This window comes from Xenopus laevis, chromosome 9_10L (genome assembly GCF_017654675.1).
Source record: "Xenopus laevis strain J_2021 chromosome 9_10L, Xenopus_laevis_v10.1, whole genome shotgun sequence".
In the NCBI taxonomy this organism is placed as follows: domain Eukaryota; kingdom Metazoa; phylum Chordata; class Amphibia; order Anura; family Pipidae; genus Xenopus; species Xenopus laevis.
The window spans coordinates 1,126,767-1,198,463 of record NC_054387.1 but is presented as its reverse complement, the minus strand read 5'-3'; the positions used below and the strand labels follow the sequence as shown (position 1 = coordinate 1,198,463).

The following is a 71,697-nucleotide window of genomic DNA, read 5'->3' as shown; positions in this document are numbered from 1 at the left end:
CCATGTTTAATCACTATATGAGAAGCTTCTAGAATAGCTTGGAGTTTTAGAAATGTATGTGGGATGGAACTATTTATAGACAACCCTGTTATGGGGATTTTTGGAAATCCTCAATTTCTTTGCCTTCTGGGCATTTGTTACAGTGCTGTTACCTTAAAAGCAACCTGTGTCTATTAGGAGACAATGAAATCCATAATAAAACAGCTGTTACTTGAACAGAGAGATTTTTTCAATTTATTCAATTTCACTGGGCTGCTCAACTGAAGGAAAATAAAGTGGATTCAATTTTCAGGGTATTTTAGAATACCACTGCCCCTTAAGAAAAACCCCTTGTTCCACTTCAAGTGAATATTGTCTTTATAGTGGCAATGGGCAAAATATTATTCATGGCCCATAATGATCCCCACGATGGGGAATACAGTGACTTTTAGTAACATTTGCCAATGTGTATTTTTATTGTCTTAAAAAAGGAAATCCTAAAAGAGTAAGGGGCAAATTCATCAAGGGTCGAATTTCGAAGGGGTTAAATCCCTCGAAATTCGACTGGGGAATAGAATCGAATAGGCAATTCGGGCGAATTTACGCGCTGGAATTGGCGAATATTCGCCAGGCGAATAGGCGCTCGATCAAATATTCGCTTGAAGAATTTTTCATTCGATCGAATGCCTTTTTATTCGATCAAAAACTTGGAAAAATAGCCTATGGGACTTTCCCATAGGCTTTTAAATCAATTCGGTAGGTTTTAGGTGGCGAAGTAGGCAGTCGAAGTATTTTTAAAAGAGACAGTACTTTGACTATCGAATGGGCGAATAGTCGCAGCGTTTTTGCGCTCGATCAAGTACTTTGACTATCGAATGGGCGAATAGTCGCAGCGTTTTTGCGCTCAATCTATTCGAATCATTCTACTCAGGCGAATTTAAGCCAATTCGATAGTCGAGGAGCACAAAGATTCAAGGTTTTTTTACTTCGAATCCTTCACTCGTTAGTGTTAGTGAATCGGCCCCTTATTGTCTGTCTGAAGTTGACAGAGGCAAAACCACATACTTGGAATAGATTATACAGCTGTGACTAATCTTTCTACTCTAAATGTAAGATCCATAAATAATATAATTACTGAGCAATGTCATACCTTATCTAAGTATTAATGTGGAAGGAAGAACGTCCAACCACAGTCTATTTAAGAAAAGAATGCATTAACCTTGTACATACTTTTTATCTCCCATATGAGTAGATGTTGCAAGTGGCTGTTATTTATTACCTTATTAGGTGAGACCAAAGGGTTTATTCTCTCATCAGAGTTCCATTCAGCAGGAGGAATGTCTCCCTGAAGCATCAGAGTTTTTGTTACTACCGAATAGATCTGATTTCAGGAACACAGCAAGGAAATGTGTCCATCGTGAATACTAAAGGTATTGAGAAAAGGTGGTAACAGAACACCTTTGATATTTGACTCTTTTTATATATGCAGTTCTGGTCTGCCACTTTTTTCCTGGTGATCAGACATTCATTGAATGCAAGTTAAATTTACTGATATTGACAGTATAAGCCTCCATTTGGCTCAGACAATGCTTAGTAGAGTAAAATGCTACTTTAGGTCATGCTGGACACCTTCCATTGGCGGGATTATCAATGTAAAAAGTATTCCAGTTTATGGAAGGATCATATTGCCGACTGCACAAGTGGCTGAACCCTTCTCTACCCTCAGGCAACTTAAGTGAGTTAGAAGGGGCAAGTTCCTCTGGGATGAGGACACATTATGGGCATTTTTGTAAAGGAAAAAGAACTCTACAGGTTTCAAGGGTCTGGGGGTCAAGTCAACAAGGAAACACCATTATACATATCTTCCTAACAACATAATATACTGGAATTCAGATCTGACTTCCATGCAATTCCTCAGGTGAGTGATCAAGAAAGTTCTGGAGAGATGCTATGATCATGCCCCAGTTGAAGCCTGCTGAAACTCCATCAAAACAGGGTAAATCATATAACATAATCCACCAATTGTTATTTTGTTCTCCACCACACTGAATCTCAAGTATTAACTCATCTAAATCTTCCTTCTGGGTCACAACCTGGTGTAGTAGAGACAAATGATACATTTTTGGCATTGCCTTGGACTATAGAAAACTGCTCCAAACAGCAAACACAATTAAAATGCCCTTGTGTGCAGAGCCCTTAGGAGCACTCTTTCTTCTCCAGTAAAGAAATGCAGGAAAATCAGTATATACATGGAACCTACTGGACAGTACTATTCTACATGGGTATGCAGCCATTATCCACAGTCATTCAACAGCAGGGCAGTTTGCTGATTTTCTACAAAAAATAAGTCTACAATGCTCAGTTACTCCCCATAGTGCCAATTCCTGTTATTTTTATTCCTATACTATACTTTGATTGCCAAGATTACATCTATCCAAGGAGAGGCTTAAGGGTTGTTTTACATGTGTTTTATAGCGGGTGGATCTGCCTTTGTCTTCACATAAAGACTTTTCCACTTGTTAATCCGATGCCCTTTAAAACTTACAATTGCTTGTATGTTATGTAACAAAGTTTGGTGGCAGACGGTAATATAGATTTAATTTGCACATCCAGTCCTGTGTAAAAAGATTTGAGCTCAATTCACTTTCTTTTGTGCATTTTTTTATTCATTGAAGTCTTATTGGTTTAGTGGGAAAATAAAACGAATGATTTGTGAATGAGTAATTATGTTCATTTTGCCCCAACCTATTAAAGGGGTATAGTTGGACAGAACAAGGAGTGACCTGTTTTAGGGTGCTGTGAAAAGCTTAATGAGGCCTTAGGTCAAACATCCCATAGCTGGGAGACAGCAGAAAGATACCTCCACCTGTATATTTCCATTCTTAACATCATTACTTGATCATCTCATTATTTGAATGTTGAGACCCCAGTGCAAACCATGATCAGTATATAAAGAAACGGAAGTCCTTCATGTTTCTCTGTAATATAGAATTTGCTTAACCAAATTGTACCAGCTCTCTTTGTGTGTTCTTCCTCGGTACCTGTCTATTTACATAGCTTGGCATGATCATTTTATATTGGGAGACGCTGGAACTCATATTAACAGAAATGTAAAACATCATGATTTTTAACCCACAATGCAGTGGGGGGGGTTCCCTAGAATATGAGCATAAACATGCCTGCTGCAAAATGTTAAGGTGTTCGTAAGGTGCAAACTGTCCCAATATAGGTCCCAATATGGTCAGCATCATTATGGCACACTGGCTTTGGCTGTACAAAAGTTTCTTGTACCATATATACTCGAGTATAAGCGAGTTTTTCAGCCCCCAAAGTATGCTGAAAAACGCTACCTCGGCTTATACTCAGGTCAAGTGCAAAAACGGTCCAAGAATAGTTGCCGGCGTCCAAGAATAGTCTCCCAAGAATATTCGCCGGCGTCCAAGAATTGTCGCCGGCATCCAAAAACAAGATGCCGGCACCTCCAATGGGAGCAGAAACACTCAATTTTTTGATTGAAACTTACCAGAAGCTGCTGCATTTCTCACCCTCGGCTTATACTCGAGTCAATAAGCTTTCCCAGTTTTTGGAGGTAAAATTAGGTACCTCGGCATATACTCGGGACGGCTTATACTCGAGTATATACGGTAGCTGTTTTGGCCACTGTTCAACTGATGCAAAAGAAATAGGGTTATATATTAAATTATATTTGTATAATCCTCCTCTCTGGCCCATATTATGCACAAAGCTCTCTAGTCTCCTGCCCAGGCTTCTATCAGTTTTGTATGACTCCCACAAGGGTCCTGAGAGCCAGTTACACCAATACAAGAACCTGGATATGTTTAATGTGGTCACATCACAGCGGGAACCAGATTCAAACCTAAAGATTTCCGTTTCACTACAACACTAGTTGGGCAGCATTGCCTTATATTGAAAAAGAAGAAAAACGCCATTCACTTGTTTTTCCAGCCATTTTTATTGTGATTAAGCTTAATGTTTTGGGATGGATAACTCTCTCTTCATCAGGAATGCTGATCCACCTCCCCGAAACACTAAGCTGTACCACAATCCAGTTTTTGCTTAATAAAATTGCCTAAACAGCTTGAATGCAAGTAAGTGTTACATTACAAGATACTGTTATCATTGTCATTAGACATTTTCAATTAGTCAGACTGGTGCCAATCTCTTTCCAGTAATATCATGAATGTAAAATTGCTTAAAATGTTTTTTGGGGGGATATTGCAATTAGGTATGCACTGAATCCAGGATTCAGATCCTTCTGCCCTGCCAAACCATATTAAAATCTGAATTTGCATATGCAAATTAGGGGTGGGGAGGGAATCACGTGACTTTTTGTCACAAAATAAGGAAGTAAAAATGTTATCCCCTTCCCATCCATTATATGCACCGAATCCACTATTTTTGATTCAACTGAACCCCCAAATCCTTCGCGAATGATTTGACCGAATACCAAACCAAATCCGAATTATGATTAGGGGGGTCCTCTGGTACGGTGATCCACTTTATGGGTTAAAAGGTCCCCTGCTATTTGTCTATAATGTAAAGTCTAATCATGTCCCCTCGCAAGTGTCTTTTCTCCAGTTTTATGTTCCGCTTCCAAACTGATTGTCCTATTAAATATGTTGCATGTTGTCGTATAAATAATGTGAAAAGATCTGACACAAGAGATATAACGAATTGTTCTTTACAGAACCCTCAAGGATCACAAGTAAACTATATTCTTGGTTTGTGTTGCATATAAAATGTTTGGACACTGTCCAGTGGGTCTGTTTTATTAGTAGACTTTATAACTCGCAATATCATTTGTTTGCCTTTTGTGTATAATGGTGATTAATGTTGCTGTTTGCTATGCATTCTTTTTCCCTCTGGCCAGTTCCATTCATTTTTGTGCAAATATACTGCCTTTTCACTTGTTATCTAGACATTCCTTGGTTTGTTATTGGCCCTTTGTGCTGTTGAACTGGTCCTGATGCAACACTTGTTTTACTTACAGCACATTGTGAGCTGCACCCATGCTGACGTTGCTTTAAGGTGGATATACACTGTACCCTAGTTTACTCTTTGCAGAGGAGCCATAACTAAACGGTGTAGCACTACTACTATAGGCACCAACTCTACTATGTCTCTTATTCCTCTTTGAGACTACTGTAACCATAGTGCCCTGCTCTGCTACCTGCACAGTCAAAAAGTATACTTGTAGTACATTATTGAGCTTTCTCATAATGTATGTACCCTGTGCATAGAGTATAAACGGGCTCCACTCTATGACATGCTCTATCAAAGCATGGGCCTTCCTAGAGCTCTTGCTGAACCCTAAAAGTTGTTTCTTGTGGTAACAAAGGAGATTCAAAGTCAAACATTTCTTAAATCCATTAACCCTAACCATGGGGCTTTGGAAATTCTCCAATATCCAGTGAGATATGCTGCATCCAATGGATGTTTATTATCATGGGAAATGCTGATGCTGACACGTGACCAATAAAGCCGGATTTACCGGAGCATTGGCCTAACCCAGTTGCAGTAACTATTAGTGGTTAGAACTGTTGAACTATGGGACATCCCTAAAAAGACAATTAAAATATATAATAAAGTATTTAACATATGCTCCTAAGGATCATAGTGTGATATTAAAGATTTTTGGGGTTATGTAATAAAAGGCATTACGTTTGACCAGGATCAGTAACCCATAGCAACCAATCAGCAGGAAGCATTTGCTGGTCACCTGTTTAAAAGCAAACATCGTATTGGTTGCTGTGGGTTACTGCTCTTGGGCAAACTTAGCTCCTTTTATTGCATATGGGGTTAGTATATTAATATGAAATGAAATTGTATTTGTTGTTGTTTCTGTGCCCTTTCTGTGTTCCTGCCCTATCATGTGTAGCATAGTAAATACTCAAAGCGGGAAATAAACTGCGCAAACCAACAGAGGGCCGTAAGTTTGCTGAATGTGGACGTTATGAAATTCCACATATCTTTCATTCTTTAGGGCATTGTGGCATGTAGAAAGATCTATGCGACTGTGATAACATGCCCTTTCATACGAAGCAGAAGTGTATTTTGCCTTAAGGGTACAAAGGTACCAAAGAAAAGCCAGCTGTTGTGTTTCCACCCACTGATTCTAAACACGGAGAACACCTGTGGGACCGTGTGAGAAGCAGAGAAGCACATACCTGAGATTGCAGCTCGGAGATGGTCTTCTCATACACGCTATAATCTCGTTTGTGCTTCTGAGTCCTGTTCTTGTGCCATTCCTGGATTTTACTTTCCAGACCAGTATTGGCCTCTTCCAGGGATCGGACTTTCTCTAAGTAGGAGGCCAGGCGGTCATTTAAGTTCTGCATTGTCTCTTTGCCATTCTGGGTTGTTAGATTTTCCCTAAAATCCTTTGTATAATCAAAGACGCCTGAACTGGAGGAAAACTGGATTGGCTTGGAGATCCGGCTCTGGGTGCCATTGCTGGCACCGTGCGTGCTGGAGGAGCTGGAACAGATTCTTACTTGGGAGAAACTTTCATTGAAGGAGGACGATGAGAAGTGGAAATTAGAGTTAAAACTCATGATGGCATCGGCTCGGGCATCAGCTGCTGTACAGACGGATAATATCTTTGCTTGTGTACTTTATGTCATTCACAGGGGGAGTTGCCAAGTAATGCAAATAGTATTGTGTCATCTCTCATTAAGTACCTTTCCTATTGCTCAAACCTGTATCTCCGTCTTATTATTCTGAATAAGAGCCGAGCCTCCTACTGACTCGTTTTTTTTTTAACCCTCTTTCTTATACACTGCAAGGTGTGTCTGAGCTGGAGGCTGACACTGAATTCCCAATTCTCATTGTAATCAAAGCCAGTTTCTCACTCATGTCTCAGAACATTCTTTTTTAGCGTTTGCTGTGCCTGGCAGAGAAGAGCAACAATTAACCCATTTCCCACCATTGCTGAGGAAAAGTGCAAAAAGGTTTGCTTTATACTAAGTTTAATTATATATAAGGCTTGATTACATTGTTTATACTTTAATAGAGCACCCGTGCTCAGAATTCTGCATCTGCACCACATAGCTTACAATCTAAGGGGCAAATTCACTAAGATTCGTAGTTGCGCCAGGCGTAACTTCGCCGCACTTCGACACACTTCGCCAGGCGTAGTTTTGCCAGCGCTTCGCAAATTCACTAAAATCCGAAGTTGCGCTCAGGGGTAGCGTAAGGTTGCGAAGTTGCGCTAGCGTTGATTCGCTAAGTAAAGCGAAGTTACGCTAGCGAAGACTAATTTGCATACGGCGCGAAATTCAAATTTCAATGGAGGAATACGTATCAGCACTACAAATGCCTAGAAAACCTTCAAAACCTCAAATAAAAATTTTATTTTGCCCTACACATGTGCCCACTGTCTAGGTAAGTTGCCATGAGTCAGGAAATGTAGGGGGGAAGGAGGGGAGCCCCAAAAAATTTTTCAATCTTTTTCAGCCTATCACCCATAATGTAGAAAACACGCCAGCGTTTTTTGGGACTTAGAAACATTTTTGACTTTTTTTTAAACAATCCCTATCTACTCTATTGCGCTTCGCCAGGTCTGAGGTGGCGAAGGAAGTCTAGCGTAAAAGGTAGCGTTCAGTACACTGCGCACGTTAGTGAATTTGCGTAGTTACGTCGCTAGCGAAACTTCGCCAGACGTAAGGGTGCGAAGTAACACTAGCGAAACTACGCCAGCGTTCGTTAGTGAATTTGCGCAGTAACGAAGATGACAAACGCTAGCGAAGTAATGCTAGCGTTCGGCGCTTAGTGAATTTGCCCCTAAGTCTCACAAAGGCTCGCTGATCAAAGTAAAAAAAAAAGGGTGTTATGTAAAGTTGAAACTAATGATAAACAATGGAAAAGAAAAATGGCAGAAGATGTTATTTATAGGCTTCCTTTGTAGAGGTTCTCCTCACATCATCTCTAAGAAACTTGTCGAGTCTCCAGTTAATGTCCCTAAGGGTTTCTTTGTTTCTATTTATATATCAGGCACCAGCTTAGAGCTTACAGGTTCAGTTTGGACAGGCAGCTTTTTGTGCCATCCGGTGCAGAACTACTGCCGGCATCTCCCTTCTAGTTGAGCTAAGAGCAGGCCAAGTCCACTGGTATTTCTGTATGCCCACTAGTAGAAGAATGCAAACTTTAAGGGTGCCTTCTCTTTGTACTTATCTAACTGAAATATTTAGCAGTGAATGTATAATTAGTTTTTCCTTTTTTCCTTGATTTCACAGTACAAAGGACCGGTGGAGTATCCAGTTTTAGTATTGTTGCCGTGCACTCAAGTGGACATGGATACTGGAGAACAAGTGACATTTTATTATATGGACATTACCACGTGCGCAAGAATTTTAGACAAAGCCCATTGTGTATAATGCGTTCGAACTATTGGTACCATATTATGAGGGCATATAGGTGCTTTATAACAACTTGACCTTAATAACAGTGAAGAAGTCATAAGACATAATACTGTAGGTAGTGGTCACCCATCTTGTGTTTTACACCAGTAAAAAAATGTCTAATTGTATAGGTCCCACTAGCAGAGAGCAGGATCCCTTTGCAAAATGCTCTTTCCCCCTGTACAAAACAGAATTCAGTAGAAATATCTCCATGAATAGTGGCCCTTTAACAAAGACATCAGGGAAACAGAAGGAAAGTACCAGAACCATACGACTTTCATTAATGTAAGATGTGGCCTTATAGGCATATTTCCTCTCGGTTAAATCGCATACTATATATGAATACATTATTTCTTGTATATTTAATGCCTGTTTAATATTCAGACACGTTCATGAGTTTCCAAAAAGGTATGTCTATTATATGACTAATCCTATATGTATTTGTGAAAGAAGAAAGTCACGCAGCTTCCAGTCAGGAAGGAACCTTTCACATGGATATATTATATAAATAGAAATGTTCAACCCAATCAACATGTGCATTTACTCCAGTCTACACCCAGCACCCTCATGCCTCACCTTGGAAGAGACGAGTTCTGTGTTACATGTGATATAATTCTGTAGGACTAATGAGGAAGAGTAACTTGCAACTCTTCAACTACTAAAACGTGAACTGGGTAATTGATGTTTGAACAGTAGTTGAAGAGTAGGCATTATCCAGAATTCAGTGGATCTCAAATATCTATATTTCTCAGAAGGGCCTTGTGTGTCCCAGAGTCAAATCCAAGAGTGGGAATGACATGTACACGTTGGCTTTCTATTGGATAACTGGGCTGTAGGCCACATCTAAATTCAGAAACCAAGATTATTATTCCTTACAAGTGTGTAAGGGACTATTACAGATTGTATATGAGACATTGAATTAGTATACATATATAATTATGCTATACAACCGTATCCTGTTGTTGGGCCATTTACTAGAAAATATCTTGATTTATAGATTTATTTGTAGATTTATTTGAGATATAGGCCTGAACAAAAAAAATAAAACCTTTCATGCAGCATTCATTTAAATAGTTTTGGTTTACCTTCATACATTCCTTTTATTTGAAATAACTTGGCCCAATGTACTATGACAATCTCTACTATAAATAACATGATACTATTCATCCTCTAAAACATTGGTCCCCAACCAGTAGCTCGTGAGTAACATGTTGCTCTCCAACCCCTTGGATGTTGCTCCCAGTGGCCTCAAAGCAGGAGCTTATTTTTGAATTCCAGGCTTGTTTGGTTGCATAAAAACAGGGTGTCCTGCCAAAGAGAGTCTCCTGTGGGCTACCAGTCCATTTAGGGGCTACCAAACAGCCAATAACAGCCCTTATTTGACATCCCCGTGGACTTTTTTATGCTTATGTTGCTCCCCAACTCTTTTTTACATTTAAATGTGGCTCACGAGTAAAAAAGGTTGGGGATCCCTGCTCTAAAAGGAAACTAGAATACATTTTACTGAAATCCAAATGTCTCTTTTTGAAATAATTGCCCGCCTCTAGTTGACAACATTAGTAAAAAGAAAGGCTGCATCCCCATTCTTTTCCCGGATTCCGCCCCCTGCACCAAAACTTGACTCCATCCATTGGAATGAAATGATCAGAAGTGGTTTCTATTTCACAGGCCAGAACTGAGATGTCGGAGAAGTGTTTCAGCTCAGCACACAGCACCGGGCAATGAACTACGCTGTTTGGCAGATATTCCAGGCATGACAGAATGCTGAATGTTAGGGAAACAATGCACCTCTTCATATTGTCGGAATGTTCCTCACATCTGCTTGTGACTTTGTTCTTTTAACTTTGTCTTTCTCTCTTGGTGTTTGGTGGTCTCTCAACTAGTCGTGCATAGGCATAGGGTAAATGTAATTTGTATAAGGTAATTTGTATAAGAACCAGTGGTGGTTTGTATCTTGGATAATACTGAGCTTTGTAAAGTGGAATCAAATGGCTCAAAGTGAAAGATCAGTAACACCAGCATTAACTGCGGTCGTATTGATATTATGATCAGTGTCATATTCATATGATAAATGCCATGTTCATACGTTGGCTTGTCATCCTATATGGTTCTCCACTAGGGATATATGATACTTTCCCTCAGTTGGATTTCAATAAATAATTACTGAAATGGAGCCTGGACCCAATTTTCCCCACTGGGCCTGACTAGAACCATTCAGGTCCACTCAGGATAGTCACCAGACAGCTTTATTAGACGTATACATCCATACAGAGTTAAATGTTAGTTTATACATCCCGAAAGCTTGTGGGGACATGGAGGGACAAATAGCAATACAGCATGGTTCCATTTAACCATTTCTTCTTTCATGGGGCAGATCTTGTGGCATCCAGTTATTATCTTTGTTTTAACAACCCAAATTAACTCTGTAACAGATGACTTGTAGTAATGAAGGCAGAAGCAGAAAACTTTCTGAATGCCCTTAGCAAAATATATTTCGGATCTGCGTCTGTCTTACTGACTTCTTGTGACTGGATGAGTAATGGGGCTACAGGATAGAAGTGATGGGTGGAAAGGGGTGTAAGTGTAAAACAAAGCAGCTTTGTGTCTCTGGTTATGTCAGCGTTGTAATTTGTTGCCAATTCAGCGTCATAAATCACTTAAACTGAACAGGGCTGCCTGCTCCTCATTCTTAATCCTTGTGCTAGAGGAGCTGTTGTTTGCTCTCTTATTTCTACTCCGTGGGTAGATGGTAACAAGCTTGTTTATACCGATCTCATTATCAAACAGAAAATTATAGCTACTAAAAATAAAGTTATTTTGGGAGGTAGATAATTTGATTCCCATGAATACAACCCTGATCCCTTCAGCCTTTGTTGTGACTGTTTTGCTAGCAGGAGTCCATTATGCATTGGTAAGCTGCGTACATCGCAAGGACCAAACATTAGGATGCCACTTAGAATAGAACCCACACTATAAAAAGGTAGAAGAAGTATCTGCCATCTGGTTGCTTGGCTTGGACATCTGCAAAGCTTCATCTTCAGCACGATCAAAGTTCCTCTGAGGTAATCTTCCTCTTAAACTTGCACCAAGGGGGGCGTGGCTTGCCGTACATCCAGCAGCACGCAGGTTCGGGGTGCTCCTGGGCCCTCTGTGCTTTACCTGGGCCATTCGGACTGTTAGAGGGGTTCACACGGTCCCTGCCGCCTCTGCCACTGTTCCGCCGGTGTCCTAGCCTGGGTGCCTGGAAGAACCGGCTTCCTGGGACTCGGCGCGGTGAGACTACAGCAGCGGCCTACAGCCGCGACGCAAGCCGGGACCTCGCGTGCCTGCTGACCCGACGTCGCGCCTGACCGGAACGCACGCGGCTTTTCTTGGAGGACGCCCAGCTGGACACTGGAGGGGTCGTAGACAGGTGAAGGAGAAGGGGGCTTTCATACCCCTCCTGCACAAGGCGAACATAAGCCTAGACCCTAGGAGCACCTGCCCTCTCCCTCCCCAGCAACTAGGGGAAACTGGGCAGGAGACGCAGGCACACCGCTTGTGCCCACTTAGTCAGTCATCCACGACTTTTGGGCCCTGTCTACGATCCTCACACAGCCCACATCATAGCCACTTACTAGAGAGAGGCCCTGGGAGTCCCTGACACCAATAGCGTATTGTGGTGCAGCCTGCAGACCATCCCTCCACCACACCTGTAACTACTGTGTCAATAAAATCACTGCCATTTCCCAGAGGTGCTGGAAAGACCCTCCAGTGACTCGCTGTGAGTGTGAGACCCCTGGAGACCCCGAGGATGCCCTATAATCCACACTAAATCTTGCTTTGTAACCTTCAGGGATCCCAGCTCATGCACTTTTCCCTCAGCACAGCATTGCTGTTGACACGGCTGCACACTGTGTTCTCTCTAACAAAGTGAACTATCTACACTGCAGCTCTCTATCTATTATCCAGCAAACTATCAACCCAATAGTGCTGCTAACACAGTGAGCATCTCTACCACTGCACAGACGCACAAAATCTGTTTGACATAAAGTTCGCATGCCAGACTAGCACAATGTGCTTCTGAGAGCTCCGTGGTGCTATTGATCCTGAGAATATACTAACCAGCTAATCGGCTGTAAATTTGAATTTGCTCAGCATTGCCTAACGCACACCTATTATGCGCAGTACTAGAGCTCCGAAAAAGCCAAGTGAATCAATGCAGAAGATGGACCAGTTTGTAAGACGGCCTGGTCATGACGGCACTGCACCTCCTTCTCCTTCATCAGCACCAAACGAAGTCGCTCCGGAGGCGGCCTTTGCGCCAATCCTCGCTGCAATAGCAACCTGCCAAACAACGCTTACCACACACATAGAGGAGGTTAAGGTAGACCTTTCTCTGATCAAGGTGGATCTGCAGGCAGTTAGAGAGCGCACAACAGCTGTAGAAGTCAGGGTTAGTGCCGTGGAAGACATGTGTGCACCAATTCCAGCGCAACTTGCCGAATTACAGCAACAACTAAAGCAACAGGCTTCCCTCTTAGACGACTATGAAAATCGTCAACGCCGCAACAATGTACGTGTGGTGGGGCTCCCGGAGGGAGTGGAAGGCAATTCGCCCACTGATTTCGCTGAAAGATGGCTTAAACAACTTCTGCCTAATGCACGCTTTACCACACATTTTACAGTGGAGCGAGCACATCGAGTGCCAGGTCGCCCTAGACCTCCGGGGGCTCCACCGCGCTCCTTTTTGATCAGGTTACTCCACTTTCGAGATAGGGATGCGGCTCTATCGGAAGCAAGGGCAAGAGGCCAGCTGGTACATGAAGGGGCCAACATATCTCTGTACCCAGACTATTCAACTTTTCTGCAAAAGCAGCGCAGCTCCTTCACTGGCGTTAAAAGGCAGCTGCGTGACTTGAAGTTAGTTTACGCCATGCTGTACCCGGCTAAACTCAAAGTCGTGGACGCAAACAAAACCCATTTCTTCAGCACACCTGAAGAGGCCTTGAGCTGGATTGAAGCAAGACCTGGGAGAAGTCCCAGACCATAATCATTTTTTAGAGAGCCTCTTTGACAGTTATATGACCTATCCTCAATACTTTTAAATTTAATTGCACTGCATGGGAAAGAGTACAGTTGACTACACAAACTTTTGGTTGTAATCCCTATTACATGATGGTGCACGTCTTCAACCTATGTGAATCTCCGTTGAGTTGCTACTTCTCCTGTTTAAGTAGTGCCATCTGAACAATTAAATCACTGCACAGAGAATCTTTGGGCGCCGACCACACTGCTCTTAACAGGATACCTAGGAACAGGAAGCCGCTGCCTGTCATCTTTTCGGGCACTAATCTCTGATTTGGGATTTACTATTTACAAGACGTCTCGCATGGTGCAACTCATTGCTTATACCTTGGGTTTACAAGAGGGTCACTTATTTCAATTTGCCGTTATCCTATGACCTATCACCACGGAAGCTACTCGACCACAACAAGATTTGGATCAAGCTTGTTGAGGGCAACCGAACTCCCCAGTTGATATTATGTTTGGGGTACTAAGCCCGCCAGACTGTGAGGGTTGGGCAGGGTGGGGGGCAGTTGGGTGGGGGTTTAATTTTTATGTAATTTGTTTTAACTATGTCTTTTCTGCCTTATTTCAGTCTTTTCTTCCTTCTTCCCTTCCTCTCCCTGGCTGGATTAATATGTGTGCGCATGGCGGGCTGAAGAGTCGCAGGGTATCCGGAAACCAGACACTTACTCAACATCGAGTGAGTAAACAATCCTTCCACACAACGCCTAATGGCTATTGTCAAGTTAGTGTCTTGGAATGTTAGGGGCCTAAATGACAAGGTGAAACGGGCATTAGTGTTTAACTATGTAAAATCTTACGCCCCTCATATTCTCCTGCTCCAGGAGACCCACTTAGTTGGGAGACGGGTTTTAGCTCTTCGGAAACCGTGGGTTGCCTATACTCACCACACTACATACTCAACATACGCTAGGGGCACCTCGGTCTTGGTTAGGAAAGGTTTCCCATTTGACCCTATTGAGGTGCGTTCGGACCGGGCAGGCAGATATCAAATTCTGGCGTGTACTATAGCTGGATATCCCCTACTTATAGTAAATATTTACATTCCCCCCCCATTCACAGAAACCATACTGCATGATCTAAATCAGACACTTCTGCAGATGCCCCCCGCCCCGTTGTGTATCATGGGTGACTTTAACAACTGTTGTAACCCAATGTTAGATAGATTGTCCTCCCCCACAGTGACTACCTCTAAACTTGCAGATTGGGCCCAGGCGTACAATATGACTGATGTGTGGCGCTGGAAATATCCAGAGTGTAGGGAGTTCTCCTGTTATTCTACTACGTATCAGTCATTATCTAGGATAGATCTGGCACTGGTCACCTCGGATCTCCTCCCCAAAGTTAGAGAGATTAAGTATTTGCCACGTGGAATCTCGGACCATGCCCCTTTGCTCCTTTCATTAGATCTCCTTTCCGACCCCGTACATAGACATTGGCGGCTAAGTCCATACTGGCTGAAGGTCCCTAGCGTGGTCGAGGAGTCCACTGGTTCTATCACGCAATATTGGAGTATAAATCATGGCTCAGCGGCTCCTTCGGCTACCTGGGAGGCTTTTAAGGCAGTATCAAGGGGTTCCCTGATGGCAGCAGTTGCCAGAGCTAGGAATACCTCTAAAGACACTTTACAACTCCTGGAATCACAGGTTGCCCAATCTGAAACAGAGTACATTACCAATCCCACGCCACAGACACATGGGGAATTTGCAGCTGCTCTTAGGCGTCTGAATTTGCATAGAGTAGAACTAACCAAAAAACAACTCTTACATGCAGCCAGCAATACATTTGCCTATGGTGACAAGAATGGTAAACCTCTAGCTTTCCTAGCTAATCCTCCTAATGGTACCTCCGCTGTCCCCAGAATTCTCTCTTCTGCAGGAGAGATGTTAACCTCCCCTTCTGAGATAGCCTTGGAATTCAGTAAATTCTACTCCTCTCTGTACACCTCTACTGCGCATTACTCTAATGCTGACCTCCATGATTATCTTAATGAGATTCCCATCCCGAAAATTTCGTCTCAGCAATCAAGGTACATGGATTCCCCGATATCTCCATATGAGATTGCAGAAGCCATATTATCTTTCCCCTCAGGCAAATCCCCAGGCCCAGATGGCTTTGTTATTGAATGGTACCGTATCCATATACGTGAGATAGTGCCTAAATTGCATGAAACCCTGATGTATGCCTTTGAGAATTTCTCCTTACCCAAAACATTCTCGGATGCAACGATTGTGGTCATCCCCAAACCAGGGAAAGACCCCACACTGTGTTCCTCTTATAGGCCAATCTCATTGCTCAACATGGAAATTAAAATTCTCGCTAAAATCTTAGCTAAGCGTCTAGTCAAGGTCGTGTCTACTGTAGTGGAACCAGATCAGACTGGTTTCATGCCTTCTAAATCTACTAGTTTCAACCTGAGAAGATTATTCCTTAATTTACAGCTAAAACATGAAAATATGGGCTCCAGGTTAGTGGTTTCATTAGACACGGCTAAGGCATTTGACTCAGTGGAATGGCCATATCTATGGGAGGTAATGACTAGAATGGGGTTTGGTCCTTCTTTCACAAAGTGGCTTAAGCTGATGTATAGCGAACCAAGGGCATCCATCAGGGTTAATGGCATTGCTTCATCACCATTTCACCTTACAAGAGGTACTCGCCAAGGGTGCCCCCTCTCCCCATTAATTTTCGCGTTGGCTATTGAACCCATGGCCATAGCAATTAGGAATTCCCCAAGAGTAAAGGGACTCATATACAAAACAATTGAGGAGAAGATCTCCTTATATGCGGACGATACGCTGCTATATTTGGCGGACCCGCACGATTCACTCACCACTGTTCTTGGAATTGTTAAGAGATTTGGAAGGTTCTCAGGCCTCCAAATTAATTGGGACAAGTCCATAATTTTTCCCCTTGACGGACAACTCCCGACAGAGATGGACTCGGACTGTAGTCTTAAAGTGACAGATAATTTTAAGTACCTGGGGATAATGATACACAAAGACCCGACACTATTTTTACAGCATAACTTATACACCTTACATCGCAAATTTAAGGATACACTTGCACACTGGACTAAGCTTCCTCTCACGCTCATAGGCAGAATAAACATATGTAAAATGATTTATCTTCCTAAATTTCTGTATATACTAAGTAATACCCCCTGCCACATACCTAAGAAAGTCCTACATGATATAGACCGCACGCAATCTGAATTCATTTGGGGAAATAAAACACCCACTTTGTCCAGAGTCACTCTCAATGCCCCGCAAGACCAGCTGGGATTGACCTCTCCCAATTATGAGCTTTACTACCTTGCCTCCCAGGCTTCCCATGCAGCCAGTTGGAAAGTGTTTGACGCAGACAACCCAGCATCCATAATAGAGGCACTATTTCTCACTTCTGTGGAAAGCCTGCATAATGCTTTATATAGGACTCAAAAAGATGTTGGCCCGTTACTACCTGTTATGGATGCCACTAAGAGAGCCTGGGACGCAATGGTGCAGCTCACTAAGGCTAACACCACACTATCTCCAGACGCACCTTTATGGGGTAACAGTAATTACTCACACTTAGCTGCATTCTTGGAAGTGGGAACTTGGACTAAGTTAGGGCTAAAGAGGTTGTCCCAAGTATACACTGATGGGTGTCTTCACACACTGGCTACGTTTCGTCAGACCCTCTCTCTGCCTGATTTATCCGAATTCAGATACAACCAAATCAGCCATCTTTGCTCAACACAATTTCCAACTCCTCCTCTGCAACTACTGTACACGGGGTTAGAAGAATTAGTATCTCAGCCCACTAAGACGAAACTCCTCTCCAATACCTACAAACACTTAATCTCCAATAGATATGATCCCCGACCCAGAGTGAAATATAAGTGGGAGAACAGCGGGGTTATTGTGGACCCAGATGATTGGGAAGAAATCATAGACAATCTTTATATTCCTTTGGTGAGTGTTAGAGACAAACTTATACAATTCCGGATCATACACCAAACATACCTCACTCCACAGAAACTGTATAATATGGGGAGGGTGGCTTCACCCAGCTGTCCAAGATGTGGTGCTTCTGTTGCCAATTTTATGCATTTACTGTGGGATTGTCCAGTGATACTCAGATATTGGAGGGCAATTGTGAGCTTTATGGCTACTGAACTGGAACTTCCCCAAATACTTAGCCCTGCTACCTGTCTCCTGGGTCTCCTGGACTCCGTGATACCCAGAGTAAATACTAGATGTCTGATGAGGCTGCTCCTCTTCTACGCAAAAAAAGTGGTTGCCCTGCACTGGATGGGCCCAATGCCACCGACATTGAGTATATGGATTGGACTGATCAATTCGCAATTGGAACTGTACAAACTGACGTATTTAGCCCGAGGATGCCCAAAGAAATTTGAAAGTATATGGAAACCTTGGCTCGAGTCGCCAGCCACATCAACTAACCAGTGAACATCAATTTACAGCCATACTTCCCCTCCTTCCCCCATCTTTTCCTTTTCTATCTAGCTTCTCTTCCTTCTATCTTCTTTAAGTTGTAAAATTCAATAAAAATTAATCTTTAAAAAAAAAAAACTTGCACCAAAGCTACAATTAAAGCTGATGTGTATTAAATGGAAAAAACATGCTCAAAAGAGGAGTCGCACACATTTATAAGCATAGTTTATATATATGTATTATATAATGGTTGTTTTCCATGTTCAGTGTTAGCTCCATGACATGCATCACCGGACTTGAAAACTCTGTTGGATCATGAATGTAGTAAAAAAAAAAACGACTCCTATAAATAAATTGCTCTTCTCACTCAGGAATGCATTGTTGACATTGGGCCTCCATTAATTGGCGAAGTGAATCATTTCTGACCAACAGACACAGGTAAAATCCTATAATTATACGGCATCACGGGTTGTGTGAATTTTACAACATCCTTGTCTCGTAAAGTCAGATTTACAACATTACAACCTGGCAATGAACAACTTTATTAAAATGCACATTTTTGTATAAAAACACAGAAACGTGGGAACGTGACACTGATCTGACGTTATGTTTTCTATGGCAAGGACTGGAATAATTGCCCTTTCAAGTATTATTAATCAGAGTCTTTAATTAGTTTGTTTTTAAAGGAATGTTCATGAGATCTGGGTCTGACAATAAACCAAGTCTAGTAATTCACAACAGCCAATAAGCCTGTTTAAAAGCTAACGTCTGATTGTTATTATGAGACGGTGTTCATACATAAGAGCTAATAAAAAAGAGCAATGAGAAGCATACTGGGAACTAGAAATAGAGACATTCAAGAAAACGGTCTGGAAACCACAAGTGCCTTATCAAAAGGAATTTAGTTTAGGGCATCTTCTACAGTATGAGTGTTTTTGATAAATATACAGTAAATAATGCTTATGTTTATCTTAAAATTATTTACAATAAACGTTTAGATCATGGAAACTTGCACCTATGTGTGCAAGCGAAGAATATTCAGGGGGAAATGGAGATGTTAATCAAGGACATGAAAGAGCTGAAATGACAGAACTTCAGAGCTCCCAGTGTGACCAAGAAGATAAGCCACTTTTCCTGGAAATCATATCTAAGTCAGATTGGGGATCTTTTCCACCCTCCTGCTAGACATTGAGTCTATTTTAATCTCTAAGCTATAAATGGACAGGTAAAGGGATTTCAGCAGAACTCAAGCACTTTACAGAATATCTGGTGGAGATGGGAAACCTTCATACTTTCCAATGGAATTGAATTTTGCTGGATAGTCTGTGAATGTAGACCCCCACCCCATTTTATTTATTAGATTCTTATTATATTCTTTATCCATTAACAGCAACCTTGACATATCTTCTAATAAAGATGTCAATGAACTAGATTTTAATATTTATGGTGTTCATTTATGGTACTTGTGTATATAATACTGTTTCTACTGGGAAAGCTTTCTACTGAATATTGGAACGATGTTGGTGGGGTTTGATTCCATTCAGCCACAGCAGCAATAGTAAATGTTGGCACTAACGTCTTGGCTCACAGTCAACATTCCAGTTAATCAGACTAGTGTTTAATTGGGTTGAGGTCAGGGCTCTGTGCAGGCAAGTTCTACTCTTAGTACAATGTAGTCCAATTTTGTAGCTACATCAATACGGTGATTTTGCTTATTGGATCATTTTCTGGTCTCTTGACAACACACATACACACTTCCATTTCATTTCTTGCATCTGTAGATCCAGTCCAACAATATTTACATATGATTGATACATGTAGGTATCTACTATATACACACCCAGCTATCTTCAACACGGAATGAGATGTAATAGATTGCAATGAAACTCTCCTAATTTGCAAATGAAGACATTGCATAATATGTTCGAAGAGAAAAAAATACCAGAAACAATAGTAACACCTATCAAGTTGAAGAATATTTTAGGACTGACTGCAGTGAATTCAGAGTTTCAGGGAGGAAAACATTCCCTTTGTTTTCATGACACTCATGATGTAAAAAGACAGCAATGCTGATAAGAAGTAGGATGATACAATCTATTTCTGAAATCAAGGCGTTAACACAATTTAAGTACAGTCTACAGTTTGGAAAAATATAAAATATATAAAAATATAAATTCTTGGAGAAATAACATCAAAACAGTATTTTATTTATTGGAGGAGATTGTGTGAGACATCTTCGGTACTAAAATAACAATCTCATTAGAGGTGCGGTCAAGAGTTTTGGAAAAAAATGAACCCAACTATTTTTTTTTTTTTTAGTAGTCTTCCAATAAATCTGATATAAATGCCATTTATTCAGTTTAATTGTTCATTTTCATTCAAGCTCCTTGAGATACCCGTTTCCTTTTCTATGTAGTAAGGATCTTGAGGTCTATGGTTTCCTGTAGGACACCACATAGGAACGTGGACGGACCTTTCAAAACAATAAACAGTTTAACGGTATTCCACCCAACCTGACTCTTGTTAACGTTTGGCTTCTTTTGACCAGAGCTTATAGGTGGGATGCTTTTTTTAAAAACATTTTTTTCTCTCATTGCCAATTAGAATTTTTGTAGAGCAACATTACCAGCCATACTGAATACACCAGTATAAGACAGATGGATAAATGCCATTTCCAGACTAATTTTAATACTTTTCTCCCTTTATGAGTTAATTTGTTAGACCCCATTTATTGAACCTTTATCTCTCAGATCTCTTTCCTTTCCATCTTTCAAGCAGGGCAAGATGTTCTGTGAAACATTTTTTCATCTTAAAGCAGCAAACAAGGAAGGAATTCAGCTTCTCTGATGGCTTGGCTAGCAGGAACACCTGAATTAAAAGAGATAGGCGTGATTCATTTTTGTCATCAACACAAACATTTGTGGCATGTTGTTTTGTAATGGTTAGTGCGTCACATTTTTGATAAGAATTCAGAAATTAATTATGAATCAGTACTGAAAGTGCTCCTCATTCATATTCATGCAATACAGAGGCACGTGATTGCCTCATCGCTTTATTTCCTTTTAAATCCTTTTAAATAATACATGTATGCAAGGTTAAAAAGGTAATGTATACATGTCTGGGATTGATGTCTGGGACTGATCTTTCAAGAGAGAGGAAAGGCACTCTTTGGCTTTATGTATTAAAAATGGGCATTGTTTGCGCCATGCCCTTATTCTTTTACACTTTTTATATTTAATCATCTCATTTGGACATTGCCAAGTTTTTACCAGCCTTTTTTTTACCTTTAATTAATACTGACTATTTAGGGTTTCTCAAGTGTATTTGCATTTGGGTTTTTTCTCAGAAACCATCATTTTTGATTAATAGGCCCCCTAGAGTGAGCTATTACAGATTTCTCCTAACACTGATGTCTCCTAATGAGGCCTCTTCCTTTCACCTCAGGTTCTCCAGCATCAACCACCCTCTTCAGCAAGTGGGTCTAAAGAGGTTGAGCACATGATGATAAACATCACACCCCTGGCCAATTACTGAACTGCCAGGGAACACTTTAACCTGAAAGGGAAACAGCTCACTCGTCTCAACTGTGAAACCAACCTTCCCCTGGATTAACCCATATGGGACTGACCAAAGTAAAGGTGAGCTGACCAAGTTGGCAGTTAATCTTTCCATTTATGGAGCCTCCCTGGTCTCCTGCTGACAGATATCTGGCAGAACATTGGGCAGAAATCTATCAGGCCAATCATTTTGGATGAGGACTGCATCAGCACAGTGATGTTCTCCTCTCCCAATGGGCCTGCATATACTCAGTTATGGTACAGCATACAGGGGGCTAAATCAGATAAAGGTCATCACCAAATAAGCAGATCTTTATGTGCATGGCTATTTTAACTTGATTATTTCACAAACAAACAGTACATTTTTAACATTCTATTTAGAAAGTTTCTTATTTCCAAGAGATGAAGCTCATAGTAAATGTTCATTTCCACAACAGTTCCTATTTAATAAAGCCTATCAATTATGAATGTTCTCATCCTGAGCATTAATAAGACCCAATAAGACTGCAGTCCCTACATCCCATATCTGACAATGCATAATAAATATAAATTGTAAATGTTTCCAACTCACATACAGCCATACTGATAAGTCATAAGTAAACAGTGTAAGAATGGACAAACAAGACTTTACAGTCAATATGTATTCCTGTTACCAACTAAACCACACCTGTGTGAAAAAGCTGAACAACCCAGAATAGGGGGTATAGCTCAGTGGTAGAGCATTTGACTGCAGATCAAGAGGTCCCTGGTTCAAATCCGGGTGCCCCCTTCCCCTATTTATACTAAATTAACTTGATAATAAATGTGTATTTATTTGACTTTAGAATAAAATAAAATATTTCTCTCATTTTCGTTTCCTGCACTGAAAACTACCAGAACAAAGCAAAGTTGACCCTCCCCCTCACTCTGCCACATAGAGGCCAGTAATTGGTCTTTTTGGTCATTGCTAAATTACATACAAAACCTGAATGATTCAGGAAGTAAAGACTGTCCTGCTCAAAAGAGCTTACAATCATGAATGAGAAGAGGGTATGAAACACAAGAGTTTTTTAGTGTCATTAATAGACGTTATGAATATTCTGTAAGGACAATGGAAATGCTTTTGCTGCCTTACAGGTATTGTTTATTTAAGCAATAATTATTGTCACTTTCGGCACCCTATATCCAGAACCCAAGCTAAGCTCCCTGGTCTCGGATCTCACTTCTGCCTCTAACCACCGCCTTTCACCTCGGGAGGAGCCCTCGGCTAATCGGATGCTGCCAGGTCTTAATAGAGAGAGGAGCAAAGCTAACGGGTCTGGACGAGCAAAGGGGCACAATAGTCTCATCAGGATACTGGAAGGAAGAGCACCACCAGGAACAGGCAGGCCGGGCAGCACAAGCAGAGCAGAATCGTCAGACAGGCCGGAATCAGTATAGGAGAACCTAGAATAGTCAGTGGACAGGCAAAGGTCGGATTGGAGTGGTCAGAGTAGTCACAGGCAAGCTAGGATCAGGATTGACGATATCAGAATAGTCAAACAGGCAGGCAAGGTCAAACACAGGAGATCAAACAGGAATCACTAAGATTAAACACGCAGGAACTCTACTAATAGAACCTAACAACGGGCAAGGTGCTGTAGACTAAATTCCCCTTTTATAATTTTTGAATTTCATGCCAATGCACCGGCGTGCACGCCAGGGGGAACCGAACCGGAAAAGATGCATGCGGCGGGCGTCCCCGCTGGAGGCATGGCGGGCACCCCCGCATGCCCAGAAGGAAGCCACTGGACCACCAGGGTAAACGTTCTTTACAATTATATTCCAAACTGATTCCTCATGACTGGGCAATATCACCTACTTGATACAGAAAGAGAGCGTTGGTGGGTTTATAAAGACCCAAGATGTCAACAAAAGGTTTTGGAAGGCAGCCTTCAACTGAGAAAATACTAGAAAAGATATCAAAAAGGTATTTCATGTGATTGGTTTCTCCAGTTATTACCATTTTTCTTTATTATTATTATTATCATTATTGCCATCAAAAATACCTTCACATTGATCTTCCCATTAAAACTCTGTTTGTCTGTTATGTCCTAGTGAGACAGGGGCCATGAATGGAACCAAGTCACAGAAGGTTCACAGAAGGGAAAGTTTGTAGGTCTGGAAAAATAGAAAACACATTGAGCAAGACTTTGCCATGTAAAAGTACCTCCCAGTGGTTCTGGGAGCCTAAATTGGGTTGGGATTGATAGAATCCCAGGTTTTGGGCAGATAAGGGGCTATGCATTAAAACCAACATGGTGCTATGGTATTGACTACTTTTCTCTAATTTTGAAACTCAAATGCTGAGTATAATGTCAAGGGGGCATGACTGTGAGCAGTAAGATGGTGGGTGGTGGACAGTGAACTAGATAGAGACCTGGTCTCATCAGGGTTTCTGAAGCAGATGGTTACACAAACAAAATGTGTTGCCACTTCCCCACTCACATCTCCACAAACTGATCTACTCAACTGCTGGGTATTTGGACTCGTTGATACAATTAACATGCAGATTGCCCTTTTTAATTAAGCATAATGATTGACTATTATTATCATTGAGAGGGTAGCACTCTCTTCTATTAATAAATAGATCATTAGAATGAAATGTACAAGTAAGAACCTCACTTAAATGGAAATGTTTTGTGCATAATTAACTCTAGGCCAGAGTGACACATGGCATTTTCTCTGCTGGTATGTTCCTGATCCACTGCTTTGTGTCCTGTCTTTCGTATGCATTTTATTTGAGGCAAAAATTTATACTTTGTATTTTTGTGCTTAAATCCACACCCCCACATGCCTTGCAGCAGATGCTAAAGATTGTGCAAGGCAGTGGATCAGTTTTCTCTACCAGTATATTTACACTGGTGGAGAAAACATGATGCATGATATTAGCCTTAGTAACAATTTAATCCTCATTATGGAAACCATTTACCAAATGATGTGAAAAAAAAAATGATCAAATACCCTACACATCATCATCAGATCGCTATGCAAAAAAACTGTGTATTTGTGAAGGTGCATATTGAGGCTGTGTAGAATTCTCCCAGACATCCATCATGACTTTTTGATGGCTTTTCTTTTTTACTTTGGAGACTTTTTTTTATTGTCACATTGCCAAGAGAACTTTTGGCCTGGATCTAAACTGGACTAGCTAGCTTTTAGCCTGATATTGACCATGGTACTCCACTGTCAGAGCATGTACTTGGCGGGCTGCTCATGTTTGACAGACCCTTTTGTGATCCTGTTAGATTGCCGTTGATCTGTCCATACAGAAATTGTAATCTGCTGATGTCCTTTGTCTATGGAAGATCATGGAAGATGTTCCTCTTGGCTTTCTGCTGATTGTTCTGTCTGTAGGTCCCAAATTAATGGAACAATAACATTTGTCAATGCCTGTGCAGGACCAATTGCACTGTATTCACCTGTTCAGCCAACTGTTTTCCCTCCTACTGTATATTTAATTTAGTTTCCTTACCAATTCTATTTGGTATAACTGTTTATAAAAGAACCTTCTTAGAATTGGTAATGAGCAATCTGAAGCAATTGTCTACCATGAAAAGTCTACTGCTCTCCAGCTATGAGATGGGGATGGAGACGACAGGTGCAGTTCTAGAGAAAGGAAGGGTTTGTCCGTAATGGAATGTAGGACTTACTTACCCTTCCCTTCTATTATTTTCCACTTACATAATAACCGGGTGTACCCAGTTTTAGTAATAAATTGCAGATACCAGTTTCAGGAAGGTAAGAGATCCTTGGAGCCTATATGAAGGCTGTAGAAAAATGAAGGAATGTTCCTGGATCCTTCAAGTTTTCTGTTGCTTGAATCAAGTTAGTGCGATAACATGACATTTAAAATACTAGTAATTCACGTTCAGACCGGATGGGCAGCTCTACTGGCAAGCAACCCTTGTTTACTATCCTGGTTGACTTGTCTGCTAGACTTATAGGGTGTAATATTATAATTTACATTTATTTAAAAGGAGTAACACATAAATCATTATCTTTTTATAGCGTAGGAGATGGGAAAAATCATGTTCTTGAGTGAGTACAACAAATGAATAATACATTAAATAAAGCTCTGCTCTGAACAACGTGTAGCCCTTTGAAACTATATCACAGCAGCTTGAGAGTCAATAATTTAAATACTGGTGGTTTAACAACAGAAAGTCCCAAGAGAAATACTTTCATGCTGTTTATACTCCCTCTGGTGGATGTGCAAGAGCCTTACTGATTTTGCATGAAGACAAAAGTGACAGTGACCTAAATGTTGATAATATAATTTATAGTTTGCATAAGTGACAAGTCTTTTTAGTGGAAGTTGTGTATAATGAACACAATGGCTCATATACATCTGCAAGCAGTGTCGGACTGACCCACAGGAATACCAGGGTCAGGTGTCAGTAGGCCCTTGTGCTGCTAAACATTTGGCCTATTTCATGGCCAATCCCAGTTTCTATAAGAACAAAGAGGCTAAATAGATGGAATAATAGGTTATAGTATGTATAACTAAAAGAGACTAGACGAATAGAGGTTGAGTGAGGAGAGGAAGAATATTTAGTATTGAGAGTGGGCCCCTGGTCTTAATTTTCTTGGTGGGCCCCTGGTCTAAGGTTTCTGGGTGGGCCCTGGTGTCCTAGTCTTACACTGCCTGCAGATTCAGTGAACAAAGTGCAATTCCAAGCACAATCGCCATGTTTTTTTTCCCTACAATGCAGTGCTTTTTTCCCAGAATTCCACAGTTATTGTGAGCACAAAGGACCTTTGAATCTGATGCAACTGTTCTGCGTCTGGAGCAACTGCAGGTGATGTGCACAAGGGTTACCCTGCCTCAATTGGGACAGCAGAACAAGAGAGAAATTCTATTGGTTGCAGTTCAAATGATCTAACTGGCCATTATCATTACCTGATGCATTCACACATACTCTAACCCCAATAGGAAATAGAAAGGGGTCAAGGCCCCCAAATTTGTTTCAGGCTCCCACTGCCCAACAAAATCACAAGTCACTCACAGCAAAAAAAAACAATCATGGGTTACCCCCCCCCCTATTTCATGTGCATCACAGATCACCCGTGGACCCTCCTACAGAGGAAGCAGACCAGCCCTCCACCCATGGTTCATAAATGAGACATTATGAGTAATGGTGTTCTGGCATCTTGAAGCTTTTTGGATAAGGGGTTTCTGAATAATGGGTCCCATACTCTGCTGAATCTTTCTTAACCTCAAAAGGAGTTCATTCTCTCTCATATAGCATTTACTCAACCATAACAAGCAATTACATTTTGGCCATAAATCCAAAAATCTGTCTGTAACTGGGCACAGTTATTTTCTTTGTTCCCGAAAATTTCAAACCACGGAAATAAACAAACGCAGGATAATAAAAGACAATTGTTGTCTAAGTAAGAGGAATAACCGATTCTAACAAATGTGCCAATTCTGCCACCTCATGGATACACAGCGGAACAGTACATAGAATCTTGCCAGTATTTTAGTGTAAGATTTGTTTTTGTGTACAAGTATGGTAAACTTTATTTATAAATCACGACTAGGATAGGCATGGCTGTACAATTTTACAATATAGAAAACCCTGCAATTAATGATACCTGAATGTAGGAAAGGTTTGTGAGGTGGAAATCTTTGTTCTGTGTCCCATGCGACTTTAGATATATTCACCCATAATGATGTGGATACAGAAACCTTTAAGACAACTCACTGTAGGTGCAATGAGACAGGAATTTGGGGTAACGTGCATGGTGCGGAAATACAACATGGGAGAATGGGCTAATTTTTGCACTTTGCTCCTTTTCTGCTCTTAGCTAATGAATAAAAAATGTCTAACCCAGTGGACAGTTGTTTTGAGGCAGCAGGGGGCAGCAGTACACTACTCTATAAGGAGAAGAAAAAAAATAAACCCACAATGTTGTGGATGCACCGCCATAAGCCAAACAAATACCTCCCCTGCCTCAGAAAAGCAAAGTGCTGTTCCTCTGAACCCAATAATAATTCTATTAGTATTGTGGGAAAATACCCTTGATTCTGCTATAGAAATACTGAAAGTTTAACTGGTATTGTTTTTTTTTTGTTTGCTCATATTTAATATGCATTTCCTTCCATTTGTGATTTTTATTACCTTCCCCAAACCTCACCCTGTGTTGATTGTTGCACCGGCTAATCCTGGGAAAGTCAGTTCCTTTCTATTGACTTCCCTTTTGGAGTGAATTATTTACACAGTGAGTGCAGTGGCGGGGGAGCAGGGGGTGCGAACGGGCCAGGGCCCGCACCCTCTCAGGACGGGCTCGCGCGCCACTGAAATCTGGGCCGAAAATCACGTACGGAGGGGGACGGGGACTACGTTACTGAGTGTACTGTATACACGGGTTTCATTGTTCTGAGATGTATCTGAAAGAACACTAAATATATACTTGTATTGTACACTGCGCTGTATACCTAATAAACCCTGACATACAGTACATAGTTATGGGGTGTGCACCAGGCTGATGCATTTGTTATTACTGAACACCGTGCTGCACTGTGGTTAATAAAACATGGTGATTTGCATCCAAAATTGCACTTTGGGCATTGCACATGTGTTTGTAAATGACCTTACCATGTCCCTTAAAGGTTTATAAAATAACATCCAAGTGGGACAATCTTGTGTGTGATGGAAGTGATCAAAAACCACCATCATTCCCAAGCCTTATCAAGTACAAACATCTGGAGGCACATGCAGGTGCAGCCTAAGCCAGTTTTCCATCAGGTAACACTTGACACTTTGCACAAATTGTCACTTTCCTATATGTAAAGTCCATCTCCTTATACTTATGTCTATAGATGGAACAATTAGTGACCTGTTATTCCATTGCTTTGAGAACTACACTATCATATTCAGCTCTGGAAATGAACACAATAAGCATTAGCAGTTGGGAAAGAAAGATTCTTTGTTGGCTGCATCCAGCATAACTCGGTTTACATGATATGAGTAGTAAGAAGGTGCATCTGCGCATGAATCATGAATGCATAACTATTTTGTTAAGGATTTGTGGAAGCTACAATTTCTGTTACCACTTTATAATTCAGCCCTGACATTCTGCCAGATGTTAAGAGGAAATAAATATTCCATCCATTATTATCCATGTGGCGTACGGATGACACAGGTGCCTTTTGAATTATCCATTCAGGCATAAAACGTTCTGCTTATTGCACTGAGGTGTTAGAAAAGATATTGATAGCTTCAAAATGTCTTAAGCGCATGATAGATTTTCATTCTGACATTGTAAATAGTGTTTGTATGGAAGTTAACGCCCTGGCTTCATGGAATTTCCAGGGATATTAACAGTGGAACACAGCCAAAATATACTTGGAACTTCCTGGCCTTTTCTGAAACTAAAATGTTTTTCAGTCATTTTTTTTGCTTCAGTTAAGAATTAAATTGCTTTATTTTTAGAAAAGCTCTAGTTAAGAAAAATACATTTTTTTACAACGTCAAAATACCAATTTAACTGTTATTTTCCTTAAAAAGCAATTTCGGATCATCAAGTTCTCTGTAAAGCCTATACAAAGCAAGGTTTACCTGACATCTCCTTTCTTGGAGGATTTCCCTATTCCTTGTGTATTAACCTGATATTCAGATAGATGAGGATAAAGGCAGAAGAACATAAAGGCCCGAGGTAGTTATACCAAACTGAATCTGGCCCTGCCTGCTTGAAAACTGAATCTCCTCATTTTGTTTAAGCTTTACAATTGAACTCAGTAGGGCTCATTTAAAGACTTACATGCAGTGCGGTGCAATTTCAGGCACAATGAATCGAGATTTCTACCCACAATGCTGCACTTTCCCCCACAATTCCACTATCATTTTGGGTGAGTGCTGAGTGATGTCACTATTTCACCCATGGTGTCAACCTGAACACAACTGCGAGTGCCAATCTTTGTAGAAAAAGTAGAAAAAGCTTTTGAAAAAGTAGCTGGAGGGCTAGGAAACGTGTCAAGCATGATGGTTCTATATACAAATGGTGTTCTTTTGTAATGAATTTTAAATGGATTAAATAAATAGGTATGGGATCTGTTATCCGGAAACCCGATATCCAGAAAGTTCCGAATTACGGAATGACCGTCTCCCATAGACTCCATTATAATCAAATAATCCAAATTTTTAAAAATGATTTCCTTTTTCTGTGTAATAATAAAACAGTCGCTTGTACTTGATCCAAACTAAGATATAATTAATCCTTATTGGAAGAAAAAACAGCCTATTGGGTTTATTTAATGTTTTTAATTTTCTAGTAGTCTTAAGGTATGAAGCTCCACATTACGGAAAGACTCATTATCTGGAAAGCCCCAGGTCCCGAGCATTCCGGATAATAGGTCCCGTACCTGTACTGGATTTTACATAAATTACTCTACGTGGTGCTCCATGTTTTGCAGATGAACTCTGACCGATGCATTCCGGAGCAGCTCCCATGTTCAGCACACTGTGAGTAGATTTACGGGGGTGCTCCCTATGTTTTGCCCTACATTTGTAGAGATGGGGAATTTGTGACACTGCATTATAATGACATGTGTGTGTGATTCACTATTTGCAAGTTTGCTGTCCTTACTGAGTCTGCCTGCAGAGGGAACCAGGGCCTGGCTTGAGGTAAAGTGAGAATCAAGAAACATGGAGCGGCCAGTTACCAGGGTGGCAATAAGTAGCCTCTGGTACATTTAAGAGTCAAATTTCCATTTTTTAAATTCAGCTCTGCTAGTGCAGCAAGCGTAATATTGATGCGCCCCCCTCCCCCCTGGACCTGCTCCGACGCAGCCCCAGAAACGCAGCTGGGGGGAACCCTGGACCTATTGTCAGCTTGAAAGTAGTGATAAGTCCAGGAATCAATAGGAGCACTTGCAAGTGATTCAGAAGCGCAACTATAGGCAAGTTGATGGGGCAGTAATGGTCGCAAGTAAATGAAGGTGTAACAAATGCAGATGCAATTACACTTGCAGTCATAAATGAGCCCTTTCACAATATGAATATGAATTAGGTCTCTCTGATTAAACTAAACGTCACACCTGGAAGGAGTGATCAAAATTCATATTTATTCATTGCAGAGCAGCGGATAATGGCAGCAGTTGTTTTTATACAAACTCGGTGACTAAAAGACTTTCTGAGATGAACAATTCTTGTGGCTTTTATGTAACAAACACGTGAGTGTGACCCAGGGAATCTGTGACCCCTGAGATATGAGAAATATCACATTTATCTTCCTGCTAATGGTTCCCAGACACACAGGACACACTTGTGCACCCGGAACATCTATTCACTCAGAATTCCCTTTCCTTCTAGTGGAAATAGTTATCACTCCACCATCAACACACTCTTATTGTACAGGGTGGACAGGGTAGGGATACTTTATAATCAGTGTTGTGAATGGGAAGCTGTGAATGTCTGTCTCTCACTCTGTGGTGATTCTGTGCAGGGAGTGGGAGGAGTCTCCGCCCCTGGGAGCTGACAGGAAGTGCTGGGAGAGAGGCTGACAGGAAGTTCTGCTGAGGGAGTTGTGTGAGAGAAGGAAGGATAGTGAGGGATAATGTCTCTCACTGTGTGTGGGGAAAGTCAGTGGGGAACCCCAGTGGCAGAAAAGCGCACTCTGTTTAGGGTGTGGAAGGAAAGGGGGTCCTTGTCAGGGCTCTGAAGAACAAAGCGTGCTCTTTTCAGGGCACGGAAAGCCAAAGGGAGTCCTTCTCAGGGCTCTGAAGAAACTGCCACATAAGTGGGACCCCCCAGCCACTCAGTGACCAAACTATCTATAATATTATGTGACATTGCTCCTGGCTGGCAGGCTCATGTATCAAATATATATATATTTAAAGGTGCAGTGTCCTGCAAATACACCAACCCTATATCTGGGGGTTATTGCGCATCAGAGAAGTTCCCAGGGAGGGGTATTACAGCCTGATCTGCCCTGCCCCTGGCTGGAGGCTCCCCCAAATCATAATGTACCTGCAAGGCTGTTTACACACACCCTGTGTATAGTGCTGGGAGAGAAGCTGAGAGGCAGGAGGCCTGCAGAGTAAATGCTGTGAGACAAGGAACAAGAATGAGAGAAAATGTCTCTCACTGTGTGTGGGGAAAGTCAGGGGGGAACCCCAGTGGCAGGGTTTTTAGGGTGTGGAAGGAAAGGGGGTCCTTGTCAGGGCTCTGAAGAACAAAGCGTGCTCTTTTCAGGGCACGGAAAGCCAAAGGGAGTCCTTCTCAGGGCTCTGAAGAAACTGCCACATAAGTGGGACCCCCCAGCCACTCAGTGACCAAACTATCTATAATATTATGTGACATTGCTCCTGGCTGGCAGGCTCATGTATCAAATATATATATATTTAAAGGGGCAGTGTCCTGCAAATACACCAACCCTATCTCTGGGGGTTATTGCGCATCAGGGAAGTTCCCAGGGAGGGGTATTACAGCCTAATCTGCCCTGAAATTGTCTGAAGGCTCCCCCAAATCATAATGTACCTGCAAGGCTGTTTACACACACCCTGTGTATAGTGCTGGGAGAGAAGCTGAGAGGCAGGAGGCCTGCAGAGTAAATGCTGTGAGACAAGGAAGGATAGTGAGGGATAATGTCTCTCACTGTGTGTGGGGAAAGTCAGTGGGGAACCCCAGTGGCAGAAAAGCGCACTCTGTTTAGGGTGTGGAAGGAAAGGGGGTCCTTGTCAGGGCTCTGAAGAACAAAGCGTGCTCTTTTCAGGGCACGGAAAGCCAAAGGGAGTCCTTCTCAGGGCTCTGAAGAAACTGCCACATAAGTGGGATCCCCCCAGCCACTCAGTGACCAAACTATCTATAATATTATGTGACATTGCTCCTGGCTGGCAGGCTCATGTATCAAATATATATATATTTAAAGGTGCAGCGTCCTGCAAATACACCAATCCTATCTCTGGGGGTTATTGAGCATCATAGAAGTTCCCAGGGAGGGGTATTACAGCCTAATCTGCCCTGCCCCTGGCTGGAGGCTCCCCCAAATCATAATGTACCTGCAAGGCTGTTTACACACACCCTGTGTATAGTGCTGGGAGAGAAGCTGGGAGGCAGGAGGCCTGCAGAGTAAATGCTGAGAGACAAGGAAGGAGAATGAGAGAAAATGTCTCTCACTGTGTGTGGGGAAAGTCAGGGGGGAACCCCAGTGGCAGGGTTTTTAGGGTGTGGAAGGAAAGGGGGTCCTTGTCAGGGCTCTGAAGAACAAAGCGTGCTCTTTTCAGGGCACGGAAAGCCAAAGGGAGTCCTTCTCAGGGCTCTGAAGAAACTGCCGCATAAGTGGGACCCCCCCCAGCCACTCAGTGACCAAACTATCTATAATATTATGTGACATTGCTCCTGGCTGGCAGGCTCATGTATCAAATATATATATATTTAAAGGGGCAGTGTCCTGCAAATACACCAATCCTATCTCTGGGGGTTATTGTGCATTAGAGAAGTTTCCAGGGAGGGGTATTACAGCCTGATCTGCCCTGCCCCTGGCTGGAGGCTCCCCCAAATCATAATGTACCTGCAAGGCTGTTTACACACCCCCTGTGTATAGTGCTGGGAGAGAAGCTGAGAGGCAGGAGGCCTGCAGAGTAAATGCTGAGAGACAAGGAAGGAGAATGAGAGAAAATGTCTCTCACTGTGTGTGGGGAAAGTCAGGGGGGAACCCCAGTGGCAGGGTTTTTAGGGTGTGGAAGGAAAGGGGGTCCTTGTCAGGGCTCTGAAGAACAAAGCGTGCTCTTTTCAGGGCACGGAAAGCCAAAGGGAGTCCTTCTCAGGGCTCTGAAGAAACTGCCACATAAGTGGGGATCCCCCCAGCCACTCAGTGACCAAACTCTATATAATATTATGTGACATTGCTCCTGGCTGGCAGGCTCATGTATCAAATATATATATATTTAAAGGGGCAGTGTCCTGCAAATACACCAACCCTATCTCTGGGGGTTATTGTGCATCAGGGAAGTTCCCAGGGAGGGGTATTACAGCCTAATCTGCCCTGAAATTGTCTGAAGGCTCCCCCAAATCATAATGTACCTGCAAGGCTGTTTACACACACCCTGTGTATAGTGCTGGGAGAGAAGCTGAGAGGCAGGAGGCCTGCAGAGTAAATGCTGTGAGACAAGGAAGGATAGTGAGGGATAATGTCTCTCACTGTGTGTGGGGAAAGTCAGTGGGGAACCCCAGTGGCAGAAAAGCGCACTCTGTTTAGGGTGTGGAAGGAAAGGGGGTCCTTGTCAGGGCTCTGAAGAACAAAGCGTGCTCTTTTCAGGGCACGGAAAGCCAAAGGGAGTCCTTCTCAGGGCTCTGAAGAAACTGCCACATAAGTGGGACCCCCCCAGCCACTCAGTGACCAAACTATCTATAATATTATGTGACATTGCTGGCTGACAGGCTCATGTATCAAAATTATTTAAGGGTGCAGTGTCCTGAAAATAAACCCATTAACCCCTATCTCTGTGTGACTGCTGATCAGAGAAGTTCTCAGGGAGGGTTATTATAGCCCAGTCTGCCCTGACCCTGGGAAGCCAGCTGATAATGTACCTGCTCTCCCATGTAGCGGAGACACAGGACTCCAGTAGCACCAAAAAGAAGGAAATCAGTACATGTTTCCTTCAGCAGCAAAATAGTACTCTATATGGAGGCACTGATGATATTGAAGTAAGATTTTACTGCAGATATGCTGCTGCTAACTCCAGCTCATGCCCATGTGTGGGCCCTAAAGCAAACAGTGAACCCAAAACACACATTTGTAATTGATCATGTACCACTTGTAAGGCTTTTTACACACACCCTGTGTATATGGCTGTAGGGAGGCTGTCAATGCCTGTCTCTCACTGTGTGGGGAAAGTCAGTGGGGAACCCCAGTGGTGGGTGTTTATGGTGTGGTAGGAAAGAGGGTCTTTGTCAGGGCTCTGAAGAAACTGCCACATAAGTGGGACCCCCCCAGCCACTCAGTGACCAAACTATCTATATTATGTGACATTGCTCCTGGCTGGCAGGCTCATGTATCAAATATATATATATTTAAAAGTGCAGTGTCCTGCAAATACACCAACCCTATCTCTGGGGGTTATTGCGCATTAGAGAAGTTCCCAGGGAGGGGTATTACAGCCTGATCTGCCCTGACCTTGTCTGAAGGCTCCCCCAAATCATAATGTACCTGCAAGGCTGTTTACACACACCTTGTGTATAGTGCTGGGAGAGAAGCTGAGAGGCAGGAGGCCTGCAGAGTAAATGCTGTGAGACAAGGAAGGAGCATGAGAGAAAATGTCTCTCACTGTGTGTGGGGAAAGTCAGTGGGGAACCCCAGTGGCAGAAAAGCGCACTCTGTTTAGGGTGTGGAAGGAAAGGGGGTCCTTGTCAGGGCTCTGAAGAACAAAGCGTGCTCTTTTCAGGGCACGGAAAGCCAAAGGGAGTCCTTCTCAGGGCTCTGAAGAAACTGCCACATAAGTGGGATCCCCCCAGCCTCTCAGTGACCAAACTATCTATAATATTATGTGAAGTTGCTCCTGGCTGGCAGGCTCATGTATCAAAGTTATATAATGGAGCAGTGTCCTGCTAATCACCCCTATCTCTGGGTGTGATTGTGGATCAAAGAAATTCTCAGTGAGGGGTATCACAGCCCAGTCTGCCCTGACCCTGGGACCCTTGCAAGCCAGTTTATAGTACAACTGCACTGCCATGTAGCAGAGACACAGGACTCCTGTAGCACCAAAAAGAAGGAAATCAGTACATGTTTCCTTCAGCAACAGAATAGGTCTCCATCTGGAGGCACTGCTGATATTGAAGTAGGATTTTACTGCAGTTTTGCTGCTGCTAATGCCAGTCCAGACCCATGTGTGGGCTCTAAACAGTGAACCCAAAACACACATATTTAATTTATTCTGTACCACCTGAAGTTGAGTGTTGGACATTTTCCTATGTGTGTAAATGCTTTCATGGTCAGGCAATCATAAAGTACACCCTGTGTGTTATCATGTACAATCACGCAGGGTTTTGTGCCAACCATTATAACCCCCACCACCATGTAATGAATTCAAACATATCCGCTAGCAGCGCAGGAAGACGTATCCACGGGAGACGGTAGGATTAATATCAATATCTGGCTTTATTTAAACACACATTGTGGTATAATAGTAGTGGGAGTGCCAAAAACGAACGCGTTTCGTGCCCCACACACTGGGCACTTCTTCTGAACTCTGAAGAAGTGCCCAGTGTGTGGGGCACGAAACGCGTTCGTTTTTGGCACTCCCACTACTATTATACCACAATGTGTGTTTAAATAAAGCCAGATATTGATATTAATTCTCCCGTGGATACGTCTTCCTGCGCTGCTAGTGGATTTGTTTGGATGTATAGGAGTGCTCGGTTGAGTGTTGCCGGGATCCCGTGATAGCTGCGGAGGACGTGGGAGAGAGGAAGGAGTGAGGAGAGCTCCGCCATCGACTCCTCTTTTTGTTATCGGTACCATGTAATGAATTGCCCACAATACAGCAAGAACCCCCTACCACTAATACTAGTGAAGTTAAGGATTTCAATATTACAGAGCATTTCTTCAATGACACTTTTACCAAAAAACACTGGCTCAGGATCTGCAGCCAGGCCACTATAACAAGTTAAAGACATTTTCAGGCATAGCACCCATTCCTACAGGGGAAATGGGATTTGCGATATGGAGGGAGACTGATTTACAAGCAGTAGATGAATAAACTTGTTCAGAAAAAACACAAAAATAACACAGAGGGAGACAACCTCCCTACATGGCGTTTCAGCACTTGTAAATACGCACATTATTTTGTGTTTAGAATTGTGCCCCCAACAGGTGCTGAGTCTCACTGCATGTTAGTGTAGTGTTTTTTGATCAAGAGATTTTTAGGCAGGCTCCTACCTGGTCCTCTCGATATTTTGTCACTTTAACACTTTTTATGTTTCTTTGTCAAAGGGGTTCAATTGATTTAAAATACTTTCCCTCTAGTAGAGAAAACCTGGAACAGAGCCATAAGCACTGAAGTAAAAAACATTTTAAGATGTTGTTTAAAAGCTGTTTTACAAGCAGAGGAATTACCTTCTATAACTGTTCAATTAGATAATTACTGGGTGTGACCCAAGAACTGTACTGTGCATCCAGGGAGGCTTAGGTTACTGTATTCAGTGCCCTAAAACAACATCAACAGTAGAAAGATTTATGTAGCTGTTGGCAGCTTGACAGGCATAATGTGTGTGAAGCAGCTGATATACATACTGCAACATAGAGGAGGCAACTTGACAAATCTGAAACAAACTTGAAAGCAATAAAATGCTAAATATAAGAGACTTGTAAAGGGTATCAATGCAACATTTCATTGTCTCACTGTCTGTACATTTTTCTTGGTTTTGCAATTTGTTTTTTAATTATTTTTTGATATACATTTGACTATGATGTTTTGGGACTATGATGTTTTAATTCTGACCCTAAAAGAAAAAAAGTAGTTGTTAACTGCTACAGTTACTATAATATTAAGGGCAGAATATACTATTAAAATCTCACTTTAAATTGCCTTTGGTCTTGGCTGCAGTGAATATATAGAGGATTAAATAATAGTTCTGAATGGCCTTCATGCTGCACCTATATGGGCTGCTTTGGGTCTCCCATGGGTAATCTTGCAGTCAAATGGAAATAGGTGAATGGACATGTATTTCCTTTTGATTTTCCCCTCTAACTTACGTAAGGAATTTTGGTCAGCTGATATGGTAGGTTAGACTTGGGTAAAATTATAACTCTCACCAACTCATGTGGCTAGCTTCTTAGGAAAACTTCCTTTTCTCCCCTGTCACAAATGAAGACAGAAGCTCTACAGTTCCATATCCCTGCTAAGCTATGAACCCATTTCATTAAGTACACTTGACTTAAATCCATGCTCTTGACACAAGCATAAAGTATGACACATTACAAAAAAAATCTGATTTGGATACAAATTATGTCCTGCGAGGGCTTCCAAACAATACACAATTCAGTACTTAGTTGGTTTAAACTACTATGTTATAGGCTGATTTGGGTATATGGAGAGTACTTCTTAGCTGAGTACTATAAAAATGCAACAAGACGAGGTAGCCTGGGACTATTGTAGGGTATTTAATGTAGAAATGACTGCTCTGGGGAAGAGATGGCAATATTCCCTGGAAATTGCTGGCATGACAAAAGCGCAGGAAGCAGGAAGTGATACTTGTAAAGGAAATTTCAGGGCAACACCCTCCATAAATCCAAATACATTCCCAGCATTGTTTAAAATACATGTATTAGCAGTGCTACGAATGCAGCCATGTATATATGTATCTCTATGCAGTTAATGTGAATTGGAAATTATTTGCAAAACCCAGTCCAAAAGGGGAGATAATGTAACCCTACCATAAGTAAAAGGTGAAGATGTGCTGTAGCTGGGAAATGCTTATATAAATATACAGTGAAAGTTGTTTTTTCAAATTTACAATGAAAAATGAAACTTTACTAAAAGTGAACATACATATTGTGCATGTTACATACATTATTTACAAGGAATGAATGGTGATCCAATGCTCTTGCTCAGTTAGCAGCTGCTTACCGTTCTGCCTTAGGCAGGCAAGCATAATAAAAGGGTAGGGAATTCAGACCCCCCAATCCACCTGCCATATATATATATATATATATATATATATATATATATATATATATATATATATATTTATTTAATTATAATCCCTCCTATTCTCTTAATAGAAATGCTACTGTCCTCCCTAAAGCGCACCATAGTCTCGTCACACGAGTATGACTTGATATGTCCCATGTCTGTGTATGTAAAATAATTACAGAATTCTAGAAAACGTGAGCTGGTATATACCTTTTTTTAATTGATTATAAACATTTTTCGATAACTGTAATTAACCAATGGGATCTGTTAGACAAATGACTTTCTTTTCTACATGATCAGATTGTAGCTTTAATCTACTGCAGGCAGCATTGGTCAGGCCTACAGGAGTACCAGTGGTTCTCTCCATGGACCACAGTGTAGGAGAATTCCCAGCAAACGGTCCTTGGATAATATAAAAACATTTACCGTTTGGCGCTATCTATAATAAATAATTGTTTGAGTGAGTCTAGAGAGTCAGGTTACCTGGTGGGCCTTAGAAGACCAGGTTATGGATACTAGATCAACTGAAAAAGTAGCACAATTGCAACAACAAATGTTAATCTGTTTTCAATCAATGAAGTGCAAGTCATTTACTTTTCAAATACAAATGAAGTACACAGGGTTTTTTTTTAAATACTTACTTTAGGAAGGCAATATCTTTCATTTATTCATTAAGAGTATTTTTGTTTCAATAGCCAACACTGTGGGGCATTTGTCATTCATATGGCAGTTTCGTCTCATGCCCTGTGCAATGTCATTTTGTGGGAAGCCTATAAAAGCTGGAAAACTAGTCATAATAAGTATAATATGCCACATTTCTGCTAACACACTGGTTTCTTACTTTTTCTGCTTCATAATTGGAAAGAAACCTTGGTCTAAACATTTTGATGTGCATGACTCAACGTTTTCTCAGAAGCATTTTGCATTTATTTTAAAGCATGAACCTGAGGTAAACTCAAATTGGTATGGGCTGTCATTAAAAAGTATTGATATTACACTAAAACAGAAGAAAATTATTGAATGCATGGTTTGCATCAGTTCAACTTTGTTATAATGAAAGAAAGTCAGGCCCTGCACATTTACACAAATAATATAGATATGTACAATCGAGGGGAAGTAACACCACAGGTATTTGTATTTCCTATGCTATCAGTCATGGTAAAATAAATCCACTAATTACAGCATGCATCATTTTAAATACAGACAAGCTTTTGGGAGTTGAAACCTCCAAACAATAAAATTTACTTTGCAGGGTCATATAAAAGGTTTTATGATACATGTTTTTTTCAAACCCAGCAAAAAAATAAAATAATATAAGGCTAGCAATCCCCTATAATTATATTCAGGAGTAGGTTAAATATTGCCTTTGTGTGCAGATTCCAAAAGAATAATGTACTGTAAAATGTAAAAGAGTGTGCGTCAGTTTTTATAAAAGAAAGAAAATAGTATACTCAGAAACCCAACTAGTAACACAAAATGGTACATTTTATAGGTAGTGCTTTATGGCTTTTAATACAAAAACTGCATATTACGTGTTTTCTTATCAAGCAAGACTGTAGACTGTCAACACCCAAAGCTGTGTATAAAAAGGCATAAGGCAAGCTGATGAGTTGCAAGAGCAATTGGTTGGATACATCAAACCTAGAGGTTTCTAGTCACCATGAGTGTCAAGCAAAGTCATAGATTTTCATCTGGGTCCAGCTGCTGTGGTGTTAGCATGCATGGAGGCAGAGGCTATGGAGGCCTCAGAAGTTCCTTAGGAGGGTATTGTGGCATCGGTGGTGGAAGCATTGGTGGTAAAAACGAAGGCATGCTGAATGTCTGCGAGAAAGAAACCATGCAACAACTGAATGACCGACTGGCAAACTATCTAGGCAGAGTCCGCTCTTTGGAAGAGGAAAACGGCCAGCTTGAGAGGAAGATTAGAGAATGGTATGACAGACAGGTTCCATACTCCTTTCCTGATTTCAACAACTATTTCAGGACCATTGAAGAACTTCAGAATAAGGTACTTTATCATAAACCTTTCCTAACATTAGTTTATGGTAGGGAATTCAGCATATTATTAGACAACGTTTATGTGTGGTACTCAGAAGTTTTAAACTATATAAGTGCATGGAAGCTCTTTGATTGTTGTGCCAGTGCCTAAACATTTGTACTTTATGCTGTGCCTTTCTCTTTAGTCTATCCTTTCCTGCACCCTACCATTTCCAACTAAAGTGACATTGGCTTTCGATAATTTCCTAATTACCTAAACTGGAACATGATGATATTAAATTGTACTGGTATTGGGTCCATTATCCCAAAAGCATTGAAATACGGCAATGCAACTACCCATAGAATTCTATTTAAACCAAAAATTCTTCACTATGACTAATTTATCTTCGCTAATTCATAACAAGCCAATACCCTGTGTCTGATTGCATCTCAGATAAAATAGTATAAACATTATGGAAAGAGCCCATATCTGAAAATCTGAAGCAGATAATATATTTCATATCTGTACAAACAGAAATCTCATGTTTTGTGTCACCACACTTTTACTTATTCCAGATTCTAAATGCAAGTTCTGGAAATGGCAACCTAATCCTGCAGATTGATAATGCCAGACTGACCTCTGATGATTTCAGAAACAAGTAAGTCTTTTTTACTGCATTCTATTATAACACCATATTATGGTATATGAATTGACTTTGCTGTTTAAGGTAAATATTCCTAAAAGACACACTGATGTTCCTACATCTTCCAATGTATTTGTACTATTTCATATGTTTAAAAGTTATCCAATTCTTTTTTTTGTAAGGAGAGCAATCCTCAACTTTCTTGTCTTACGGCATAGTTATAAGGGGTATAATACCTATTCACATAGATGTTTTCTAGATATGACTTGAAACCAAGAGATGGGAGTCATCATGTCCGGGTGATTTTTTTTAAAAGGGATGGTAGTAAAGAAACTCATCTTCACTAGCCAATCTCCATACCTCTATTTAACTTTTTGGACTCTTTGTACATAAAAATGGTCAAAATTATACTTTTCTCTAAGCCTTCACACCACCTAGCGCGGCAAGTATGTACTGTTTATGTTGATGATAGGAACTGAAAGTATACAAATACATCGATGGGGTTCCCAGAAAGCCCTAGCTCCTTCTTTGGGAACACTCATTCCTTCATAACTTTCAGAATATTGTTGCAAACCCAAATGCCAATAAAACAAACATTTTATTGATAAAACAAAGCAGTTCCCCACATTTCCAAATCTAAGCAGAAGACATTTTTAACATTGATTACTCCTCTGAGCTGAAATGTTCTCATAGATTTGAAAGTGAAGCTGCTTTCCGCATGGGGGTTGAGGGAGATATGAATGGCCTTCGCCGAGTCCTGGAGGAACTCAACCTGGGCAACAATGACCAAGAAATACAGCGACAAAATCTGAACGAGGAACTGACCTTCCTGAAGAAGAATCATGCTGAGGTAAAGGGGAATAAAATAATCTGAGAGAGAGAGAGATTGGACCTGGCGTTGCTCCCAAATATTCCTTTTCCTGGAAACAGTGAAACTGGCATTTCAGTGTCTACAGAGTGTATTAATATAGAAACATCTCCCTCTATCTTTCTATTTCCCTTTTGTTTCCTTCCACATCATTTCCTTCCTTTCCATTTTAATGCATGTTTTTTTATGGACCTACATTAATAAGATATAGAAATTATATATATTTAGTTTAAGAAGAAGCTCTCATAAGGGTTACACAACCCACATGGCAGGGTATTCATTTTAAGAGGAGAAAAGGTTTGGCTATGTGTGCCAGAAGTCTAAATAAAGTGCACTATGTGTGTATGTGGTGAATAACAGTATCTCCTTATTTGTGCAACTAATTTACTGTACTAAAGTGGAATTCTGACTTGTCCAAGACTTCAATCCTTCTATTGTCCAGGAGAACATATATCTGATAATGATAATACAAATCATTAAGACTTTATTACAATGGTCTCTAAAGTTCTGGCCCCCTTGGAGGCCTAGTTCAGTTTTGATTTGAGAACAAATGTTTATGTGCTGATTTGGGGCATACAACACATATTGGGGTGGGGGGTTTAAAAAAAATCTGAAAACCTCATCACAATGTTGTGTTTATTCATTTAGGAAGTCGCCAGTCTGCGCTCTCAGCTGGGACAAAGAGTAAATGTGGAAGTGGATGCTGCTCCTTCTGTGGATCTAAACGGAGTTTTGGGAGAAATAAGAGAGCAATATGAAGGCATAGTGGAGAGTAACAGGAGGGAGGCTGAGAACTGGTTCTTAAGCAAGGTGATGAGAGTTGCATTGTGGAAGTTGGTTGTAACCTAACACTACATATGTTAAAACATTCCTATTTTTTAAAATGTATGCAAAAAAATTTCTTTTGAATGGGAAAACAGACTTTTTGTTTTTTAGAGTGAAGAGTTGAACCAGCAAATAACCAGTGGTGCCAATCAACTACAGACAGTTCAGACTGAAAGCATCCAATTGAGAAATACTATCCAAGGCCTGGAGATTGACCTGCAGTCTCAAAATAGCATGGTACAGACTCAAATCTTTAAGCTTAGAACTCTCTACTGATTTCAGTCAATGGTCTGTATACTGTACATTATATTCGCACAGGGTTCACAAGTTTTTTTCTATACTTAACAATAAAGGAGACTTTTTCTATCATGGTAACTAAGAGTTCCTTATCCTCATTAATATCATTTCAACAATTGCCTCTCATCTAATCCTTTTTCTAAACAAGTGCTGCATGGATCCCATGCAAAACCTTGTAACAGTTCATTAAAAAGATCACATGATATTGCTTCTGATTTCATAAATGTTTTAGTTAGTGTTGATAATTATTTCCAGTCTTAAAATTATATTTATTTATTTTTAGAGAGGAGCCCTGGAAGGCACCATGGCAGATATAGAATCCCGTTATGGTGGTCAACTTTCGCAACTGCAATGCCTGATTAATAATGTGGAGTCACAACTGGGAAATCTTAGATCAGATCGGGAAAGACAAAACTTTGAGTATAACGCGCTCATGGATGTTAAGACACACCTAGAAATGGAGATTGCAACATACAGGCGCCTGCTTGAAGGAGAAGACAGACAGTAAGTAGACTATGTTTTAGTCATTAGCTTTGCAAAAGTAAATATAGATGGTTTGCCAGGCTATTGGATAGCCAAGTTTACAGTAACTGCAACCTATTAGGTTTTAGGGTTATCAATCCCATTTGCCCATTGATTTCATATTGAAAGTATTCTTCATGCATGTCCCAACATTGTTGCATCAAGGTAGTAGTTCCTGGTAGACTTAAGCACTGTTGACAGTAATACATGTGTCATGAGATCTGTATCTCTTTAGATTCTGTAATTTGGATCTTATTAATTATCTTAAAATAGGGAAACCTTTCAATAATTTGTATTGCGAAGGTACCCAGATTTATGTGCAGTTGCGTTTGTTCATAGACATTTGCTGGGTATAATGTGTTAGTAACAATATGTCATGGCTTTCTTGCAGACGGGGCTCAAACAGAGACATGGGCTCAAACAAAGACATGGGACATAGCAGGTCAAGGACAACAGTGACCATGATGGAAGAAGGGTTTCGTAAAGCTTAATCGGAATAGTGTAATGCAGGGCTGTAGCTCCAATGAGTGAGTGCTAAGGCCATGCACTTAACCCCAGTTTTGGCTTTGTAGCATTTCTAAACTTGCTCAACAATTTCGCTCGTCTTTAATCACATTGTACCATATATCTTTCATATCTTGTGATTGTTCTGGTTTTCTGTATATCAACTTCTGAAATCTGTACCTGTCAAGCCTCTTAATAAACCTGTCTAATGCATTGAAAGAATAAGCTTTCTCTTGCCGTGGTCTTTTTATGTTGTCTGCTCCTTGGCTGCAATGCTACAGAAAGTAGTTATTAAAATAAAGATCAGGTGAGCCTATTCTTGTGGTTAGCAAGAGGAACTCTTATGTGCCAAAATGTCTTCAAAACAAGAGGAGCTTAAGCAGAGTGGATTTTGTATGGCAAGAATGTACTTGCTGAGAAACACAGTAATTAGGAGTAAAAATAAACACTATAAATGCAAATACTTGCCTTAACTCCGAGACTATATCAAACCAAGGAAAGAAACCCTAGTAATAAAAATGGATGTTGGTGAGCCACAGTTGAAGTGAGTCGCTTCAGATGAAGAAATAGAAGAATATGGGCTGCTTGTATGAATCACTGGCAAACTGAGAATATGGCAGCATTAACAACCCAGATTTGCTTCTATTTATTCTTGGCTTGTTTTCAAACAATCTGTCCCAATGGCGACAAATGTTACATAGTTCAATGGGTTGAAATAAGACAAAAATCCTCCTTGTCCCACTTCTGAATGTGAACCTGAAAACCGACAGGTTAGTACTGGATGAAAACCAGGATAAAATCTTTTTTTTCCTTCAAATATTGATTCACCTTTTTCTTGGAGCAATCAGCAGTATTTCTCTGCCAGAATGGTGTTTGGCAACAGTTTAACTGCCCAAATAGATTCCAGTCGGTCTCCTGGACACCAACGCAGTGGAAAGTTTATCATTAAGATATATCGACTGGCAGTTTTGGGCAGGGCTGCAGAATAAATATAAACTGGAAGATTAAAGGTTTGGTTTCTGTAAAAAAAAATAATTATTGTTGAGGAGAGGCCTTGTTGTGTAGGTTGTTATTTGATCAGCAAGCATAGCCACCCAAATCTGTTTAAGAGAAGAAATGAAGTTCAGCCTTGGAAAACTTTAAACACTTCTCCAACACTTCTTAAAGGACCACTGTATTTTCATTTTGTATTTGTCTAATAGAAGTAACAAAGTGTAAGTTGTATATGTTTCTTATTGTCCTGTCCTCTATAGTTTCTATGAAGGTGATAGGCCTATATGCTTCTGCAGAGAATTGCACCAATCAAAACACCCGAAATCCCTTGTCAACATTTCCAATGGAGAGAATTTTCCATGCTTTAGTCTATCTAGTTGTGACAGGCGACTTCCACCTAGTTTACCAGCTCACCTCTTGAGGGCTAAGCCCCAGAAGCCATTCTACAGCACATATTTCTGCCAGAGAAAAATCCATATAAGGAAATTCCCCTCTGTTGCCCATATTTTAGGGTAAATACAACAAAGAAAAAAAACTAACAAGTAAATAAACACATAAAGCAATATTTGCACATCCCATGAAGACCTTTATTTGAATTAAAGAGACAGAACATTCTCCATCAAGGGACAAGGTTTTGCAGATCACCATTGTGGTTGCTGTAGATATAAACCATTTTTTGTTCTTTATTTTAATAAAATCTCCTCTGCTTGATGGGCTTACACACAAAAACAGAGCTCTTGAGTCTTTATATTGCAACCTTGTTCCTCTATTTCAGTTAAAACCTCCTGCATGCCAATAGTCTGGGAATGGATAGACAACACAAAACCTTTCTTTATGTTTTTACATCAAGCACTTAGATATGAAAGAATGTTTAGTAATAGCTTTTCCAGTGTAATAACTATTGTGAACATTTGCACTACCTAATTATAGCCCAGACTAATTTAGAACACTGTTATTGTCTGCCCCTAAATCAGATGGTGGAGATGTCTCTGGTTGGCAGGAATATCTCAGAATGTCTTTAGAAGTGTGGAGGAGACAACTTTTCCACCAGATTCTTCTTTTATTATGGCATGTACACGGGTTGTTGTGCTTACACTGCTGGATCCTGAGGGAAAGAGAATAATTAGTATTTCACAACTTATCGATCTACAGTATATGTTTGTTACATGCACAGTTACAAGGAAGCTTCTTCTCCCCATATCATCGCACTCCTACCTGATTTTGCATCTGCTCCAGCTGCAATTCTGTAAGAAAAAGAGAAATGGGGCAAAACTGATTGATGATGAGAAGCAGACAATGAGTCATATGTTTACCATATTTACAGTATCTTAAATGGTATATGCTTTAAAAAATGTACTTACAGGCCTCCCTCTCCCTCCAGGAGCTGATGGTATTTGAGAATTTCCTGTTCAAGGCGACTCTTGATGTCTAATAAAGCCTTATACTCCTGGTTTTGTCGCTCAAGGTCTAAACGGAGGTCTGAAAACTGAGCCTCCATGCCACTAATGATGTTCTGAATCTGGAAGAGCTGTGCAGCATAACGACCTTCTGTATCTGCCAATGATGCCTCTAAACCTGCTTTCTGTGAAACAAAAAAATCCATGTATCAGACACTCACCCTAACCAGATGTGTCATATATAGATGAATCTTGGCTCTGAAATGTTCCATGTGTGGATGACATTATGATGTAGTGGGCATGAATCATGGAGCAAAGTAGTTCCTGTGACTAGGCTGTAGGCCTTGGTTTATTATAGCATTCATGATTTGGGCAACAGCAGATGAGCATACTAGTAAATTGTTTTAACAACTGGATATTGGGAATCCCGAGGAAGTTCCCAATAAAGGTTTAATTTTTTTGCCCTCAACAAATAGCATACAACATCCCATTTTCAGATCTGTTATCTGTATTGTGCTGGTTCCACTTGGCATACGTATATGGATAGTCAACACTACCTGCATCAAGTACAATAGCATTAATCTTGTACTCACAGTGCTTAGCAGAGTTTGAAGCTCCAACTCCAGACTCTGCAGTCCACGTCTCAATTCCGTGCTTTCACTCTTGGTGCTCTGTACTTGCTGTGTGCTGGTAACCACTTCACTCTGCAAACTTTCAACCTGATACAATGAGAGTAGAGTTATAGAATCATATTAAATATACAGTATTTACAATGTGCCTATATTGCTGTGATTGTAAGAATGCAATTCTTATTTTGTCCTGTAAAGACATCAGTGCTTTTGGCTTAAAGAGTGAAAGTACATCATCTTTCCAATTAAAATGTTAAAATACATTGGAGAAAGGTCCCACCTGACTGAGGAACCAAGCTTCAGCTTCCCTCCTGTTTTTATCAGCAATATGTTCATATTGTTCACGGAGATCATTCAGTGTGTTTAGAAGGCCAATTCCAGGAGCAGCATCCAACTCCACACTCACTGTTCCTGCTGCATGCTGCTTTTTCTCACTGACTTCCTACCCAAACCAAACATAGACAGGTTTTAGTTTCTTCATTTCTATTGATTTATTTTAAAATGCAGGTGTACATAAATCAGTTCCTTCACATATAGAAGGGCAAAGTGATACCCACAACATATTTATAGTGTGAGCCCCTAGAGCAGTGGTTTTCAGGCTTTTTGGCTTCAAGTCCATCATTGTCACCCAGTGTTTGGTCAGGCTGCCCTCACACCATAACAAGGTATATAGTAATCAACTAAACATTTACCTAAATCCCTTACTTACTGACCTTTAGACTAAGCCTGTTATCAGCTGCTATGGGACAGGCCTAGAGCATCTGGCATTCACTATATGCTAGAGGTGAAGAACTGCACAGGTAGTAGTCAACATAGACAGTATTCTGCTGAGAGACAACCTCTTGGGTTGGGAATCGACCAGAACCAAGACTGTTCTATAGGAGCTATATTCCGCTGAATCCTTCGGGTCTGGCTATACAGAATCTGAACCTTTAAATTCATGTGACCTTGGACCACTAGACAACTTTTTATATGCTTAAATTTTGGGGAGATTTGCTAATTTGCAATTTAGGGTTCAGATTCAGTTCAGCACTTGACCACATCTTTGGAGGTTGATTCAATATTTAGCTAAATCCTGCAATTGTGGATTCAGTACACCCTAATAAAAATCAATTCTTTGATGGGGAGATGATAATTAGTGATTAGTATTGGTATATTTAAATCTTCAGGCATGTGTTTAATTTGTCTGTCCTACCTCCTCATGATTTGCCTTCAAGTAAACCAGCTCTTCCTTCAGACTTTCAATCTGGAGCTCCAGGTCAGATCTGGTCATGGTCAAGTCATCCAAGATGTGTCTCAGGCCACTGATGTCATTTTCAACAGTCTGGCGCAGGGAAAACTCATTCTCATACCTATCAATTAATAATATATTTGTAGTTGAAAAAGCTGATCTAAATACCCAAACCTTATCTAAGATTTTACCCTGTTTAGAACAAGGGTACACTTGCCAACAATTATACTTTAAACCAATCAATCATTAAGAAGCAAATAAACTGTACCTTAAACCCAATAGTGTGCTATTTATTTACTATACTTCATTTAGACCAGATTGATCTAAAGAGGTCAGCAGAGCTCTTGAGCAGTCTAGCGGACCATAAAAATCTCACATGTGCCCTGAAGGCCTGAGACAAAAAACCCTGATTTAAATTAAACCCATACCTTACGCTCCCACCTTTTTCTTCTGTTTTGAAAACAGATATTTTGTTTTTTTGAGGGACAAATAAGCAAGCTTTAGGCTTCTAACTGTACATTTAAACCATCCTTATTGAAAGACTTGCGTAATGTATATACTCACTTGAGTTTGAAGTCATCAGCAGCCAATCTCGCATTGTCAATCTCCAGGACAAGTTTGGCATTGTTAATCGTGGCAGCTAAAATCTATAATAATCAGTACGAAGGTCAGTAATGGCATTATAGCCATCATATAGCATGCAAGAAGTCAGCAGAGAGAATCAACAATGTCATTAGAGGGCTATATCTATCCAAGTAATATCCATGTATATCTCTCTCTTTATATATATATATATATATATATATATATATATATATCTCCACAGCAGCACTCACAGGACCTATGTAGAAGTTCAAAATATTCTTTATTAGTGCAAAACTGACATTTCGGTCACAAGAACAGACCTTTCTCATCGGTATATTACATTAGTGTAATACATAATATAATAAATATTTGTTATACAGTGTTTTTAAGTTACATGACATGAAAAAATATATAACTATCCCAACAAACAGCTAGTATAACTGGTTATGTTATGTTGCATTTAGAAATCCTACAAAAGAAAAATAAATGAGCCTGCAATTGAAAAAGCTCTCACCCTGTTAGTTACTGCACTCTCTAAGAAAATACGATTTTTCCCAATAATTTTCCCAACAATTTCCCCAACAATACTGACTTACCTTACCACGTAGTTCATCAATAGTGGTGTATAAAGCTCCATAGCTTTGTTCACGGATAGCAACTGACCCTTGCTTAGCATACCAATCACGTATCTTGGCCTCCAGGTCAGTGTTGGCTTCCTCCAAAGACTTCACTTTAGCCAAGTAACTGGCAAGGCGGCCATTAAGGTTCTGCATGGTGTACTTCTCATTGCCAGAGAGCAGCCCTTCTCCACCACCTGAACCAAAGCTAGCACCAAACGAGGCCCCACCACCAAATCCAGAGCCAAAACCCGAGCCAAAGCCCATTCCTGACCCAGCTGCTGATGTGAACTTGGCACTGGACATGGAAATGCCAGATCCTCCATAACCACCATGCATACTAGCAGCTCTGTAGATTCCATCAGAGAGCCTGGAGGAGATCCCACTGCTCAGTCTAGATGAACTGCTCTGAGAGAAGCTATAACTCATTGTGATGGTGGGAGATGGTTAAAACAGTGACACGATTCCTACAGTGTTTTAGCCAGCAGTGCAAGTAACCTCGGTAGCTGAACCTTTATACTATCCATCAAGGGTGTAACTCTACAAAAGAAACGTGTTTTCTTAAAGATTTATGCCCCTAGGTAATTGCTACGTTGATGGACTATCCCTCATTGGTCAAATTTTTAAGCAGCAGATGACTTTTTAAGCACTGCATTTTTTAGCAGTAATTTTCATATATGAGTGTTGCCCCGGGTTATATGCATTTTCCATATTCTTTCTAATTTTTCTTTTCAGAAGCGTTGCACAGAAAATACTGTACATTTTAAACCTTTTTTAGCTGATTAAAATAATTGGATGGCTATTGCTGGGATTGAATTATTGCCATATTGTTTCATTTTCTATATCAGAGTTTTATGTATAGGCCAAATTGGTGTACTGTTATAAGGTTAGGAGCCATAAATAGACACATTCAGACACATTTGCACTGGTGCATCTTGTGGAGATTAAGTTGGACCCATACACTAAAGCACCAAGAACATTCTACTATGTGCATGTGTGTGTGGGTGCCCATCAATCAAAATCAATATCCATTTACTATGGATATGGATGTAATATGCACCATGAACTAACAGGCTGATGGTGCATTAGCAGATGACATTTTTGAACCAACCTAATTCCCAAATCAAACAATATCCATAGTGCAAAACCAAACTGGGATGGAAGCTACTCTTTTTTGATTGTTTGTGCTCTTTGCATGAATGATCAGACCAACAGAAAGATGGCCTTACCATGTGTGGCCCTTGTATGTTCTCCATCATTAGGCCTGTGGGCCAAGAAGGTGAAGAGAGATCCAGGTCGGCTTGTGGCTGGCTTTGTTTTTGTAGCGAACAGTTTGTTCTGAAATTCCAATTTAAAGTTGGTATGTGTGCTTAACATGGACAAAATGGAAAGGGGGTCTACAGACTGCCCAGTCTAGGATCTGATACCCCAGACAGCAGAAGGATTGGTCTTTTTGACACTCCTTTACCATGATTTACTAACAATTGTTTGTGGCGTTCAGTTTGTGGGTTGGGAAGACAGATTTTAGATTTAGATGGAGATGGCCCAGTAGTAAGGTTGCCACCTTTTCTGGAAAAAAATACTGGCCTTCATATATATTTATCTTTTTTCCCTATTAATAACATTGGGATCAACCATCATTTTTACCGGCCAGGCCGGTAAAATACCACCCAGATGGCAACCCTACCTAGTAGTCTATATCTTGGTAAAAATTACAGTGTTGAAGAACATGAAGGATATTTTCAAAGAACTAAACACAGAGCTTAAAAATAAGGAGCAAATGCTTGGTGTTTTCAGAAATATTGTGTTGGGTAGGTCAGAATAAAATACCAATAGTAGCATAAATGCAAATTCTTAATTTGACCTGATATGCTATTCATTTCTATAAATTCAGTGAAGGCATCACCTACAAAGCAGCAGCTACATAGTTAACAGACCTCTTGGATAAAAGCTGCATGGTAAAGAATGTACACTTTTCACCTGTTCTTAAACATTTCTCATATCTGAGCGCTTGTGGCGGTCCCCATCTCTTTTTAAAATATTTTAGCTGTCAGAGAATGTAGCCTCAGGATTATTGCCTAGGAATAGAAACTTGTGTAACAAGTCAAAGTTTGCCACAACAATGAAAATGCCTGTGGGACACTAAATGGAGCTTGCTCCCCAACCACAGATGCAGCAGAAACAGCAACCTCTGCTAATGTGGTGAGGTTGTCCAGGTTTGGCTAAAAGTGGGCTAAACTAATCATTCAACTCCAGAACCAATAATAATATTAAATGGGTTTCAGCTGGTGGAGAAGAACTGAATCTGCCTGTCACCAGAGGATCCCCATGCACTGAAGAATGCCTGTAGAAAGTACCATGAGTCTTTGGGTTCAAGCCTTGTGGCCTGGGCCACTGTTGACTCATAACAGGTTTAAAGAGATATTAAAAGGCTGTATTAGTCACTGTGTTATAGTTTCATAAATCTCACACCTTAACTGACCCGTAGGCCATATTCCAGAATATTGCCTATATCATATTAAAAAGTTATTTCTAGCTGATGCCGAATTGTACATGGAAAATGATACTCAAGTCGAAATATTTTACAGCTGTCTGGCATCACGGGAAGTGGAAGGCTCAAATTTAAATATACATTTTATATCTATCTCATTCCCAGTTCAGAACCAGTACAGACACGATTTGTTTTCCTCAAGGGGAATATCATGTCAGCTATTTCCTTTAGTGAAAAAGAATACAGAGGAGAATAAAATGTTTTGTTATTTGCCAGTATCCTAAGAAAAAGAAGATTCAGCCTCACAAACTCAGAAATTCCCAGGGGCCTACAAACTTCTTCTAATTTCTTATATTGTTGCCTGTATTCTAAATCACAATATTTTTCCATTTGAAAAAGAAGACCAATTGTGAATTGCCGATCAGAGAATGTCATTGGCACAGTCTAGGTTTAAGGCTTTTGCTCACTGCCTGTTGGAGCCATTAACTGTTTTTACGTTAAGTATCTTGTATCCCAAGAGCATGCTATCATGAAAATTGTTGGAGATAAGAAGACAAGAGTCCTGTCAAAAAGAACCTTCAGCAGACTTGCAGTCCACATGAAGCTTACAAAGTGCCAAAAGTGCCCCTATTTTGCCAACCCTGGAAAATTTTTCATTCTTGTTTGACTCCCCAAACATGTTTTACATTTGAATGTGACTCATGGGTAGAATAGGTTGGGGACCCCTTCTGAAGACTGAAGGACTAAGCTAGAATTAATGTACCTTTAGGGTGTTGTAGTGAGAGCCTTGAGGGAAAGGGATGCTCAGACACGAGATATACTTCTAAAGATGCTACACACGTTCCATATCTGGTGAAATCTTTGTCCAGTGTGAGCATATGAGCATATGAGTAATATTCAACATTAGGCAGTTCATTTCTTGGAAATATTTATTGCACATAGAGCATTTTTCAAGACCTGCCTAAAGTTGGTGCTTTTTATTTCTTAATTACATTAAGGGAAAGTATCTGCAGATACTTTTACATTTTTGTTTCACCTAGAAAACATCAAAATATGAGTTGCCATGCATATTTCGTTAATTCGTTTAAGTATTATTTAGAATCAAGTCATTCGATAGTCACAGCCCACAGCATGCTTGTAGTCGATCTGAATGATGCCAAGGAAAAATTCAGTTCTGTTTTTGACCCAAAGACGCATCTTCTTTCACAATGGTGGTGATTTTGGTAGTGGTTGTGGTGCTACTAGCACCTACAAAACAGATGAAAATAGTCTCTTACAATATACAGTAAGTAACTCTTGGGGTGTTTTACAAAGTCTATATTAGTGAATATTAGGTATAGGTATGGGACATGTTATAAAGGCTCTGAACTTTGCAGTTTTCTAGAAAAGGAATGTTTCTGTAATTTGGATCACAATACTTTTAGTCTACTAAAAAATATTTTAATTAAGCCCAATAGGATTTTTTTGCCTTTAACAAAAAGTAATTATATCTTAGTTGGGATCAAGTATAAGGAACTGTTTTATTATTACAGAGAAAAAGTAAATAATTTTTGAAAATTTAAATTGATTAAATGGAGTTTTGTATAATGTTAGTATTGAACAGATCGATGGATTAGTATATACTTACCACCGCACACCTTTTTAGAGTCACCAATGCTGCAAATAAAAGTAATTATGTTTAATACATTTTTCAAATAAATCAAAAGTATTGTTCTTTTCTCATAGGTTTAGCTGTAAATGAGTCTGGCGTTTAGAACAACATATCTAACAGTTTCTGTCTAGGGAGCTATTCCTTTGATAGATTGGCCAACACTTTCCTTGTAGACAGTTTATTAGTACAGATGCACCATATCCAAAATGTATTTGGGATTCAGATACAGGCCACACCATTGAGATCATTTGGTCACATCCAAAAATGATGGATACAGTGCATCCATAGTTAGAAAGATGGTAAATTCATCAACAATTGTAATGGTCCAAATGTATTGGTTACTTGGACTAAGACTTTTAAAGCAACATTGCTGAGCAAACTTTTCTCCAATATGTGTTTCAAGATTATAGTAAGAATGCACATCATGTGAGCTACACAGAGAGTCACCTGAATTCTTGGCCCTCAAGCAGCTTGTGATAGGTTGCAATCTCTGCTTCCAAATGAGATTTAATGGCTAAAAGTGACTTGTGCTCTTGATTCTGATGTTCCATTTCATATCGAAGATCATACAGCTGAGCCTCAATGCCACCAATGATGTACTGGATCTGGCTGAGCTGAGTAGAATAGCGTGCCTCTGTGTCTGCAAGAGCAGCTTCTAGTGCAGATTTCTGTTTAAAATAAAGTACTATCTATGAATTATATGGTAGATGAAAGTTTGGCTATTTTTTTCCAGTCCCCTTTGTTATACCAAGATCCTGATAGAAAAAGTCTATCATCTACTGGTGTCTCCTTTACACTTTGGTTTTTATATAAGGTTCCTATCACCAAGAAGGTATTTGATATTGTGGTATTTTGCGGCTAAAAAGAATGCTTAGACAGAAAAGTTTCTCATGTTCTATTATGAGTTGTGTGAATGATGGACTTTGATTCTCAGGAGCTAATGCCAAAAATCAGGTCATCCCCTTATAAAACCATGCTTGAAATTATGAGGTATGTTTTGAAGGATCATTGCTAGCATTATGTGGTGTTAGCTTCATATTTCCCCTTACAGATTAAGCACAATCCATCACCACTTTTTTTAAGGGGGTGGTAATAATTTAAAGTAGTGACATAGGTTAAAATAACACGATAAATGTCTGAAGTCATCAGCAGACTCACCTTACTATATTGTGATTGAAGTTCAGCCTCCAGTCCCTGCACATTACGTCTTATATCTGTTATATCAGTCTTACTGGTCTGAACCTGCTCTGTGCCAGACACCACTTCCTTCTGCAAAGATTCACTCTGGAACCAGAAGCTTCCAATGTAATTAACCACATTAGAAAGTGAACAAAATATCTTTTTATGAATAGATACTGTACCTGTGACAAATACCAAGCTTCTAATTCCCGTTGGTTTTTAGCGACTAAATACTCATAATGCTCCCTCATTTCACCCAGGATCTTGGGCAGATCATTTGCTGGAGGTGCATCCATTTCCACATTTACAGTTCCTATCATCTGTTGACCCTTCACGCTCATTTCCTGTAGAGTTAAACAGACCAAAAATAAAATTTCTAATGGCTTAAGCATTAACAGGCACCATATAGATCAATGATTAATCAAACCCTGGCCATTGCACCCTACCTCTGCATGGTTTTTCTTCATATAGGTAAGCTCTTCTTTTAGGTTCTCAATCTGTAATTCCAGATCAGCTCTAGAGAGAGTCATCTCATCCAAGAGCTTGCGCAGGCCATTAATATCCGCTTCTACACCCAAGCGCATTGAATGTTCATTCTCATACCTGGCAAAACAGGGATATTAATTTCAAAAATAGTAAATGTTTTTGTGCTGAATTTTCAAATGAACTGAGTGTAAATTGAAAGAGCATGGCACCCCTATGCTGACCCACATTCTGGACTCCCGGGAGCCCTTTACAGAGGCACAGGTCTTTCAAATGGAAGAGCAAGGGTGAGTCACTCCTTTCCCCCAAAAAAGTTAAAGTTCCTGTTTAAAAATGGATGTCCAGCTCTTAAAGTTACATGCACTACATGGTGAGCTTTCCTCATCCTTACAGAGTGCAGCCTAGGGCAATGTTCTCACCTAGCCTTGTGTCTGAACCATATTTCTGTATTAACTCACTTAAGTTTAAAGTCTTCGGCAGCCAGTCTTGCATTATCAGACTCAAGAAGGATGCGATTTTTATCAATAAATGCCTCAAGGATCTGCAAAAGAAGAACAACAGTTCAGTGAATATAATAGTGAGACATAGACGAAGATGTTTTATATTATTTGTCTATGTCTTGTTTGACATGAGCAACTTCAAGTAAAGAGAAATGTAAGGGGGGATGTGGTTAAATCATCAAAGTATATTGTGGATATGTCTCCATTTCTCCATGAACTTACGTAAAACTGGCATAGAATCAACAGGAAAAATTATTGGATTGTTAATATTAATGTTAGGCTTGTTATAGATGTTATAAATACCAGGAACACATGTTAATATAGTATTGTTCTTTTAAAACCTTCCAATCAACTGTCAAACCTTTCAGAATTTATTTTGCTCAGTATAGGGGAATACCTATGTCAGCACAATATTATGGCATCTTTCAGTACAGACTATGATAAAATGTAGGTTGAAAAAGCTGCAAAAGAAACTTGTTTTTATGCTTTATTGTAGAATACAACTACTATAATAAAAATTGGAATTATTATGGGTACACTCTTTGTCATACCTTCTGACGTAGCTCATCAATTGTTGCATAGTATGGTGAGTAATTCTGCTCACGCACCGTAACTGACCCCTGCTTCTCATTCCACCCATGGATCTTCTTCTCAAGGTCAGCATTGGATTTTTCAAGACATCTGACCTTGTCTAAGTAATTTGATAAGCGATCATTCAAATTCTGCATGGTAGATTTTTCATTCCCAGACAGCAAGCCATCTGCATTGGTGGAAGTAAAGGCTGTGCTGAAGCCAGAAGCTCCAGTGCCACCAAAGGATGTTGCACCTCCAAATCCAGATGAGAAATTACTTCCTAACGCTGAAGAGGTCAATCTAACTGTGCTTTTGGAAATCCCCAATCCTCCATAACCACCTTGGAGACCTGATGGTGCTCCATAGACACCAGTAGATAATCTAGAGGAAACATTACTGCCCACCCTAGAAGAGCTGAAGCTCATGATGAGATTGACAGAGAAGCAAAAGAACTTCAGAAAACCCTAGCTTGCAGTTGGATTGTCTGTGCCCTTCGATGAATGAAGCTCCCTTTATTCTGTTAACAACTGGTGTTGTCATGACAAAGTTTTTTGTTATTATCAAATGTTACTCCTATTTGGAGACATGCCAAAGTGTAGCTTTATTAAACTTTACTTAGTACTGATGCTTCTGTGACAGATGTGTATCAATGTTTCTTTCTGTTTGATTCTCAAAAAGCCTACTTCAGATTATCCAGTTCTCTCCCTTAGGCTATGATTGTAATACAAGGGTCAACTTTCAGTTGTTGGAGTTTTGTCAGCTTATACAAACACACACTTCCTTGTTTGCAGAAGGACAAATAATACAAAATACAAGGGTTACATTTTCAAGGTCAGCTTCAAGATTGAAGAGCAGAAAATCAGGTGTGTAATGTCATTATTCTGTGTTTATGCATCTCTGCAAAAAGCCCATGGATGAGCTTCACATTTTTATTGATTTACAGTAGAAACAGGTTCTTAAAAAAACAGGTATGAACTGTAGACTCTGAAAGGGATTTAGATTAGGTGAATCGGGGTTTAAAGAGGAAAAAAACATGATGCTGTAAATAAGCCAGAGCCAAAGTTAAGCATACACAAGTAAAATACAATAGTTTAAAGCTTTGGGCATTTTTTTTGAGAAGTATTAAGGTGGCTAAGGTGCCCTTTCAATACAATATTCCATTGTATTCACACTAACATAACTTGTTTACACAATAACTTCCATAAGGGAACATGATGTGAACTGCAAGAATGTTAAATGATAATTTATTAAAAAAGCATAATTGTGAGAGAAGATCCACTACTCTGCATAAGATTTAAAAGTATTTGGAGCATATATTTTTTTAGAATTTTAGAGAAAATCAAAATATAATACTATTTGCTAGTATTAGATCTTTGAAAAGCTAAGAATATTGATCATACTGCACAAATAGTTGCAAAAATGTCAAAACCTTCTGTATTTTATTCCTTCAGATATTGCACCTGACATACTCATTATATTAATATTCCTTAATTTAATCAGCAACCTCCTGTATGGTACTGTACAAATGTCAAATATCAGTGGCACAGGTACGCTATATATATATATATATATATATATATATAACATTGTATAGTTAGTTTATGTCAGTCAGAGCAAGTGAGATCTAATGATCTGTCATCACTTTGTATGTGAGATATGGTTAGACTTTTCTCCTGTTCTCACTGAACTCAAAGAAAACATAAAGTAAAAATACTACGAACATTTATGAGAAAGGGAAACTCTCTCAGACATATTAGAATCCTTGTAGTGCTATAAAGGAAGTTCTATAGGAAGATCATGTACTTTGTCGGATCTTACATATGAAAGGTTTACTTTCTATGGAACAGTTACTTGATGGTACCTCAAAGCACACCAAGCTGCACAATTTACAGCTAAAACTAAGATCAACGTGATTACCAAGTCAAGAACTAAGTAACCAGTATATAAGAATATGCCATTAATGGAAGAGAAAACCTTAATAAATACTTATGGTGGTGCAGCAAATGATAACATTGTGCCACAGAAGTAAACAAAGTTAGGGTTACCAGAGATGGCGAGGAGACTCAGTGTTATCCCATCTATCAATATTTGTTTTTATTTTATTTCCCTGTCATTATTGGTCTCACCTGAAAAGACATCTTGATTGCCTGCATTTAGTCTGCAGCACAAAGACTATTCTCAGCTACATAACTGGCCTACAGAGACAGCAAACCCATTCCTACTCCATGATATACTAGTAGAATCTATGCTTCAGAAATGGTTTTAAGAAAAGGTTCTTGACCAGTTGAGTTATATTCCTTTGTTTCAGACCTGGGGTTGGGTTGGACTTGTGGATCTGTATGGATGACCTGGTTTATTTAGAGGTTCTTTGCCTTTGGCATGTGTAATAACGTCTGGTGCAAGGCATTTGCATTAAAAGGGACACGGTATATTAATGTCAGGAGGTTGACTGAAGAAGATATCTGCTTACCTCACTGGCTCATAAATACCCATTGAACAAAGGGACAGGTCCAGACAGCTCCATGAAAATGTATGACTTTCAGGAATGCTTCGCTCATTCTTCTCCTTTCTCACCGCAGGGACCTGCCGATTAATTCCAGTGGCATAACATGTTAAACTTTTTAACCCATGGCTATAGCAAAAATTAGAATATACTTTATATGATTAACTATTCCGTACTTTCTTTCTTATGTTTCTGAAGAAACATGTTCACACTGGGGAATGTCCAAAGATGTATTATTGTCAATAAATCATGATCAGTTGTGAAATTATCGTATTTCCACCACTCTCTCATAGACAGGCCCGGATTTGTGGAAAGGCCACCAAGGCCTAGGGCGGCAGGACTTTAGGAGGCCGCATGCTGCCCAACCACACCTACTTGGGATGTGTAGGAGATACAATGGCAATCCACTGCTCAGGTCCCAATTATGAACATAGAATAAAAGGAAGGGGACAGGGGGCGACGAACAGCAGCGGGCCTAGGGGTGCCCGCTATGTAAATCTGGCCCTGCTCATAGAAGAACACACAGGGGAAAATTACATTTATATCCTATGCCATCAGAATGTCAGGAACTAAAATATGTGCCTCATATATCTGCTTTGCCCAGTTGCAAAATACCTGTCAGTTCTGCCTTATCTGATTCTACTACCTACAAGAGTCATGGCACACTGATAAAAAAAGTAATTGTAGCCATGTTAGTAACACTTTTTATACATTTAGTAAGTTAGGGTAGTATATATGAACAAGGATATCTTCTTTACAATACCAGTGCAATAAAATCAGAGATAAGAAATCAAGGTAATTAGCCATAAAACATTATTTGGATGGTCATAAAGGTCCATCAGGCACTTACATTTCCTAGGAAAATTTTACTATACAGTGTAATAATGAAGTCATCATTTGTGTTATCTATCTGCACAGGCTATAACCACACTCCAGAGGAAAACTATCTCCATCCATTGTCAGTAGGCCATGACCCTAGTGATGTTAGATGTTCACTGAGCCCCTAGACTATTTGTTCTTAGACTGTGGTACTGGCTTCATTTTAGATGGATCAAGAGATTAGATAGGGGGCCCTGTCTGGAAGTTAACTAGGGAGAGATTTGGTGTAAGGGCTTATTTATTGGATATCCTATAGCTGTAACTTTGTTGTGAGCCTTCATGCAATTGTTTGAAGATTAGACCAAGGCACCTTCGCATTTTAAAAGCTGTGACCATTCAGCCTGAGAACATGGAACACTTATGGATAACTGAAACTGCAAGATGAGCTTATAGTGCAACAGCAGCTCAGTGGTTGCTGCTATACCAATAAGTATTGGCCTGATGGTGATTTCCCTGAATTATACTGTAGGTGCCTCGACAACCAAGCAAAGGTTCTGAGGGTGGCATGACCCATACAGTTTAGTTTAGTGAAGTTAAGTTTGGTGAAGGGTCCAGTTACTTTTATTTATGCCATTGTTTAATATTTCCATTAAACAAATGGGAAAATATGATCTCCAATATATAAGCCTACCCCCTACTTCCTAAAATATAACCTTTCAGCCCATGTGTCAGCCAGTAATATAAGATCGATCAGATAACAAAAATGCACAAACTAGCATATTAAAGTATTAGTTCCTGATAAGAACAGTGTTCTAAACACATCCTTGTAATAGGGAGTGCCTGAGATATCAGGCTTATTCGTTGAGCCCTGCAGCTCAGAGTGTTTGGATTGTACCTGGGTGATTTCAGAATGACTCAATGGGCAAGGTCAGTGGTTCAGCTTCTGCCTGAAGAAAGATATTCTTAAACCGCACTGAAGCTTAGGGAGATTTTGATCATTGAAGATGCCAATTTTCACTGCACTTATTGTATAATTTGCTAGGGATGCTAGTATACCATCTATTCACACAGGTCGCACCGTGGAGGTCTCTCAAGGTCCCTACAGCAGCCTGTGCCAAACTGATGCAGGAAATTTACACCTAAAGAATCAGACACACACTTCATTTTGATGCTGAATGGTGGACATGACGCCACCTTGATTTATGTAATCGAGAATTTTTAGCATTATTGTATGCGTTTCACGTTGAAGCTCAAGTGCACAAATTGTGACACATAACAACTGCATCACATCATTCACTCAAGGCTGCAATGACACTGAAATGAAACAAATGAAATGATGGTCATAGCTGGTACTTTGAGGGTAGCCCTACCTTGAAATTAAGATACCAAAGATGCGAGGAATGTAGAAAAATACATGTACTGTGGATGTTAACAGTGATATTAGCAGAAGAGACAGCAGGACCAGCATCTGCTTGGGGGGATCGATTAACAACCATTGGCAAACAGATACTTTAGGTCAAACAACTCACAGGAGACCCTAATTTGGATATTGATGTGTTTGTCAAAGATGGGCAATGGGCTCTTTAAATTCTTCTGCATGAAGTAAAGCGTTGCTGTTTGCCTTCACTGCTCCTAATCCTCTTTGGTATCTTTCCATCTCTCAGGAACAAAGGCAGGGTAAAGGCTTGCCAACACCCCTACAATGACTGTTCCTTTTATTCTTGTGATTGTGTGTGTTCACTGCTCAGCCTTATCCTCTTGTTTATTTATGATTGAAATATTTCAGGTTATCAGAGTGTCAAGATTAATAATCCCTTTCAGTGCAGAATGATGCAAGTTAATTGAGCAATCAGGCACTTCCGGTTTTTGCTTTTAGTTTATGGAGCCCATGTGCTTTAAAGAGGTCAGATCTTTGGCAAGAAGAATTGCCCTTAGCAGAGGAAGTCTGTATGGGGAGGCCAACAGTAGGGTAAGTTGCAAGGCAAATCAGGGACAATCCCTTCCACACTCATGTTGATTGGCTAATGGGTAACAGGAGCGGTTAATAAAAGGCAGATGCCAAAACTGTACCTGTCAGATCACCCTGTGGTGTCTAACTGAGGGGCAGATCTTATGGGGACAAGTGGCAACTGCTGAGATGGCAACATGGGTCAAACTGAAAAGTTCTTCAAGTCAGTATGTTAATCTTAATATAATGGTTGCAGTGGTCTTTCTGCCTCTGTTAATGGTTTCATTGTTTTATATGTTCAACAGTGTCAAATGGATTTTGAGGCCCAGTTTTGCACCCCAGTAAAACTACAGAAAATGAATGGCTTAAATGGGCAAAGAACAGGTCTCTAGATTATCCCAATGTCAGATGATCTGTAGACAGGGGCGATCTGTGGGCTGCTGCCGCCCCCTTCTCCCATTCCATGCTTAAAAGTTTAGCATTCAAACAGAGCGAATTTCCAGTTTAAAAAAATGGAAATTCAGCTCTTAAAGTTACAGGAGGCGACTTTTTGGAACCCCTTGTAAGGTGCTCACCTTGTCTCATGGCAGAAACGGCCCTGTCTGTGGACATCTCAGAGAATCTCATTGCCATTATTGCATGCACCCAAGAGCTTATGTGCCTGTTATGAACGGTTACTATACTGCCCACCAAGCCAACTGGAACAGTATCTTCTCAGGGGCTGCCAAGGGTACCTACTGCATGATTGGTGTCTACGTATATCAACTGACTCCGTTGACTGTATCTTCTCATGTGGGACTAAATCACAAAATTATGGTGCCCGGGGATTTATGTTGCTCTGTCACATGAGACATTAGAATATGTTGGTGTGCTTTATCAAGCTCCTGGTGGCCTCACAAAACAGTCTAGTCTATCCCTTTAAAAGAAATATTTATATATGATTATGGGATTATTGACTAAGGTCATGGTTTAGACCGAAACATCAATTTCATAACATTTTCCCCCCTTTATTCAAATCCTGTGACTGTGGCTTTCTTTCTATGATTATTGTTGGATTACAATTTAGCACCAAGGTGATTTTTCTGTTAATACATCCTATTTAAGTAAATTACAATTTCAATAAAGTAATACAAGAAACAAGTTGCTTTTAAATGCTTGGCCCAAAAACGTGAATTTATTAAGACAGCTGAAGCATGTAAACTAGTGAGGTTAAGCAAGAGAATTTCTAAAGCATCATCATTTTCTAGGGACTTCTGGTCTCAAGGTGCTCGACCTTTACTCTGGCAGTGGAAAGAGTAAGGGATTCCTTGTGTGATGTTCTCCTCATAAGCTTTTTCTGCGCGATTAGTGAAGGTGGGCTTGATTGCAGGCTGTCTCAGGTCCACAAGTGGCCTCACTTCCCTCCGATTTTAGCTAAAAATAAATAAATATGTTGAGTTTTTGAAACTGTTTTACAGATTTAAGTGTCAGATATGGACTTTTTAATTGCTGTTGGCTGAAAAGATGTGTAAGATGTGCTTAAGGTCAGAGATATTGGCATTAGGCAAGCTGCAAAGCATGTTTTACTTGAATAAACCACAATCATTTTTGGAATATATGCATGCAATAGGTAAAGATAACCCCATTATTTAAATAACTGAAATGCAAGTTGCATCTACACAAAAGTAATTTTATGAAAAATTATCCATGTAATGTTATTTTAAATTCATCTCCTTTACTTATTTTAAGATCAAATGTGCTTGATGGGGGAAGAATGATCTTAGGAAGTAATGTTCTTACACTTTGTGAGCTGCTGGAAATAAAGCCAGCGGGGTACCAGCAAACCCCCCCCTGGGACCTGGCCCCCCTGAGCTCTTCCTGCTTCCAGTCCTGCTATCTACCACCAGTCCCGCAGAGGGGAGGGGCATGTAGGTGTTGACCAGAGAATGCGGTGATGGCGGGGCGGATGGTAGGGGGCTCTAGAGGTAAAGTTCTAATTTGGCCCAGAGAGAATCATTCCACACATTTACAGAAAGTTCACTTTTACTGCAAGTTTCTGAACGAAGTAGATTAATTCATTTGCACCTGAAAATTCAAATGGGACTTTTTCCTTATCTCAGTTGAATACCCCTTTATCGCTGTAGAACAGTGATCCCCAACCAGTGGCTCATGAGCAACATGTTGTTCTCCAGCCCCTTGGATGTTGCTCTTGGTGTCCTCAAAGCAGGGGCTTATTTTCTAATTCAAGGCTCGAAAACAAGTTTTAATTGCATAAAAAGTAAGTATAGTGCCAGTCCACATAGGGGCTACCTAAATAGCTAATCACAGCCCTTATTTGGCACCCCAGGAACTTTTTTTCATGCTCGTGTTGCTCCCCAACTGTTTACATTTGAATATGGCTCATGGGTAATAAAGGTTGGAGACCCCTGCTGTAGTACATCCTATTGAACCCAAAGTTTGCAATGTATTGTGGTTCAGAAAGCGCCCCTCTTGCACTAGCAAATGTTTTCATGCACACACCAGCAGGAAGCAATTGGGCCGCAGTATAACATCACCTCATATTATTAGGTATGATGTCAGCTAAAGGAGGAGAATGCTCTTACCATCGTTATGTGTTCCTCCACCAATTCTGAGGGACAAAGAAATCACAGCAAAATGACATAATTTTAGAAAATGTCATAAGGAAAATTGACTAGTTATAATACAATCCTTCCTCGCAATAACTCAGATATTAACTAACGGGAAAAGCCTTACAAGGCTGGTATTGTTACCCATAACACTACCACAACACTTACTCATGCCCTTCTAGTAGCTGACGATAGGTACTGATCTCTTTCTCCAGACGGGTCTTGATGTCCATGAGCATCTTGTATTCGTGGTTCTGCCGCTCCATGTCACTTCGGAGGTCCGCAAGCTGTGCTTCTAAGCTACTGATCATGTTCTGTATATGCGATAGCTGGGCTCCATAACGGGCTTCTGTTTCCCCAAGTGTGTTTTCCAATGCGGCTTTCTGTAATCAAAGATGGAGGATCTCAATAAATGCAATACTGCACCATCTGAAGTATCATTCTGTGGGCAAAGGAATGGATACCATACACAGGCCCACACACAATACGGATGTCTTTCTGTTATTCAATTTGTTGAGGCCATCAACCAGAACAAATGGAACAGCAGGATGTGAAGTCTTGACTTCCTTATCTGCCAATGGCACATACACTGGTAGATAATCTGAATTGGAAGATTTAATTAATTGAAGCAAAAGTATAAACAAGAACCAAGCATGACTAAAAAAAAGCCTATACAAACCATGCTGAGCTGTGACTGCAGTTCTATTTCCAGGCCCTGGATTGTGCGTCTCAGGTCTGTGATCTCCGATTTGCTGGTCTGAATCTGTTCTGTATGGGTTGCCACTTCTTTGTTCAACTCCTCGGACTGAAAAAAAAAGGGGAACGTTCATTTAGACAATTAAATTATTGTGATAGGCCTTTCAAAGTTTCAAGTATTCATTACAGCTTATCAACCTTTAAAAAGGAGAATTTACTTAGCTATGTTGCTATAACAGAAGAAAAAGTCCATCCATTTCTACTTAGTGTCATAGACTTGCCCAATGGTTGGGCACAGAATACAAAAGTTTTAAATGTGAATCTTTAATTGAGTTGGTCTATAATTATAAAATATCTATGTAAATATTTGGTATCAGATGTTAATGAATGCAGCAAACATATTACCTGTGCGAAGAACCATTCCTCTGCATCTCTGCGGTTCTTTTCTGCCAAGAGCTCATATTGGTCTCTCATTTCTGTCAATCTCTTAGTAATGTCCACCGTTGGCGCCGCATCCACTTCAACGCTAATTTGTCCACTGACTTGGCCACGAATTGCATTAATTTCCTGCGTAGGGTTTAGGTAAACAATCCCTTTCAGTTTATTTTTATCTCTATATCACAATCACTGGTTTTCCCAAGCATGAGTTGTCTAGAACCTCTAATGAAAGCACTGAGCGATATTTAGAATTATTGCAAAGTAACTAAGCACCAGATTCCTTTTTCATCCCAATTTAAATTATTCCTTTGGTTGTTGCTCAATATAATTACTGTGTCTAGCTGTTACCTCTTCATGATTCTTCTTCAGGTAAGCCAGCTCTTCCTTCAGGCTTTCAATCTGGAGTTCCAGGTCGGTTCTACACAAGGTCAGCTCATCCAAGACCTTGCGCAGGCCATTGATATCACATTCCACACTCTGTCTGAGGGCCAACTCATTCTCATACCTTGGAGAAGCAGCACAAAGTAAATAGTTATAGAATATTGCAATACTCTGGAGCTATAGTGCCATTAAAAATGATAGAACCTTAATGAAACCATAGCCGTTGGCTGTTTCACGGTCGTGGGCACACATTATTCACAGAGGAAACAGAGGCTACTCAGTTCTCTTAGCTGACACCACTAGGGATTTCAGGTTGAACTTGGACAAGTACCAGCACAGTGTAACAGACACTGGGCTCTACACAGCACTTGTGAAATCTCATCTACACAAAACGTTGCTTGGCAGAAATTATTTCCCAGTAGATCTAGATAGAAAGATCTGAACTGAGAGTACTTTTGGAAATTAAACTAACTCATGTGTGTGGACTGATGTCTGGAACTCTGTGACCTTACTGAATTACAACTATTCAATTGTTTGTCCAGACCAACTCCCTCATTCATAATGAGACTGTATCACAGTTTATCGCAGAGATGCACAGTCCAAAGTGTAGCAAGACTTCTTTACTTCAACAAAAGACAGAAGGATGCCTGTTGGCCGTTAAGTTTTATACTTATAGTATAATACGTATAGTATTTCCTTTGATCCCTGCTCACCAAAACAAATAAGAAGATTTAAACTCACTTGGTCCTGAAGTCATCTGCAGCCAGCCTGGCGTTATCAATTTGCAACACAATCTTGGAATTGTCAACGGTGGCATCAAGAATCTATGAAGCAAACAGTTACATGGCTCAACGATGCAAGACATGAAGAATATTTGATTGGTGCCATATTGATTATGCCTACTATTTACTTCTGATTATTTCCAAATAAGCATAATTACAGCTGCTAGGATTTTGGACTGGGCTTCCTTGGGGAAACACGGCTGTACCTGACACCAAGGGACCACTGTGAAAACCATTATCTGTAAATTATATTAAATTGTAGTGGTTGGACATGGCTCTATGGTAAAAATAATGGCAATGGCCTATAAAATGGTCCACTGAGAGATTCCCTGGTACTGTTGCGTGACAGTCCAACTTTAATTCACAGAAAAACACGCTGGCTACATATTTATTATGGATCTTTCAGGCTTCTCCTCAATGAAACATTGAAAGGGATAAGTGAAATTTATTTAGGCAGTGCTTGAGGGATAGAACTGTTCAGAAACAGGCATTTAAGGCCATAAATAGATTTGACCAACCACACCCATTCCCACCCAGATGCACCTCTGCTCTGCCTTTGCCCAAAGCACCACCTACTTCCCTGTGTAAGCCATGCCCCTTTTGGGGTCTGGACACTTACAGGGGGCATAATGTCTGTAACTAATGTACCAAACTGTTTAGAGCACCAGCAATAAGACTTACTGATTTGCTTGAGTCATTTAAAATAACAATACATTTTGGGGTCATCCATGTGCTGCTCTTTATAAAGGCAGGTGCAAGTTTTACCTACATAAATGAAGCAAGATGCCTTTTTGTGGGAATCAATGCTGTGGTGACCCTCTTTTCTCCATTATAGTACGGCATCAGTTGAGCTCTTAGCAGACTCATGTTTAAATGCACATACGACAGCCCGACTACCATAAAGCTTATTATAATCTATACTTTTTCCACTAAAAAACTGCAGAGACAGACAACAGGTGCAGTTCCAATACCTAACTACATTTCCCAGCATGCCCTACAGCAGGTTAGCAAGAAGCTGCATAGAGGAAAGTACAGTTTAGCTAGAGTTAGAGTGGGACAGATTGCCTATACCTAGAATAGGTAACCTGCTCACTAGCTGTTGCTAAACCACAGCTCACAGCATCCTGTGCTGTTCTAAACCACAACTCCCAGCATCCTGTGCAGTTCTAATACACAACTCCCAGCATGTTCAGTTAAAGCTACAGAGACACAATCTGGGTGCCTAGAGTTATTTTTTTACTTCACTGCTTTAATGCCCAGATTGGACAGAGAAAGTCTGACATATAAAACATACAGAACGTTAGCACTTTTTCTTATGATGCCTGTAATTAAGCAAGTCATTAGTAAGTCTTCTAATTGCAACAGGTGCACACTCACCTTGCCTCTGAGGTCCTCAATGATTTTAAAATAATTGCTGTAGTCGCTGGAAGGGCTGGGTCCCTGCTTTTCATACCACTCCCGGATCTTCAGCTCCAAGCCTGAATTGGCGGTCTCCAGGGTGCGCACCTTATCCAGGTATGATGCCAGCCGATCATTAAGATTCTGCATGGTCTCCTTCTCATTGCCAGACAGCAGGCCATCCCCAGATACATTGACACTAAGCCCACCACCATATCCAGAACCAAAACCACTGCTAAACCCACTGCCATAGCTACCACCTCCATAGCTACCACCTCCATAGCTACCACCACCAAGGCCCCCACCTATGCCAGAGGAAACCAACCTGGCAGAAGACACAGAGATACCCTGGCCCCCATAGCCACCATGGACACTTGGGGCTTTGTAGGAAACTCTTCCAACTCCAACAGGGGCACCCAAGCCTCTGTAAGAGCCGGAGGAGCTTGTCTGGCGAATGCTGTAGGAGGTCATGGTAGCTGTGTCAGGCTTAGAGTTGCAGAACACAGGAGTGTAACTGTTCCCTCTACTCCAGCCTCCTTTTATTCCTGGCTCACTGGGTGGTGCTCTGTTGAAAGCTCTGTGGAATGTACCGGTTCCTCAAACTGATGCCAAGCAACAGCAGATACTTCTCATTGGCCTGTTGGTGTGAACTTTTTTTTCTTTTTTTTAGTAACTGCCCTTGAAATCGTTCTACTTGGACACAAAGCAAACAGGCTGCATTTTTTTCCCCTAAAGTTAAAACAATAGAGCTGATTGAAGGGAGGGAGTCCCAGGTGGAGCAGAATGGGAGGAGGGGGAGGAAGATGAGATGGGAAGAAAAAAGAACATCTGAGTGATTAGGCACTGAGAGATTACTGAGTCAAATCCTTTTTTCCCTCAGCCCACACCCTTAGCTAAACTCCTGTTAATATTCAGGCAATTTCTCTAAATATCTATCTGCTACTAAAATAAATATGTATAACATTCAATGTTCTGCAGCTTCCACTGGAAGGAAGATATTTTCCTTAAATTCCCATGTTGGTAATTACAAAGGAACTGTACCTGTTTCCTAAAAAGTTGTTTATGTCTAATATATATTTTGGAGAATGATGAACCATGTATTTTGCCAAAAACTTTCCAATTATTGTCATTTATTTATAAAACACAAGGGATATATATATATCACAGCACTAAAGAGTGTTGCAGTCCAACAAAGACCTTACACAGCAGAACTGCCAAACCCAGTTTACATGTATGTGATAATGTGACCATTACAGGATTTATGACTCTTCTGTTTATCTCAGATACACTCAAATTACCTTGGAAGATTAAAAGGCATGGGTTTCTTCTCAATTACACTTTCATAAACCAACATGCTAAATATTTGGAGTCTGTAGTGTCTTCCACTCTCTGTTTTAACCCCAAGCGCCCGTAGGAGTTCTCTCCGGTGGTAAAAGAGACACAAAGTGCCCAGGTTCAATCACAGCCTGTGGCCCCCACAACTCCCTCCTGTAATTATTGTATTCAGAGTCTTTTTTGATAGCTGAGTATATATTTGCACTGCAGTACACACCCTTTGTGTACATTCCTTTTATTTGCCCAGTACAAGAAAATACAGTACAGATGCCAAACCCTTCATGCTACATTTAAGCTGACCATAGATGCAAAGATCCGATCGTTCGAATCCTCCAATGATCAGACTTCCCCATCTCCCGACCTGCCACTGACCATTCAGATAAAATAAAGTAGAAAAGAACAGATCAGCCGATGTTCTGCCCCTGACAGCAATCGCACGATAGTTATGTCCGACCAAAGCTGGTGACAGTCTCCCACTGAAAATCATACGATCGGCAATACATGCAGAGATATTATTGGCAGCCGACAGAATCGTTTAACCTGTCCAATGACCGATCTCCGCCGGACGAAAAATGTCAGTACTGTCCACACACGGTCCGAGGATTAGGTTGAGGATTCATACGATCGGATCTTTGCGTCTATGGCCAGCTTTATACCTTACCAACAACAGAGCTGTCTTAGTGCCATTGTCCCCAAGTTCCTCCCTTCTAACACATTTTGCACCATTGGGCACTTCAGCAACAGGGTCCTTTATATTTAACAGCAAGGCAAACTGAGGGTCATTTTTAAGTCTATCTCCCCCCTTAAATTACTCTTCTGACACTCTTTCTACCTTAAGGTTTCTGTTGGTTCCCTTCATGATGTTCCATCTGTACTTCTACTCTTTCTTCCAGACACATGCACACTCTCTTTTTGGGCAGTGGTCCTTAATCTAAATAAGAGAAACAGGAGAGGACATCTGAGTGGCTCTATCCATAAGCCGGCACCCAATTATCTGTAGTCTTTGTAGAAAGCAGGGCAATCCTGCCCTGATCATTAGCTTCAGAGTAAATCCGCTTTGTATATTCTTAGTATTAAACATTCTGAATTAAAACTCTTAACTCCAATTAAAATGTACATACAATATTGGGATCTGTTCTCAGAATGCACGGACCTTGTTTTTTTTCAGGATAAGGGGTCTTTCTGTAATTCCCATTAAAACAACATGCCTTAAGGCTACTAAAAAGCATTGACACACTGAAAAGACTCTCGGTACTACCAACATTATTACAGAGGACAAAAACAAATCAGTCAAAAATTAAAAATTTTTTGTTTAAATAATACTCTTATGAGAAACAGCATTACCATACTGGATGGCTTCTTATTCTGTGTTATATTTTGACAACTTGCATTGAATGGTAATGTCCCTTTAAAGACAAACTTAAGAAAACTTGCTGAGTACACAACCCCCTATTGGGTGGACTCCATTGTCTGCTTCGGTTCATCAGTGATTTTATCTTCCAGTCGCTCCGTGTTGGAGAATGTCAGAGATAATATCTGTGTAAACATTTCATTGAAATTCTTCTATAGCCTGTGGCTTCTCGGTTGAAAAATTCTACTTTTATTCTCCACTGAAGATAAAGGGGCAATATTGGCTGAGGTTGGATGCAATCTAAGTGCACTTTTTATTATTGTAGGTGCTTATTAGAAAGGCTGTCCATGCTGGCAAAGCAATTAATGTGTTGGCTAGAATGCCCTGAATAATGAGTGGATGTACAAAATGTCACCATTTAGAAATCCAAAATATCCCTATGTGCCATAGGCCAAAGGTTCATATCTTACAAGAGAACAACACCCTGTGCGGAATAAGAACAAAATACACAGGTATTTGAGACCGCTGCAAGTCCAACACCAGAGAACCAAAATGACAGTGTGTGCTGAGGGTTGCTACATATTTTATCATTCACATTAGACAAATAAAAAGGGAACAATGAAAATGAAGGTAATAAATGGTCGCTAACACAGGATAAGAACAAGATAAAAACCTAATGTTGAAACGATGGTCACAGGGTGCACTTGGCCCGTATAACTAAATTCAACACAAAGTCAAATATTTTCCCATACTGTCGGTTGAAATTGATGCCAAAGGCAGCACAGAGTGATCCCCCGGGAACGAATGCAATCTCTCTACACATGCAGTGCATTAGGAAAATAAGAAAAGCACATTGTTTCCTTATTAGGCAACACAACCGGCTACACAACGCAGCTTTCAAGTGCAAATGTATTGGTGTTGTGTCTGTAATGTTCTACTGAGCAGTTTGTCCTTCTGCCATTCAAATGGCCAGTCTAACCCCAAACTCATTATTGCAGTACAAAGGGCACGGTGTTAGAAATTAACCAAACACTTCTGATCTCATGTTATATGCATTACTCAATCATCTAAATCAATGACAGTGGGGCTTGACACCCTAGTGGGCCTAGATCTGTCAGAGAAACCTGCCTATAGGCCATTTGATGTGATTGCTTATTTTTGGGGTAATTAAGGGTAATGAAACCCCAACTTAAGGCCAGAACAAGGCCAGTTTCCAGTGTGCATGTGCCTTGTCAGCATTCACCAACAAGGAGCCTGGGTGCAGGATGGGACCTGGCCAAGCATGGTGGCCGCCAGACTCTCTGCACTGCTCATCATTTGCCCAAGAGGTATGTGGGTCAGCAGCATAC

General features: G+C 40.4%; 5 protein-coding genes and 1 non-coding gene across 7 annotated transcripts in view; 2 read left to right on the top strand and 4 right to left on the bottom strand.

The window, feature by feature from the left end:
• krt23.L (keratin 23 L homeolog) overlaps positions 1 to 6,689 on the bottom strand; it is a 16,543-nt gene extending 9,854 nt beyond the window's left edge. The window contains exon 1 of the mRNA XM_018234692.2: positions 6,168 to 6,689. Coding sequence (XP_018090181.1) covers positions 6,168 to 6,554 — 387 coding nt within the window. The 5' untranslated portion in view covers positions 6,555 to 6,689. The remainder of the gene's footprint in view (positions 1 to 6,167) is intronic.
• Positions 6,690 to 22,162: 15,473 nt separating this feature from the next.
• On the top strand, positions 22,163 to 22,234 carry trnac-gca. Its single transcript has one exon. It is a non-coding gene; the product is annotated as a tRNA-Cys (tRNA).
• A 17,468-nt stretch (positions 22,235 to 39,702) lies between these two features.
• krt34.L (keratin 34 L homeolog) lies at positions 39,703 to 43,964 on the top strand. The gene is made up of 7 exons (XM_041577496.1): positions 39,703 to 40,133; positions 40,679 to 40,761; positions 41,440 to 41,596; positions 42,263 to 42,424; positions 42,551 to 42,676; positions 43,020 to 43,240; positions 43,650 to 43,964. The coding sequence occupies exons 1-7, from the start codon at positions 39,786 to 39,788 to the stop codon at positions 43,747 to 43,749; spliced, it is 1,197 nt and encodes a 398-aa protein (XP_041433430.1). The 5' UTR covers positions 39,703 to 39,785; the 3' UTR covers positions 43,750 to 43,964.
• Positions 43,965 to 45,320: 1,356 nt separating this feature from the next.
• On the bottom strand, positions 45,321 to 49,677 carry krt15.2.L (keratin 15, type I gene 2 L homeolog). Its single transcript, NM_001096716.1, is given in 8 exon segments — positions 45,321 to 45,860; positions 45,971 to 45,999; positions 46,117 to 46,337; positions 46,746 to 46,871; positions 47,062 to 47,223; positions 47,977 to 48,133; positions 48,577 to 48,659; positions 49,194 to 49,677. Coding segments are annotated over 8 exon segments (1,326 nt in total). The 5' UTR covers positions 49,644 to 49,677; the 3' UTR covers positions 45,321 to 45,762.
• Positions 49,678 to 52,619: 2,942 nt separating this feature from the next.
• LOC121398338 (keratin, type I cytoskeletal 19-like) lies at positions 52,620 to 56,585 on the bottom strand. Its single transcript, XM_041577491.1, has 8 exons — positions 56,070 to 56,585; positions 55,477 to 55,559; positions 54,982 to 55,138; positions 54,718 to 54,879; positions 54,515 to 54,640; positions 53,804 to 54,024; positions 53,333 to 53,361; positions 52,620 to 52,953 (listed from the first exon to the last, which is right to left on the bottom strand). Exons 1-8 carry the CDS (start codon positions 56,514 to 56,516, stop codon positions 52,874 to 52,876), a joined length of 1,305 nt encoding a protein of 434 aa, XP_041433425.1. The 5' UTR covers positions 56,517 to 56,585; the 3' UTR covers positions 52,620 to 52,873.
• A 5,917-nt stretch (positions 56,586 to 62,502) lies between these two features.
• On the bottom strand, positions 62,503 to 68,225 carry krt19.L (keratin 19 L homeolog). 2 transcript variants are annotated; one of them, XM_018234265.2, is made up of 8 exons: positions 67,642 to 68,225; positions 66,224 to 66,306; positions 65,450 to 65,606; positions 65,069 to 65,230; positions 64,647 to 64,772; positions 64,136 to 64,350; positions 63,944 to 63,969; positions 62,503 to 62,774 (listed from the first exon to the last, which is right to left on the bottom strand). In XM_018234265.2, exons 1-8 carry the CDS (start codon positions 68,131 to 68,133, stop codon positions 62,755 to 62,757), a joined length of 1,281 nt encoding a protein of 426 aa, XP_018089754.1. In that variant the 5' UTR covers positions 68,134 to 68,225; the 3' UTR covers positions 62,503 to 62,754.
• Positions 68,226 to 71,697: the final 3,472 nt, after the last annotated feature.

Excerpts from the sequence above, each read along its gene's own strand:
- krt34.L (XM_041577496.1), top strand. The coding sequence starts at position 39,786 with ATGAGTGTCAAGCAAAGTCATAGATTTTCATCTGGGTCCAGCTGCTGT. Across the intron at positions 40,134-40,678 it reads TTGAAGAACTTCAGAATAAG|ATTCTAAATGCAAGTTCTGG; the intron begins GTACTTTATCAT and ends TACTTATTCCAG. Across the intron at positions 42,425-42,550 it reads AGAACTGGTTCTTAAGCAAG|AGTGAAGAGTTGAACCAGCA; the intron begins GTGATGAGAGTT and ends TTTGTTTTTTAG.
- LOC121398338 (XM_041577491.1), bottom strand. The coding sequence starts at position 56,516 with ATGAGCTTCAGCTCTTCTAGGGTGGGCAGTAATGTTTCCTCTAGATTA. Across the intron at positions 54,880-54,981 it reads TGAAGAAAAACCATGCAGAG|GAAATGAGCGTGAAGGGTCA; the intron begins GTAGGGTGCAAT and ends TTAACTCTACAG. Across the intron at positions 54,641-54,717 it reads AAGCTTGGTATTTGTCACAG|AGTGAATCTTTGCAGAAGGA; the intron begins GTACAGTATCTA and ends TTCTGGTTCCAG.
- krt19.L (XM_018234265.2), bottom strand. The coding sequence starts at position 68,133 with ATGACCTCCTACAGCATTCGCCAGACAAGCTCCTCCGGCTCTTACAGA. Across the intron at positions 65,231-65,449 it reads TGAAGAAGAATCATGAAGAG|GAAATTAATGCAATTCGTGG; the intron begins GTAACAGCTAGA and ends AACCCTACGCAG. Across the intron at positions 62,775-63,943 it reads TGGAGGAACACATAACGATG|CTAAAATCGGAGGGAAGTGA; the intron begins GTAAGAGCATTC and ends ATTTATTTTTAG.